Genomic DNA, 72,089 nt, shown 5'->3' on the forward strand with positions numbered 1-72,089 from the left:
GAAGAGGAAATGCAACACCAATATTCGCATCTGTTCCTATCTTGAGGTAAAACAATTTTGAGGGACCAAACTTATTTAAGGGGGAGAGAGTGTAATAGCCCGACCCTCATATCTGTTTCTGGTAGACTCTCAGTCTTTATTCTGTGCATTTAAATGCCTACTGCGAACGTTTAATTAAGTAAAACTTATGTATATCGATTCATATCTATTTAATAAGAAAAGTATCTGTCACAGGTAGAATGTTGGAATCAGAAATTGAGGGCCTTAGAGGCTTGATAATCCGAAATTGACTTTACATTTAAAATCAACATAATTTTTAGGTAATAATAAACATATTTGTAAAATTTTGATTTGGAACGATTAAACTGGTTGATTTTTGTTTTATTCACTTTATATATATATAGTTATCCCTTAAATGTTGACTTATGAACTTGGAACTCAAAAATATCCTGAGAGAAAGATTAGGGAGGAAAAAGGGTTTGAAAGGAAGAGGAAAAATTCTTCAAGAGCAAAGATTTGGGAATTGAGAAGAATTTAAGAGTATCAAGCTTAAGGTGAGTTTAACCCACTTAGGCCACCAATTTTCTTGCTTTAGAATAGGAATTCTTTGTTGATTGTGAGATTTAGAGTTGTAATGGAAATTTTGGTATGTGTGTGATGGATAGTTAGCATGATAATCTCATCATTTCTGTAATTTGATTCCATTTGAGTTATGTGGAGGAAATTATTCTTTACTCTTTGTTCCCAAATTGAACTCATATGGCAATGGATATATGATGTAGAAAGAATTGGATGGTGGTTAGATATGATTATGAATCTAAAAGGAATAAGGACCTAAGTAGGTCCTGATGATGTTTTATGTAATCTTGAGTTTAATTCTTATGTTAAACTTGCTTATTTTGAACCTTAGTGTATGTGATTCAAGATGGTTTTTATGGGAATTTCGGACTGGAAATGAGGTAAATCGCCGCACGTGCGGGAGTCATGGCCGCACGTGCGAAGAATGGTGAAAATCTGGGGCTTGGCTACCGTCTAAAAAGCACGTGCGGGAACCCTTGCCGCACGTGCGGCCCATGTTGAAAAATATGAGTTGCTCCGTTTTACGTGCTTGACCCTCTAATATTGTTAAAATCTGTATTTGGTGCATTTTTTATATTAATAAATTCATTCAAGCAAAGCGAGTCCGAAAATGGTTTAATAAAGAAAAGAATTAACTTGTGACTTACCTATGTACGTAGGACACATTCCGGAAGGAACCAACGCTTTGCCACAACACTGTGAGTAGTAGTACTATAGTAGTACGTGTTACTTATCGCTAATAGTTGTTATTGGCATTCTGTACATTGTATATCAAGTATGTTAACTTGTGAATGACTGAAAGGATATGTGAACTTCCATGCAACTCTGGAACTCTGTATGACACTGGAACTATTATGTTCTGATGATATCTGGGCCTCTGGCCAATCTGTGAACTTTGTTAGGCCCTGGCCAATCTGTGAAATCTGTCCGGCCTAAGGTAAGGTCGTTCTGTATATCCCTGGGCTTAATGCCACTCTGTATATCTTTGGGCTTAATGCCACTCTACTTAATCTGGGCTTAAAGCCACTCTGTATATCTCTGGGCTTAATGCCACTCTGTTTAATCTGGGCTTAAAGCCACTTTGTTTGAAGACTGGGCCTAAGGCCGTTCTGGAAATAATTACGGAATCAGATTAATTACACGTCTTTTACATTTACACACGCATTGACGTGCATTATATTTCAAGTCGAATCATTAAATTATTTAAGTACTATTATTCACTGAGCTCGGCACACTCTGTGTTTTGTCTGATTCTGTAGGTAATCCATCTGGAGGCCAGTCTTAACCTTGGATGCTTGTCTCTCTTTTGTCAGCCTCAGGGGGTCCAGGCACTTAAATGAAAGCCATGCATTTTTGTGGAGCTTGTTAATCTTTCAGCTTTGTGCTTTAATTGTCTACCTAAAGTTGTATTGTGTATAACTCCTTCCTTCCTCCAATGTTTTGTTATGCGCCCAATTATGGGGCTGGGTCTGTATATATATCTATATGTATGCATAACTAATTTCTTAGATGCACGTTACTATGCGTCTACCTATCCGATGCAAAGTTTGTGATCCTGACATGATAATAATAGCTCAATGGATGTAGTCTTACGTTATTGAACGTTATTAAATGCTTCCATTCAGGCCCCATACGTTATGTATATCAGGTTAAGTGTCCGTTTCTGAATAGGTCATGCCCAAACTTCTAGGGGCAAGTTTGGGGCGTGACAACTTAGGTTCGCACAAATGGAAAAAGATGTGAATTTATGTCTCTAAAATCCAATTTTGATCAAATTTTGACCTAATTTGTGAGAGACTTATAAATAATGTTCTCTAACTTTAGAAAAAAGATGTGAAGACATCTAGAAAATACGGCTTGAAGTTAGAGATGTGCTCCAAATCATCAATTCATGACGTTTTCTTCAACCCATGACGTTTCCACTCTCTTCATGAGCAGAAAAACTCTCTTTTTAGGATCGAAATAAATTCATAATCAAATATCATGTAATTTTGATTTTTAGTGTTTTTTTTTAAGATTGAATAATCGTTATATGATTATTAAAGATATTTTATTTAGTTAAAATTTTATTCGATTAATATATTTACTTTTTTGATTAAAAATGCATGAGCACAGTTGATTTTTGAGGTAATTATGTATAGGTCCTAATAAGTGAACTTATTATCTAATAGGTGTTATGAAAAAAATTTATCATAAAAAAAGTCATTAATTGTAAGTTTTAGCGACAATTTATAAAAATTATGACAAAAATATTCTTTTGTGTAAAATATTTGCGTCGAAACAAACAAAACCTAGAGATAAATTATATCCTTTTGGAATCAAAATTTTTGCCTTAAAAATAAACCTTTTTGGGATCAAACTACTTTGTCCGCATTAGCAACATTTTTATAATTGCCAAGCACTTTTTGTTTACTTAAAAGAAATTAGTTGCCAATTAATTTTTGCAACAAAATTTTTACTTTTGGGGACAAATTTGATCTCTGAAACTCTGATTTGTTCTAGTGTTAATATCGATCCCATAATCATAACTTCATTTTATCATATTTGTTAGGCTTCTGTTGTTTCGACGCAAAATATTTTATAAGCACTTTTTGTTTACTTAAAAGAAATTAGTTGCCAATTAATTTTTGCAACAAAATTTTTACTTTTGGGGACAAATTTGATCTCTGAAACTCTGATTTGTTCTAGTGTTAATATCGATCCCATAATCATAACTTCATTTTATCATATTTGTTAGGCTTCTGTTGTTTCGACGTAAAATATTTTGCACAAAAAAAATATTTTTCTTGTAAGTTGATTTTACAACAACAACAACAGCAACAAAAAATTTTTTTAATATATATATATATGTTTTTGTTTTTGTTTTTGTTTTTCAGTGTTTGGTTAACACTTAAAACAAAATATTTTATTGCTTAAAAAAGAAATTTTGATTTAACAAAGTGTCATTTATGACTTTTTAGTGAGTTAAGACACCTATTTCAAAAGGTTAAATGTGTTAAAAATGTAGTGAGTAAAAGTCGACTTTATAAAAATTGACTTATGAAATTTGTAAAGGTAAGTCATTTTTATAAAAATAATTGCAAAAATATTTTTCTTAAAAAAATATTTTACTTACTTCTTGTTTAACCAAACAACGAAGAATGAATAAAATATTTTCAAGAAAAACATTTTACATCAAAACAAACAAAACTTGAAATAATGAAGACTCTATTTTCAAAAACACTTTTCAGCTTGTTTGGTTCTAGTTTTCGGAAAACAGTTTTCAGAAAATTTTACTTTTTTATTTTTCGTATTTTAATATTTTCAATGAATTTTTTAATATTTTAAACAATTTTTTTTTTTAATTTTTAGACACATCTAACAAAAACACACTTAAAAAGTATAATACTTGTGAAAAAAATCATTAAAAAATACACTAAATACAAAAAAAAAAAAAAACCGAAAATTTAGTACATTTTTATATTTTTGTGTATTTATTAATTTTTAAAAATATTTTTTCACAAATATTTTACTATTTAGATACATCTAAATAAAATGTATCTAAAAAAGTAAAAAAAATTACTTAGGACTTGTTTGGTTTGTTTTTGGGAGAGTAGTTTTTGAAAATTGTTTTGGAGAGAGAGTTTAAAATTTTTTTTGGTTTGTTTGATTGTATATTTTGAAAGTAGTTTTGGAGTTTGGGAGTTTGTAATGATTTGATATTTTGTTAAAATTGAGTAAATATGTGTGAGAGAAAAAGTGATTGAGAAGGAGAGAGGAAAGAGAAAAAGTGATTGATTGATAGGTAAGAGAGAGAAAGTGATTTTGAAAATTATTTTGGAAAATTCACAAACCAAACAAATTTTCTAAATTTTTTTTTCCCAAAATCACTCTAGAAATTCAAACCAAACATACCCTTTAAATTTTAAAAATATTTACTAAAAGTAAAAAATACTAAAAATAAAAAATTTAATTTTTAAAAAACTAAATTCAGAAAACTGAAATCAAAGTATATCAGCTTCCTCTTTTTATTGCTCACACAACCTGCTGGAGAGAGAGAGAGAGAGACACAGAGATACCTGATTTTAGTGAAACAGTTGGCCAGTTGCCTTCATAATTCTGTACATAATTTTTCAGAATCAAGTCCTCTTCTGGTTTCCACAGACCTCTCTTTCTTCAGGCCGCTCTTCACCTGACATTAGTGAAGCAGTTGGCCAATTGCCTTCTCCATAAGCCTGTACATGATTTTTCAAAATCAAGTCTTCTTCTGGTTTCCACAGACCTTTATCAGGTCCTCTTCTGGTTTCCACAGACCTTTCTTCAGGCTGCTATTCACTTCTTTGCTCTCTCTCTCTCTCTCTCTCTCTCTCTCTCTGCCATTTGTAGTGCCGCTTGGTATTATTTTAAAATTTGTACAATAATATTTGGTTCAATTTCTACTTGTAAGTTATGAGATAGAAATAATTTAAATAAATTAAAATAAATTAATTATTGAGAGAAATGCTATTAATTTTTACTTTATAATTTTAACTTTATGTTCTCAATATATATATACTATTATATATGTGAACACTTATATTAATTTCTTAAAACTTTATCTCTCTTCATGTTAAGTGTCTAGTTATCTATTAAAAAATAAATAAAGAGAATGGGCCGAGACTTGAACTCTAGACCACAAATTTGATATAAAAGACTCTTATCACTTGAGATTACAACCAATATATATTAAATATGTTATTTTATTTTTATTTATATAATTTGCACATACATCGCGTGTGCCAACCGCTAGTATGTATGTATATATATATATATATTAACTTCAGACTTGATAAAAGTTATACCAAACATGCCCTATATTTGATTCACAAGCTGGGGTTAGAAAATCAATTTAAGTGTAAAATTTAGAAGTTTTGTAACTATATGATGAATTTATGTTTCACAAAACTAAGCTTTGGAGGACTATCGAAATAAGAGGAGCTCACAATCTTCCAATCAACTTGGAATTTGGCATGAACGATGAGTGTCGCAAGTGTTTAATCCAACTCTCATATAAATTGATATAGTTATATGGGGAAGCTTCTCTTCAGTTGATATTGTTATTCTAAATTAATAGTTTAAATTTTCTCTACCTACTTACAAACTCAATATTAGATTTCATGTAAAGATCAGACCCAATGGTTAATGGGTAAAAAAATCTAGACTTATAATTTACAAAAAGTCCTGATGTGAAACAAATGTGATACTCCTCTCGTGTCCAAATCCTTAAGAGAGAAGTCATTCTCTTTCTCTTGTATATATATATATATATATAGAGAGAGAGAGAGAGATAGAGATAAATCAAAACATTGCAGCTCTTCCAGATATTTTAGAATGAATCTCTTTTTTTTTTTTTTTTTTTCCCCTCTACTGTCTTTTATAAAGAGAATGAGGTGATAATTACAAGAGTAAAACAAATCAAACTACTTAAACTCAACTCCTACTTAACTTGTCAAAAACTCATTTGAGATTACTCATTATATAAACAAACAGAACTTAAAAACATTTTGAAATTCACGAAATTTTCAAGCCAAGTTAGAACTTTCTACTTGGCTTGACTCGGTTATACGCACTACAAAAAATAAAACTACTCAACCTCAACTCGTGATTGACTCAATTAAAGTTCATCTGAAATCGGCTCAAAAAGTAAATAGTACTCTAATCATTTTGAAATTCATTGGGGTAGCGTTTGGTAACGTTTACGTTTTTAGTTTATGTTTACAAAATTTTTATAAACTGATTTTTGTTTATTTTAAAAAAAAATAAATTATAAATGCGTTTGGTTTGAACAAAATTTTTAAAAATATAAACTAAAAAATATGTTTGCTCAGGCCTAAAATATTTATATTTATTTTTATTATTTATGACAATGGGATCACACACATTATAATTGAAAAAAAATTTAATTGAAAAAAAAATTATTTGAAAAAAAATGAAAAAAAATTAATGAAAAAAAAATTTTAATTGGGAAAAAAAATTAATTGAAAAAAAAAATTATTTGAAAAAATAATTAATTGACAAAAAATAATTAAAAAAAATTAATTGAAAAAAAAATTTGTTTGAAAAAAAAAATTAATTAAAAAAAATTAATTGAAAAAAAAATTGAAAACTGAAAACGTAAACTCATTTTTTGAATTTACATTTTTTTCTCAAATTTATAAACTGAGACAGTCATTTATAAACAAAAAAAATTATCAAACAAATTTTTATGACAGTTTTTAAAATTTTTATAAATATAAACGAAAAACTGAAAACGAAATAGTTATCAAACAGACCCTAATTGAGTTTTTAAATTAAGTTGAAACAAGATAATACTCAACTTGATTCGTTAAAAGCTCTAGTGACAATGGCCCTGTTTGGTAGAGCTGTGGGAAAGTACTTATAGTTTATGCCTTAACAGCTTATAACTTATAACTATGAACATAAGCTGATTTCTGACTTATAAATTAAGCTTCTCCTGCCCCACTTAAAGAATAAGCTAATTTTTGACTTACAAAAAGCTATAAGCTGCATTGTTAAGTTAAACCAAACTCATCAAAATAGCTTAAACTAAGCTGAAAGCTGAAATAAGCTAAAAAAAAGCTGTACCAAACAGGGCCAATGACAAGTTAAGGCATTGCAGCTCATCTAACTGTTTGAGAATGGATTGGACAAGAAGATGGATTGGACAACTTGATAATTCTCCGACAATGAAATAAAAAACTACTGGAATACCCAATTGGACAAGACAAGCTCTTCTCAACACAAAACAACAGCCACGGATTACAAGGACAAGAAGAAACTCCGACAATTGCCAATTTCTCAGCCCATTAGAAGCGAAAGTTCAAAAAACAACAAAGGATCGAGTGGAAAAGAGGAAGATGAGGAGGTTACAGTAGTTACCAGTCCTTGGACGGAAGACCTTGGATGGAAGATGCAAAAACCTTCTACTTTGGCATGGGATCTCCACTGTTGCCTGCCAATAATGCAACTTTCTTCTATGATAATGATGAGACATTCATATCCATCTTGGATTCCTTTGCTTTGTCTCAAGCATTTGGAAGCAATGGAGTGGACACCCACCAACAGGAATTTTGTACGCAACCAGTCTTTGGTACTACTATGTGATATATGCCTAAATTTCTCACTACTAAATGGGGATTAATATCCTCCCTGATTTGCTCTCCCAAAGCAAATGAGCTAAATCGAACAAAGTAGCAAGTTGTTCAAATTTAACTTGAAAACTTAACAAGTTTCAAAACGTGCTCAAACTTCGTTTGCTTACATAACAAGTCAATCTCAAACGAGCTAAACACAAATCAAACTCAAATAGCTTGGTGTTCTATAGTACATATATGTTTATCCAGTCAAGTAGTAACTTGTTTAAATTTGTCTTAATGTGTTCAAGCTTGGTTTGTTTATATAACGAGCAGATCTCAAACGAGCTTTCAATGAGCCAAACATGAGTTGTACTTGACACTAAATCTCTTATTTTTCATGTCCTCTTCACACTTGAACCATTAAATCTTCCTTTCTATCTTCAGTCCCAAATCCTTGATCATTTCTTTTTCTGGATGTTTAAATAAGCTCTCATTCTGTTTTTCTAGCAGACACAAGCAATCAGAGAAATTTTTTCATATACAACTATGAATCTAAAAAAAGGCGATCTAATGCACGAGACCGGTGCTTAAATAGTGTCTGGGAGGGCAAGATGCAAGCAGCCTTATCCCATTACTGGAGAGGTGGTTTCCATGACTCAATAATGAACCCAATTGAATATAAAATATGAATCTAATTGCAATAAAATACACTAGGTTATTGCTCTATTGTTCCCCACCCCACAAAAAGAAAAAAGTGATCAAATAATATAAGTCACTCAAATCATATCTACTGGTGCAAAAATAGGACACTACAATCTGCATCACAAATAATTTAGCATAAGAATATATGTACTTCCAGGCAGAAAAGGTAAAGATGATTGAGAAAAAAGATCATGCAGTGTACCTTTTGCAAGAGCTCATGGAAGTTCCATGATAATGAGGCATCAATATAATGCAGAATACCAAAGAAAGTTGAAGTCCACTGCAAATGAAATCCCATAATTTTTCTTCCTGCAACACTTTGACAAACAATCTGAACCCTAAAGCAGGTGATTTAGAAAAACAGTCAAAGGCAAGGCATGCATGATTGCAAATGGTGCTATCAACAAATCAAAGAATCATCATTCACTGCATAATGCATTGAAAAGCAATAGAAAGAATCTCTTCTCTTTTTTTTTGGATCACAACAAAAGTAATTTTATTTAATAAAAAAGAGAAATAGTACAAGAGAGGACAAGGAGTCCTTAATGATCAACAAAGCAAAGAAAGATATTATGTGTCAGAAACATCCACCCAGTCTGTAGAGATAAAAAAAAGCGGAATCCCTCTAAACGGTGGAGACACCAAGGCCCAAAAAGATGCCAAACTTCGGACTTCATCTCACGTAGAATCCACATCCCCAAATTTGTCTTAAAAAATCCTTGCATTTTTTTCCAACCAAATTACCCAAAAAATTGCAATCATTACACAGCCACAATGCCTTAGCCCTTTTTTTGCAGCCAAAACCCCCAAAATTAATTAACATGTGTACACTTGCAAGTGGAGCCACCCACAAAACCTCCATCACTCACTGCTAAATACATTTGACTGCAATATAAATATTTCATAAAGAAATATGTCGAACAATCTCAAAACATATTAAGAAATCGTAAATTACATGAAACGCTAATCTTCCTTATTTTTTGTGAACATCGAATCAGATATGCTCCCAAAATTAGGGAACATTTCTACAATACTTCATCATCTTGTTGAGAGTATAATAAGCCGTCCTCAATGGACAATGAAGGTGGAGTTCCAGGAGGAATGCAAGCAGCTCCGTTCTCACCAGCGCATATGCACAAGGCCTCTGCATCCCTAAGGATTGCATCAAGGTCAATGTGACCGCTGAGCTCATTTATAAACTTCAAGAGCGTGTCAAAATCCATCTGCTCCCCCATTATCTTGCGACGGTACCTCTTCAGTATTGCAACACAGACATACAGGTGCAGGTGCTCGGATATATAACGAGTCCACAAAACTTCCCACAGCCGCATTGTTCTTTCAAATTCAAATTCCCTGAAACACAAAACCAAATCAGATAAGCTCTGGATAATATGGAAGCAAAAAACCTCCAAAATTACAGGATTCTCATCCCACTTTTTCCCACGTCTCTCACAAATACAAATTCATACCAATTCTCACAACTTTTAATCAATATATTACTCGTTTTTTCTTTTCTGTTTTCTGTTTTCTATTTATTTTTTATCTTTTCTTTTTAATTTTTCAAGCAAACTAAGTTTTGTGTCCCAATCAAATGAGGTCCGCTACATGAATCTTTTTTTGTCATTCTAGTCTACTGAAAGGCTATATGATTAGTTAAATTAATATCATGTTAGGTTAGTTCTTCCCCTCCTAACATTTCCATTTATAGTGATCATATCACTCTTCATTACTGTTGCATTGCATCTATAAGTTCTCATTATACATGACCAAATCATCTTTAGCATGTTCTCTCTCAACTTATCTTCAACTGGTACTACTACCATTTCATGAATATATTCATTTCTAATTACCACAAATCCATCTAAGCATTCTCATTTTAACTACACTCATTTTCTTAGTTGGACAACACACTATCATGTAAAGCATCGTTGACCTTATAGGTTTTCCATAAAATCTTTCAATTTTTTTGGTAGTCTGTCAAACATACTCCTCTAGTTGAGCCAACATATTTTGATTCTATGGATCACATCATCTCCAACCTCGACATCCTTATTAACAACCAAGCCCAAGTAACGCAAATGATCACTACTTGTCATATCATGGTTTTCAATCTTCAATTCTGCATTATTTCTAGTTCTATTGTCACTAAAGTTACATTCCATATACTTTAGTTTTATTTTAACTAATTTTAAACCTTTTTAACTTAAGTTCTCTCCAAATTTCTAATTTGGTGTTAATTGCTTTCTTAGTTCTTTCACTAGAACAATATCATCTGCAAACAACGTACACCATAGGACATCATCATAAATGCATTTTGTTAATTTATCCATGACTAGACAAGTAGGTAAGAACTCAAAACTTACCCGTGATATTTTTTTTTGGGGTGGGTAACTTACCCTTGATATGACCCTAAAATGATTAGAAATTTCACTAATTCCCCCACCCCCCCCCCCCCCCCAAAAAAAAAAAAACAAAAAAAAAAATTATAAAATCTATATATAGATCCATCATTTTATTGATGCACTTTTCTATTAATCTTCTTAGTAAATATATCAGTTTCATAGTTGACCTACCAGACATAAATCCCTGATTATCTGACACTATTGTTATAACCCATAAGAGATGCTCAATTACTTTCCCACAATTTCATTATATGACTCATTAACTAAAGACTCTATAGTTGTTGTAATTTTGGTTATCTCCTTTATCCTTTTGTTACTTTTTAAAGCATTAGTTCTTTGCTTTTACAACAGCTTATATCTATAACTATAGGTCATTTCATTTTACTCTCCAAGTACTTCTTTCAATATTCTTTAATGCATTCCGCCATTGTATTCCACATGTTATTAGCACCGCCTTGCAAACTCCATGTTGCTTTTTTAGAAAAAATTATCCATAAATATTTCTAATTTCTCACCTTTTATATTCCACCATCTAATTCATAGGATTTTAAAATGTTTTTCTATTTGAATTTTCCCTTTGATGTATATATCTAGTATTGCTAGCCTATGTTGTAACGTTATGACACACTACCTTCCTTCTCTAGGCTTGGGACCAGCTATATAAAAGATTAAACACTAAGCACGACACAGGCGGAGTTCCACTTTTAAAACATTCCTTCTTTGTTTTTACAAGAGCCTATATCTCACTATTCCACCAAGTACCTTTAGATATAGGGCCTTTTCCAGTTGACTCTCCCAAGACTTGTTGCGATATTCTTTTAATGCATTCCACCATTGTAATCCACATGTTAATAGCATCACCTTACAAACTCCGCATTGCTTCTTTAAGTTTTTTATCCTTAAATATTTCTAATTTCGCACACCATCTAATTCATGGCTTTTGGTTTGATTTACCATTTATAGATATATAGTATTGTTAGCCTATGTCGTCATGTTAAACTCTCTCTAAGGATATCCTTGCAATCTTTATATGACACAAACTTCCTCATCCAGGCTTGGAACCGGCTATATAAAACACTAAACAGTAAGCACAAAACAGACAGAGTTCTCTCTCCATTTTTTTCCCCCCTCTTAAATATAAATACGGTGACCATGCATGTGGTGCGTGCCACCCATCTAGTGTTGATACGCGGAAACATTGTTTCAAGCAAATGAAATAACAGAATGCCACTTGCCTTTTAAATTGTATAAGAACCCAACGGAAGCAAAAGAAGTAATTCAAGCAGTCATTCTGCTTAAAATAATTATGTAATGGGCTGTCTAACAACTCCACCAGCTGCCACAAAAACAGTGAGATACATTAAAAATTTGAACAGTGGTAAAATATAGCCACACAAAACAATATTTTAGTTAAAATATAGCTCAGAGACCTAACTTCTCTTCACATTTCAGAAACAAAAAAAGAAACAAAGAAAGAAATTAATTGCAAACTATTAAACTAGCTTCAAAGTTACCATTACAAATTGTCACATATCTACCACTCACTGCTTGTTTACCAAGAATGAAAGTTACAGTCAGAGAATTATAATCATCCAGGAGGGTAATAAAGCACTCCATACTCATGAAAGTATTTGTGCAGCCATTCAGAAACTTAAAGGACAAGCTTCCGCAGATTCAACATGAATTTTGTGACTACGTCAGAATTGTTTGAGTTTTCTATTCAAACAGAAACTATGCTTCCTCCAAATAATGAAACCAACTTAAAAGGTTATTACAAAGGAATAAAAGATGCAATCTTCCAATCAGGAATATTGCCTCAAAGCCACCCCCAGACAGATAAAGCAAAGAACAAAATTGTGTAGGACTATCAATGCTGAAAATGATGCCAACTAGCACAGCCCATCAAGTCCGGGAAATTCCTCAGGTCTTAAAGTATTGTTCTTTTCAGCCAATTCATAAACTCAAATGAGATCCAAATTCTTCTGCAATTACATGTGTGAGACCACAAGCAGGGAGAGGGAGAGAGAGAGAGACCAACCTTTAATAATGCAAATAGTTGAGAGTGCATGCCATTTTGGTCGCGATTAAAATTTGGTCCAAGTCGTTCCATCAATGCAACAAAACACCAAAATGATTCTGACTCATCCCTCATTACAAACAATATTGGCGATAGAAGATCACTCATGCCCTATATGAGAGAAGAAAGGGTTTTAATTAGCACAAATACACAACGCAACCACCACATTGTAGGGAACAAATCCTTCACAATATGCACTAAACGTATAATCAAGCAGAATGAGAACTACAAACCCTGTTTGCATAGCAGCAATCCATATTATTATTCCATCACTCCTGAATGCAACTATAAAGAAAGATCACAATACTATTTTCATTTCCAACTCTCAAGAAGAAGAGAAACTTCAAGGGAATTTCAAAACCATGTCATATTCTTGGTCGTGACTCGTACAAGCCATAAACATATTCAAATTAATCATTTACCAACATGTATTAACATCCAAAATATACTTTAATGTAATATTTGTAAGCAATAACATGTACACTTTAGTGTTGTTTCGTTATCAAATTGTTTCCAAGCATTTGTATATCTGGGCTGAACATAATGACAAGCAGAAAGAAATTTGATACATTGCATATGTGAAAAACATTTGGCTATGAATCATCTAAAATCAATCAATTACTGGAATAGTAACTACTGACAATGAGAAGCACCTGACAATAACCAAGGTCAAAATTGTAGAAGGAGTATGTCAGCAGTATATCTCGTAAAAGGTTCACATTTGGATTGTCTTCCTCATCATAGAATGAGAGTGATCTATCAGTCCTTACCTTGAAAAAAGAAAGTGAACACAATCGACAGTTTGAATGCAAAGGGCTTTCTTCAATTCATCTAAAGAAAAATTAGTCTGTAAGAATGGAAAAAATGAGATAATTTCCAGCATACCACATCTTTGTCAATAAGGCCCTTCCTCTCCCTAAATTTTGTAAATCTTTTTGCCTGTTCTGGCGAGATACTCTGAACAAAAAATGATGAACACATATATTAAGCCCTAAGAAAGTTTGTTTACAGGAAATCACAAAACAAATATCCAAAAATATCTGATATAATACTTTCCCATCTAAGATGGAAAAATGTGAGAACAAACTGCGCACTTCCCTAGTCATTCACATTTTACAGCATGCATTCATTCTCATATCAATAACATTCTCTGGTATGCTATTTTCTAGAGCTCTGCCAGCTGGCAATACCTAGTATATAGAACCGATCAAAATATTTAACACTGAAATCCAGCAAATATAGTAGTCCTTATGCCATGTCAAGATAAAAAGCATGAACTATGCAAACAACAAACTAGTTTGCTAAGTCACCTTTGTTCCCTCACTTATGTTTTTAATAATACACAATTTGTAATGTATCGGGTCATAGACCCGACTTGAACCCTCGTGTTCGGACTTAACGTTATGTTTTCAGAGCCTTCGTGTGGCGAGTAGTGTCTTGGTGATTGTGATTAGAGCCATGTCTAGTGTTCCTTAATGTTTTACCAAACTAAACTTTTCAGTTTCGGGCGTAAGGGCGGAGTGTGGGGTGTAGGAACACCTAGGGGAAGTCGGGCCTCACAAGACTTGGCCACACGCGCGGATTGGTGTATGAGAGATTTTTAGGTTTTACACAAATCTTTATTCGGACGGTGGGGTAGTTAGACCTGGGATTAAAGGCGTTGAATGGTCACGGACGGATGAGACATTGGCAAGGTGGGTGGAGAGGCCTTTTGAGGAGGCAGAAATTAAAGAGGCAGTTTTTTATTGTGAAAGAGATAAAGCTCTAGGGCCGGACGACTTTTCTATGGCAGTTTTCCAAGATTGTTGGGAGGTAGTGAAAGGTGATTTGGTGAGAGTATTCGTAGAATTTCATGAGAGGGGTTAATTTGAGCACAAACGCGTCATTTATTTGCTTGATTCCCATGAAGGAAAACTTAGTTAAAATAAGTGATTTCAGACCCATTAGCCTAGTCTCGTCTCTATATAAGATTTTGGGGAAGTTGTTGTCAAAAAGGCTAAGGGCGACTTTGGGGAACACCGTTTCTTCGGCTCAAGGAGCTTTTATTAAGGGACGATAGATTTTGTATGTTGTTTTGGTGGCAAATGAAGCAGTGGAGGAGTACAGAGCTTTGAAGAACAAAGGTGTCATGTTTAAAGCTGATTTTGAGAAAGCTTATGATCATGTGGATTGGTGTTTTTTGGTCTTTGTAATGTCTAGAAAGGGTTTCGGAGATAGGTGGAGGAAATGGATTTGGGGTTTGTCAACTTGTAACATGTCAGTTCTCATGAATGGGAAACCTAAGAATTCTTTTATGGCCACAACGAGCTTGAGGCAGGGTGATCCTTTATCTCCTTTCCTTTTTATCCTAGTGACGGATGTGTTGGGTAGGTTGATTGATAGGGCGAGAGAGCTAGATCTAGTGGACGGCTTCGTGGTAGGGGGAGACAGAGTTAGTGTTTTTCATCCCCAATTTACGGATGACACACTGTTTTTTTCCTCAGGGGAGGAGAGTAAAGTGAGGTGCATTTTATTGCTCTTAAGGGTATTTGATGATATTTCGGGGTCTAAAGGTTAATTTAAGTAAGAGTAGTATTGTGGGTATTAATTTGCAATAGAGTCATGTTCTAAGTTTGGCAAATATCCTAGGGTGTTCCATCAAGAAGCTTCCTATGAAATATTTGGGGCTTCCTATGAAATATTTGGGGCTTCCTCTTGAGGGTAATCCTAGGAGTGAATCCTTTTGGTTGCCAGTGGTAGCAAAAATAGGAAAGAGATTGGAGGGTTGGAAGAGAGCTTTGCTTTCGAAAGGGGGGGAGGTACACTTCGATTCAATCCGTTCTAAGTGGTATTCCCATCTCTTTTTTGGGTCCCTTTTTAAGGTCCCGGTAAGGATAGCGAAATCATTAGATTAATGAGGGATTTCTTATGGGAAGGAAAGGATGACGGTAAGAAGATGCACATGGTTAGATGGGAGACTGTTTCGCAATTGGTAACACTATAGCAAGAAATTTGGCCCTTCTAGGAAAGTGGCTATGGAGATTTCCTTTGGAGAATGACTCATTATGGCATTCTATTATTAAGAGCAAGTATGGTGCTCAAAAATCAAAAAAAAAATAAAAATCAAAATAAAAATAAATGAGCAAGTATGGTGTTCAAGATCTTGGTAGGTCTACTCATGTGGTTTTGAGGGGTAATTGTCGAGCTCGTTGGAAGTCAATATCTCATATTTTTTCTCTTTTTTCTAGATTCCTTTCTATGAGGGTGGGAAATGGGGAGAAGATTCGGTTTTGGAAGGATGTCTGGATTGGAAATTCTTCTTTTTCCAAGGACTTCCTGGGTCTTTATAGAGTTGCAAATTCTCATGATTCCTCCATTGCGTCATTGGCTTGTTCTAGTTTGGCTCCAATTGCATAGAATTTCATATTCTCTAGAAATCTCACTAATAGAGAAGTTGAGGAGTTAGCATCCTTCTTGTCTCGTATTGATCATTTGTCTTTGAACTCTCTCTTGAATGATAAACAAGTTTGGCTCTTGCATACATCCAGTGTCTTTTCTTGCAAATCTTTTTTTGATAAAATCATTCAAGTGCACCATTCTTTCCCTTTTATAAAAGAATCTGGAAGTCTTTTGCACCTCTCGAAGTAAAGTTTTTTATATGGTCTTTTGTTCATGGAAACATTTTGACCAATGATGTTCTTCAAAAGAGGAGGCCTAAATAGTATCTTTTTCCTCAATGCTGCATTATGTGTATGGGTGAGGGGGAGTCTCTAAACCATCTTTTTTTACATTGTCCAGAGGCAAGGAGCTTGTGGTAGCAGTTTTTCTCATTGGGTGGCATTGCTTGGGTAGCCCCTGAATTATGTAGTTTCATGTTGTTCACCGATTTCCGATTTTTGGGCTCAAATAAAAAAGCGAAGGTTTTGGGGCTGTGTGTAGTTTGTGCTTTTTTATGGGTCATATGGTTGGAAAGAAATGTAAGGATCTTGGAGGATAAAAGTGCTAATGTCTTCTCAATGTGGGAGAAAATCATATTCTTGACATCTTTTTGGGCTTCATTGGCTTCCCTGTTTAGAAGGATTCAACTTTTCTTGATTTCTAGTGATTAGAAGTCTGTGTGCGAATCTTAGGATTTTTTTTTATGGCTTTTAAGGACATCATGTCCTCCTTTTGTACGTTTTCCTCTTCCATTTTAATAAAATATTTTCGTCTATTGCTGATCAAAAAAAAAAAAAAAAAAAAAAAGAAAGGGAATGAATTCTGGATTGAGCCCACACATGGAGAGGATTTTCACCACGCGTGCGGCAGAGTGCCCCGCATGTGTGGCAACGAGGGGAGTTCCATAGTGTGGCATGCAGAAAACAGCATATGCGGCCAGAGGCTAGTGCACGTGCAGCTAAAGGCTCCACACATGGAGGCCACGCATGTCCCAGCCTCAATTTTCGAGCCTCTCTCTCAAATCTGATCTCTCTCGTTTTTCTTACTTTTCTTCATCCTCTCTCTCTCTCTCTCTCTCTTTATATATATATATATATATCTTCTCTATATTCTCTCTTCCAACAGAAAAATCAACCCTTCATATCATCTCCTTGAGTTTTTCGCAAAAACTCATTTATTAAAGTTGTAGAGCCCACCGAGGGCTTTGACTTCACCAAGCCCAATTTTCCTTTGGAGCATTTTGGGATTTTAGGGCTTCACCAATTCTCTCTCTCACTTTGAGGTAGGGATTCTCTTACCTCTATAAATTTGTTTTGAATATTATATGTGGTATTTTGATTAGTTATAAGATTGTGAAAAATGTAAAGGTTTTTGTATAATTATTGTATCAAAATTTGGGTTTGTGTATAATCCTACTCTTTCAAAAAATTTCCTTGCAATACACTCATGATGTCCCAGGTCTTTTAAACCATGATTAGTGATGTTAATCTAAAAACTGAAAGTTATCACAGAACTATTCTTGTGTGAATAGTCTCTTAATTCTCTTATTGCCTGGTACTCCCTTTGATACGGTTATCATTCTAGTGCATGGGTGCCCTTGTGTCGGGACTTGGAGCCAGGAGTGTGTATGCGAGCCGAGGTAGTGTGGGAAACACCTTGGAGTTGAGTTGGTCTTGTTTTAAACTTGGGTTCGCTCGAGTGCAGCTTCCAACGCTCAAGCGGTTTTCGAGGCCTCCGAGTTCTATGTTCCAAGTCTGATCTGAGTTACTAGGAGGGGTGTGTTTTACACTCGAACACAAGATTCACCGCTCGAGCGGTCTATTTTGCAGAGGTGAGAGATACTGAAAGGGGGTGTTTCTATGCTCGAGCACAACTTTCAGCGCTCGAGCGGTCTATTTGATTTATTTGCTTGAGCGCAAGATTCTTTGCTCAAACGGTATGTCTGGAGTCAGTCCCGAAGAGTGTCCAATCACTTAAAAATCGATACATCTCTCTTTTTCCCTCACTTTTTCATTTCTCTCTCTCTCTCTCTCTCTCTCTCTCTCTACATTTGTTGTCTTCTTTTCTCTTTAGAACACCCACCAACCACCATAAATCCTTCCAACCACCAAGATCCGTTCAGATTTTGACCCTTATTCTTGAGCCTTTTTCGGAGAGCATGTTGAGGACTTCATTGTGTGCAGTGGAGATCAATTTTTGACACCGTCAAATTTGGGGTTTTCTTTTCTTCATCCTAGAGCTTGAGGCAGGGATATTCTTTAAGTAATGTATATATATATATATATATTTAGCAAATGTACAGTTGTTTTGATGATGTTTTGTGTATATTATTTTTATATGATTCAAAGAGGGTTTCTCAGATGTTTTCTCCAAATCTTGAGATTTTAAATTATGTTGATGGTTGCAAGTTTTACGCAGGAAAAACCTTTTCAAAAATGAGAACCCTAATTTTGTGAAAATCCTAGATTTTTGGAGAATTTGGAGAAAAGTGGAGATAATGTGAAATCATGTGTTGTAGAGATTCATTGTTGAGAAATGATAAAGAATTTTGGCATGTTCATTGTTATTGTTAAATATCCATGAAGTGGAAATGTTGTTGAGAAATTGATGAGATTTGCATGCTGATATGCTAGTGTTGAGAGTGATGATATGTTATTGTTAAGCCATGGAATATATATTGTGTATATATATGTTGGGAAGAAATGCTATATTTAATCACAATTGAGGATTGTATTATTGGGATTGGGAATTATTGAGAGATTATGGAAAAATTAAGAATGTATTGATAAATTGCATAGTCATTTCATTTCATCCTCATTGTTTTTCCTTTTTTTTTTTTTTTTTTGAATTGGCATTGTTGAAGTTGCATTTTGAAAAAGAATTGTTTGTGAAACAACTATCGTTTTGAATTGTTTTGGGATAAATACGTTTGGTAAGTCCGATTATGGGGTGTAGTTTGGTTATGTTAAGATGGCTTGAGGTGCTTGGTGAAAGTCTGGAAACACAAGCAGAGTACGTTCTAATTTCCTTCCGGTTAAGAGCCGGTAAAGTGGCCTTAGTAATGCTTGTTATGCCTACTTGCAGGCACCAAACCTAGGGGATTACCTGAGTCGCATTTACCACCCCTTGATTATATATTGAAATCATTGGATTGATTATGTTTTCGAACAAGCATCTTACATGAGGTTTCCAAATGAGAAAAACTTACGTTTTTTAGCATAGCATGACATATGCATCCATTATTGCTTAACATGTATATACTTTGTTAAGATTTCTCTACAGGGCTTTTTGCTCATCCCTAGTGGAACCGCTTGCAGGTAAAGATGTTGTGATCCCGCCGAAGTAGGAGTGTGGAGGATTTTTTTTTTTTTGGAGCACGAGCCTTAGTTACTTGTATTTTTTTTTTTTTTGGGTCAACCCAAAACCATTTATCTATAACCGGGCTTAAGCCTTGGAACATGTAGCCCGTAGGGCGTTATGTTTTGGTTTCTTAATTTCTCTCATCACATGCTATAGATTCATATTCTAGAAATGGAGAACATATTAATTGCATGTGATGTATCTTTTGTAAAATCTCTAGTCATTTATGAATACAAATATAGGGATTTGAGGGTACGTGAAAGATGATGATACTAAATGTTGTTGTTACCTAATGGTTATGATTAAGGGGATTTGAGTAATAACGATGAGTTAATATTGATTATCATATGTTAAATAATTCGGGCTGTTACAAAACTAGTGTTGTGTGTGAATTTGTTAAATTTGTTTCAAAAAGGCAAAAGTCCTAAATTTCTTGAACCCTAGGAATTTGGAAAGTTGATGAAATTGTTGAATTGATGCTACTTTTGAGAAATTGAGAATATTCATGAGATTATGATATATGTGTATTGAGATACAATTAGAGATATCTGTTTGTGACAATTGGTTGAGGATTGCATTGTGAAGAATTGAAACATTGGGAAAATTGAGCATTGAGCATTGAACAATCATGGTTTTGTCATGATTCAATAGATGTTGATTATAGGAAATTATGGAGTAACAGTGGGTGAATTGGGGTAGTGTATAAAATGATTTGAAATGTTGATTTAAGTTGGCTCGAGGTCCTCGGTAAAAAACCAAAAACCCACACGACGTACGTACCAATTTCCTTCCGGCTAGCAACTTGTAAAGTGAGGGCAGTTTTTGGTTGTTCTTAGATAAACTACTGGCAGACGCTTACCTAAGGATTCACCATGTTTTCGAATTGGATAAATTCTATTTTTATTTGTGGAAGTTGAGAAATTGAAAAATCATTTGAAAAATCTCATATTTTTCAGAAATTGTCTTATCATTGAAAGGCACACGTGCATTGGCATCCATGATCATATGCATATTCAATGCTTATTTATTTAGTTAAGATTATCTTTACTAGGCTTAGTGCTCATCCCTATATGAAAAAGCATTTTCGGGTATGGTGATTTACCTACACCTCGTTGAAGGTTCGAGTGGTTTTGGAGTACGAAGACTTGTTTTGTTTTGTTGTTTTCTATGTAAAGCATTGGCTTATATGTTTGGGGTAGAGACCCACTTCTTTTGTAATAGGGTTCTAACCCTTGAAATATGTAATCGTTTACGACACTTGGAGTGAAGACCTACATAATCTTGTATTAGTTCATTACATGCTATAGATTCAGGCTTTAGAGTTATGAATATATAATTACATGTAAACCCTTTTGTAAATCTCAAAAATACAGTGAAATGAAATACAATGGAAAAGAGGTTTATTTTATTTATGATTGTCACTAAATCTTGAGACAATTATTGGCTTCCGCATGTATGATTCAATTGGATTTGGAAATGAACAATGAGCATGGGTTTAATTTAAGCTAACCGGGTTTTAAAAAATATGGGCCGTTACACAATTTATTGGATACCCAAAATCAAATTAGCATCTCAACCATTAGCAGTTGGAGAAATGCTCTAGACGTGAAATTAGTTTACCATCTCCAATCAATGTTTACATTTGGTCCAGCACCAGCATTATCTTTTTGAAAAATAGTCCAGCAACAGCATTATTATCTCAAGTTGCAAAATAGTATTGGCCAGTTAGTAATTCCCACAATCAAAATATTTTTTCTATTGGTTTCAATAATCTTGGGGCCAACAACAGGCTAAGCTGGCTTGGCTTATGAACCAAGCCTAGCATCATATGTGACAAAGAACAAGGAAAAAGGTATTCAAGTTCACCACAAAAATACTGCCAAGTCAGAATGTCAGAAAAGAGAAGACAAGCTGGAACTAATTAACTGCTTTTACAGGGGAGTGAGTTGCTTGAAAGCATGTGCCATGTGGATGAACCAACATGACCTTGGGCATCCACAAGCACGTGTACACACACATCACATCAAAATATGAGAGAAAAAATAAAAATATCAACAATTACACAAAAATTAACAACAAACCTGCCACTGGTTTTTTATTGTCTCATACTCTGACTTTTTAACTGACACAAGATATTCCCTCTCTGCACATGTTGAATCATATGCATGATGTCCCAACAAGAATGGCCAGACCTGTGATCATAATTAATAGTTAACAGAACATGAATTCACACTAAACCTAAAAAAGGAAGGTTGGCGGGCAGTTTCTTCCTACTACAACATACAAACCTCTTTCCGCAGTCTGTGATCAACTCCCCCATAAAATATTCTCTTTCTTAAAGCTTTTGAATCCATGATTCGCCCTTCAGAATCAAAGAAAATCAACCACTGCAAACACACTTGAAATTAGAGAGGAATCTACAACATTTACATGCAGGCAGCACATCAGTAGTTGCAAAGGACAGAAAATTTCGGGGCAAGAGAAGGGGAAGGGGTGGAGACGTGCTCCCCATGGGCCATAGTGAAAAAATCACCTATGACAGAAAGGTACAGCATAGCCATTAAAAAATAAACAAATAAGTTGCTTGCCCAGGTAGAAAACTGGGCTAACAGGCTTACAGCTGTCAACTATATCCAGATGAAAGCCATTAAAAAATAAACAAATAAGTTGGTTTCCAAGGTAGAGGACTGGACTAACGGGCTCACAGCAGTCAACCTATATCCAGCTCAAACAAGAATGCCAGTGTTGCACGTCAAACAACCTATGAAGCACCAACACTTCTAATGTGACATGTCCATGTTGTCTCCGTGTTGGACACTGACACTTGCCGGTTCCCAAAATGCGTTGGACACTCCTCCAAACATGTCCTATTATTTTTTATTTTTTTTTAGACCTGAATATTCTTCACACTTGGCAATGCACACATCCATCACTTAGATACACAAGAAACGAATTACAAGTTTAAACAAAATAATTTAGGATACAAAAGTCTTATAAAAACTATTCCTATATGTTGCATTTTTTTATTATCCTTGAATTATATATTCATGTATATGACATATAATAGCAAACAACCAAGTTGATTTTTAATTAATTATTTTTATTACAGGACATTGTCATTATTACTCACATTCATGTTTCATGCATCAATATAGCCAAAAAATCCACAGCGCAAGGAATGGTGCCTTTAGACATTATTTGACAAGCATGGGAAGATTCCCCAAATCAATTGCAAGGTATATCATTTTTAACTGATTAGTTGACAAGATATTTACTCTGCAGCAACATATGACTTAGTTACAAGCAATTCCAACAGTACATAGCGATTAAGGAACATTTAAAAAGCTATGATTCCAAACATAATCCAAGCAAAGGCTACATCAACAAAACTCCTACATGCCACACACTGACACCCAGTCTCTAGCTAGCAAGAACAGTGAAATCCCTTTAAAAAGAGGGTTCACCAAAGCCCAAAAGGAAGTTAAGTGACTAATTTTATTCAACATAAAATCCACAACCCGGGCTTTTATCTTCAAAAACCCGCGCATTCCTTTCCAACCATAGAACCCAAAAAGTTGCAAAGATGGCACAATACCACAACACTTTGCCCCTCTTCGATCCCCCAAAAACACGAAATTCAATTAGTAACATTTGCGCAGTACCCTTTGGTGCCACCCACAAAACATTTTTCAAAATAAACAACATGTGCCATAAGCTCAAAGCAATTGGACAATGCAAAAATAAATGATCCAAGGATTCACCATCCTTACAACACATAATGCACCATTGAGGATTTAGTAAACGATTTGGTCTAATTTTTTGCAATGAATCATTTGTCAAAATGGCCCCATGAATCAATGACCACATGAACACATTCACCTTAAGAGGAACGCAAGCCTTCCAAATTCTTTTAGAAAAAGGAAAAGGAGGAATTTGAGGGTCCTCAATGATTTTGTCAAAGAAAGATTTACAAGAAAAGATAGCCGATGAATGAAGAGCCCAAACCCTCTTATCTTCCAAAAGAGGCAACAAAGAAAAATGATCAAGTCTTGACAACAAAATGTCAACTGTGCAGCCTCTATATCATTGAGATTCCTAGAAAAATTAAAATTCCAAGAGATTGGAGCCAAAGAAGAACAAACCATGGAAGCAATAGAACTATTATGAGACCGAGCCACTCTATAGAGATGTGGAAAATCCAAAGCAAAGGAAGAGGGGCCCGTCCAAACATCCTCCCAAAATCGAACAAGTTCCCCATTATCCAACCTCACAGAAAGAAAGCGAGACCAAAGTGAAAAGATTTGAGAAATTAACTTCCAAGGAGCCTGACAATTAGCCCCTTGAGACCACTTGTGAATCCCTGCCATTATCTTGACCTCATACTTGCTTCTAATTATAGAATGCCAAAGTGAATTACTCTTCGATGGAAATCTCCACAACCATTTACCAAGAAGAGTCATGTTCCTAGCCACAATGTTACCAATCGCCAAACCCCCTTTCTCCTTTGGGAGTGAAACTATCTCCCAATTCACCAAGTGATCCTTTTTTCCTTCATCCTTACCTTCCCAAAGTAAATCCCTCCTCAACTTTTCTAATGACCTTGCCACCTTCACTAGGATCTTGAACAAAGATTAAAAATAAATAAATAGGGATACCACTTAAAATTGTCTTAACCAAAGTATATCTAACACCCCCCCCCCCTCTCTCTCGCTCCACCCTTCCAACATATTACCAAACTTTTCCACAACTAGGTTCCAAAAAGATTCACTTCTAGGATTACCCCTCAATGAAAGTCCCAGGTATTTGAATGGAACTATCTCAATACCACATCCTAAAAGTGCAATTCTTCTTTGAATCTGATTATGTTGCATCTTAATGCCCACCACACTGCTTTTTTCCAAATTAACCTTAAGCCCTGAGAGTACTCCAAAAAAGTTTCAATATCGAAAAAAGATTTAATAGCCGACTCTCATCCCCCGAAGAAAAAAAGATTGTATCATCCGCATACTGCAAATGAGTCACACAAACTTTATCTTTCCCAACCTCTAATCACTCAAAAAGACCCACCTCACTAACACTAGCACTAGCAACCATCCTTCCTAATACATTAGCCACCAAAATAAACAGAAAAGGGGATCACGGATCCCCTTATCATAATCCTCGAGAAGCCTTAAAAGTTTTCCCGGGTTTACCATTAACTAAGGCCAGGTTTGGGAAGACTAAATAAGTGCACTTTTTGACTTTTTATGAAATATGGGTTGGATTTGGGTTGAATTTGAAGTGATGTGTTAGAGAGGTGATGTGACTTAAATAAGATGATGTGACTTAAATAGGATAGTGACTTTTTGACTTTTTGGATTTTTTGGAGGATGCCAAACTTGGCCTAAGATTGACATATTACACGTTGACAAACATCTCCTAATCCAAGATCTCCATCGCTTACCATAACCCTTCCTATCCATTACAAATTCAAAACTGCCAATCCACATGATCATATGCCTTCTCAAAATCAACCTTGAAGATACATCCCTCATTTCCTGAACTTCTATATTCCTCCACCACCTCATTTGCCACCAAAGCCACATCTAAAATCTGTCTTCCTTTGACAAAAGTCCCTGGTGACATAGACACTATAGTCCCCAAAGAAGTCCTTAACCTTTTCGATAAAACCTTCCCCAAAATCTTATAAAGGGATGTAACCAGACTAATGGGCCTAAAATCTCCAATTCTAATAATATTCACTTTCTTAGGAATTAAACAGATAAGTGTAACATTTGAACTCAGATTAACAATTCATGACTCATGAAACTCTGTAAAAACTTTCAACAAATCCTCTTTGACCACCTCCCAACAATCCTGAAAAACGGACATGGAGAAACCATCTGGACCTGGAGCTTTGTCTCTTTCACAATCAAACACTACCTCTCGGATTTGCATTTCATCAAATGGCCTTTCAAGCCACCTTGCAGTTGCCTGATCAATGGACTCCCACTTAAGTCCTACAATCCCCGGTCCTCGGTCTATTCAACTCCTTCTTTGAGTAAAGCTTAGAATAAAAATAAAAAATTCCACTGAAAATCTGAACCTCCCTTTCCTCAACTACCCTTGGGCTCACTTCCAATTTTTTAATAAACTTCATTCTTTTCTCATCTATAACCCTATGAAAATTTTTTGAATCGATATCCCCTTCCTTCAACCATTTCATCTTTGCCTTTTGGGCCTAACAAATTTGCTCCCTGAAAACCAACTCTTCCATTTTCAATCTTAAATCAATCCTTTCACTTCTTCATGGATCAACCAGGCCCCCTCTTTATTCTAAAGCATCTAACTCTTCAATTCTACACAAAATCTCCTTTTTTGAATTCTCCTTCTAGCTCTTCACATTATCCTTGACCCATTTCAATTTCCGCATAAATTTAAAGCCTTCCCACCTATAGCACCTAGCATTAGACCACCATTCCTCAAAATTTCTTTTGAACGAGTGGTGTTCCAACCACATGTTCTCAAACCTAGAAGGCGTCTGTCCCCATTTTAGTGGCCAACTCTCAAACACGATGGGACAATGGTCGAAAACCAATCTAGGTAGCGTTTCTTATCTCAAATTGGGAAATACCCCTTCCCACCCCAAAGAAAATAAGAATCTATCCAATCTACAGCACACCAAATTTTCTTGAAGGTTGGACCATGTGAATCTCACATTACACAAAAAGTGATCCACTAACTCGCAATCTCTTATAAACAAATCAAAATCCTTCATACCCCTATTGATTCTAATCCCATTGAACTTCTCAGAGATCTTCCGAACCACATTGAAGTCCCCCCCTAAACACCAATTTGGAGAACATAAACCAAATAAACTATATAGCTCCTCCCACCAAACCTTTCTCCTCGAAGGTCTATCAGGTCCATAAACCCCAGTTAACCACCACTCCACACTATAAAGATTCCTAAACCTAACTGATAAAGAAATTTCCCCATTATAGTTTCACACTCCAAGACAACCCGCTCATCCCACATAATCAAAACACCCCCCCAATCTACCTACATATGGCACAAAAGCCCATCTCCTATGCCTAAACCCACAGATAATTTTCATGAAATTCCTGTCACACACTTCCACTTTAGTTTCTTGGAAAATAACAATGTCTGGTTGATGCATTACTGAGAAATCCTTAATATGCCCCCTCTTCTTATGAGAACCCAACCCCCTCACATTCCAACTGATTATCTTCATTGGGAAACATCTTCACCCCTAACCTCCTCTTGCCTCTTCTCATAATTTATGAAACTTACCAAATTCCTTAGCTCCCTTGCCCCTTTCTACAACTCTCACCACCCTTTCTACGTGCATTCCTCCTTATGACACTATTATTGTTACTAATTGAATCACAAGTTCCCCTAATTCTCACAAGTGACAACCCCATAACTTGAAGCAACTGAGGCACTTCTTTCTCTTCAATTGGACATGTTGCATACTTGCTTAACTCCTTCAGCCATCATTCCGTTTCCTTCTCACCTTCACTAGAATCATCTCCCCCCTTGTCTAAATGATCGCCCAAGACCCCATCTTGATTTTCATTCACATGACTATGAGAATTAACAGCAATTAAGGATTCAGATAAAATGGCAGAATTATTCACAATGGTCGGGGGGGTTTTTGAGGAGACCCCTTGGTCAACATTTCCTTTTGTTGGGACCTCAAAACCAGGAAAAATAGAACTGGGAGAATTCCAAACAGCATTAGTATATTGCATGCATCATCACAGAAAGAACTACAATGACAGCAACAGCAACAAACAAATTTAAAATAAAATTAAAAAAAGCCAAGAAATAGTTCGATGATGCACCATTAAACATAGAGATATATTATGTATGTCCAGATACAGCAAATTACATTTCGCCAATAGTATCTGCTGTTGAAAATATCAGTGCAGTGCAGTTATCGGGGTCCTCGGCTATCTTTGACAGAGAATTGGATGCAAAGTTCAAACTTGCAACAGAATTGTTTTCATGTCACAGTTTGGCGAATGAAATAGTGAGGATCTAAAACATTTGGAGAACCAACAAATGAGCTTGGTTTACTTGTTAATGTCGCAAATAAATTTTTTCTATTCTTCTGATAGATAATATTGCTACTTAATGCTCATATCTTTAACCGATCACCTGAATGGGTAGATAAGCTTATAGATCCATCAAGAACACATTATAACAGAATGAGCTAGAAGTAACAATCTTCACCACCACAATTTAAGTAACCTGAGACTGAGCTTTATTATGTTCACTGTCTTTTTTAACCACTTTGAAGTCGTTAACATGCATGCAAACAATGTAACAAGATGAGCAGAGCATCAATGACAAGAATTATTCATGAGAAATTATCAGAGCACATGAAAATAGAGCCAATCAGATCACTACCATGAAATGAATAGCCAAAGAAATCAAAGAATGAAGTCTTTCATTAACAATTTGTATAAAGTACAGGTGAAGTGACAAGGACCAATTGTTTACACAGACAATAGAGATTATTGTGAGATGGTTCTATTTAGAAATAGTGAACTAACAGGATTCAGATAATTGCAATCTTTCCTTCCCCACCACTGTTGACACTGATTAGGGAAGAGAAAATCATAATAAGTTGTACACAAAATACTAAAATGGGCTTTCAATATCTTCTTTCATTTTTTCCACTGGGATAAAGAGGTATCTTAAAAGGCCAATTTTTATTTGTTGAGTAAGATTCCAATTCATTTTGCCTAGACATAGAATTGGCACAAAATTAACATGTCAAAGAATTAGGCATTTAACAAATATAAATAAAATATATATATAAATACACACGTTTTAATCTTAAATCTTCTCTTGATCGACATGTGCAACTCTCTCTCTTTTTAATTTGCGAAGCTCACCCAAGTATTTTGTAATTTTTAAGAAAATGTAGTAATACTTTGTTCCCTCTCTAAAAGAACAGAAGTGTACTTACATATCAGCAATAAATGTCAGTCAGCCCTCAGACGAGCATAAAAAATTCTTTGAAAAAAAAAAGCCCATCAACCAAATGTTGGCGAAGTGTATCTTAAGTAAAATTATTTTGAAGTGTCCAAAGCATGTATGATTTCTGTCTAGGTCCCCTAGGGGACATCCCAGCAGCTTAGGTTGCATTCCCACAATAAAGAGACTCAAGTTAGAGCCTCCTTAACTAATTAGCAATAAAGAACGTATGATTTATTTCTAGGCAAGTGAAAGATTTGATGGCTTTTAACAACTATTTCATCTAAAAGCTTAATACACTAAAGGGTGTAAAAAAATATTTTAATGCTCTCATATGTGGCTTCCAATAATTGTAGCATCCAAACCAACAAATTGCATATTGTGAAGATGAGTAGATGACAAAGGGATTTAACCAAAAAAACCTTCGTTCTTTGATACCATGTAAAAAGAACTAATATAAGACAATACAATGTATGAAAAAAGAGCCTACCCTAGACTAGGATTTTTATTAAGAAAAAATATCACCAGAAAAGCACCAAAAGGGATGGAATCCAAGCAAATGATATATAAAAACTAATAAATCCATAGGCAATCACAAAAGAATCCAAGTTCTTCACAAATTACAAAAATACCTCGAAGGATGGATTTGACTTCCATGTAACCCAACTCAAAAAGAGGAATTCTGTACTACAAAAATCTTAGTCTCTACTCGGGCCTAAAAAGCACGGACAAGGACACGGATATGGATATGGATATGGACACAGTGATTTTAAAAGAATCAAGACAAGAACGCATACACGGCGGAGATACCACAATTAAAAAACATTTACTTTTTATATATTTTCATCTAAGCACTAACACAGACACACTATAACAGGGACGCATTGACACGACAATTTTCAAAAAATGAAGGACATGACATGTGAAGTACACACACAAAATATATAGTTTTATAAATTTATTATATATTATATATACGAATATATCATTCAGATAAAATAAAATAAAAATACAACATGACACAATTTTTTTTAAATCTACAATTATTTCCTTTTATCTTTGTACCCTAGGTTATTTTGTTCAAACTTATAATCAGTCGGACACGTATGTCCTCCAAGTGTTCAAAGAGTGTCCAGATCTAAAAAATAGTTAAAATAATAGGAGACTTTAGGATGAGTGTCCGACACGGACACACCACGACATAGAGACACCACCTTCTTAGATGTCCCTGCTTTATAAATTTTTATTTGCTATATAGATTAATATAATGTCTAGAAACAATCAAAATTAAAAAAAAATAAAACTAACACTAATTCAATAATATAAATAAATAAATAAACACAAGCAAAAATAATAACACTAGATTTAAAATAATTAATAGACCGTCCATAAAAAAGAGAAAAAATAATAAACATTCAACATCTAACAACCATCAAAAGCAGAAGAGAGGAAAGAAAGTAGTTGGCGTATCCTTCGCATTTCTCCAACATATCCTTGAAAAAAAAAAAATTAAATGGCGTGTCCTATACGCGTCTGCCATGTTCCCGGCATATCCAACACCACTACACTTATTTTGGAGTTTCTATGCAGTATACACTCAAGCAAATGATCTACATATACTACCTCCAACTTATCTATTGACCCACTCCTCAACCATTAATTATGTTTTATCATGCAAAGCACTCAAACCATACCCTACTGTCTAATTAGGCATTACATGATCATCACATGGTCAATGCTTTCACATCATATCTGATTAAATGTGTCAATCAAATATGAGCAATCTATGCTTTGACCCAATTTTGGTCTATCTGATCAGTGTCGCTCCATCAACATATGTGGGGATTTTATTGTCTTCCTCCAATTGTTTGCCCATAGACTGTCTTCTAAGAATCATGGAAACGCTCACGTGACACACACCGAAATGTGAATTTTCAAAAAATTATTATATTAAGTATGAATGTATAAGGATAACAATGTTTACATGTCATATATATGAATCTTTACTTCAAACGTAATTATTTTGAAAGTCTAAAGGAGGAGAATATGTATAAATTTACTCTCTTTTTTTCTTTTATCATTGGATTCCATGTTATTTTATTCAAACTTTCTATGTTTTCCATGTGTCTAAGCAATAGACAGATATATGCCCCAAGCGTATGAAGTCTGTCTGAGTCTAGAAAATTTCTAATAATAGGACATGATTGAACGTGTCCGAAAGATGTTGTGAAATGTCCAATGAGTGTCATGTCAACACGAAGGTGTTTCTTAAACCGTCTTATTGAGAGGGATTATGTTGTGTGGCCCATGTATCATACTCTGTTGCCTAGGTAACACAATCAAAAAGCAAACTCATGGGAAGATCCATATGGTCAAACTTACGGTAGAATTACTCTTTCCTAAAAATAACCACTGTTAGAATTTCCCATCTTTACCTTCACCTACTCCACTACACACTCCACTTCACCTACCTCCACTTCACCACACACTCCACTTCACCTAACCCACTATCACCTCCACTACACCTACTACCACATTTTCTTCTATATATAGATTGTATAGGAATTGTAATTTATCAATCTTGTAATCTATAACTACACACTCCACTTCACCTACCTCCACTTCACCACACACTCCACTTCACCTAACCCACTATCACCTCCACTACACCTACTACCACATTTTCTTCTATATATAGATTGTATAGGAATTGTAATTTATCAATCTTGTAATCTATAAATCAAGAATATCAATCAATAATACAGTATTTTTAACATGGTATCAGAGCAATAAGATTTAGGCCTATACTCCTTTCTTTCCGACGGGCAGCTGGCCGGCAACCTTGCCTTCGCTGCTGCCCGCAGGAGTTTTTCAACACATATCACAAACACATACCTTTACTCTTCTTCACCAATAGTTTCTCTCTCCGAATCGAAGTCATCTTCCTCGTCATCAATTTCCGGCGGCTGCGAAGATCAGCAAGCACAGTCGCCACAGATGATACCACATCCTTCTCTTCCAAACACCGCAGATGATACGCCATGGTTCTCATCATCAGAGTAATCGTTGAAACCCTTTTTTCCCACGAAATCATTTCCCACAAATTCTGCTTGCTGTAGCCTCCACAGCCCATTACCACCATATTGCGTCGACGGCCTTTCGCCTCCTCGCGTCACTGCCTTCCGTCGCCCTCTTCCATCTCAGGTATTGAAGGACCGAACACCGCAACACGAGATAATCCCATCCATGAAATTCAAAATCCCAGACAAACTCACAGCCGTTGATTTCTCAGCCAAGTACCGATCGAGATCTTCGATCACGCTCATCGACTTGTTCGTCGTCTGCAACAAGAGCAACTTCCGATCTGAATTGTTGATAACTTTCGATAAATCGATATCGTAGACATCGTAGCAGAGGAACTTTGCCATTCTGGCGATGAAACTGGATTTTCCCGTACCGGAGGGACCGTAGAGGAGGTAACTCCGCTTCCAGACTCGGCCTAGTCGGTGATAGTACTGCTTCGATTTGAGGAACGATTCGAGATCCGATTTGATTTTGTTCTTGAGATCCGAATCCATCGCAACCGTCTCGATCGTCGATGGATGCGTGAACGGAATCGATCTCCACCGTCCGTTCCTCTCCGGCTCATCCCCAGCGTTTATGTACAGTTTCACCTCCTTCCTTCTCTGCTCAATCTCATCGAACATCGCTCCTCCTGATCTTCAAAACCAAAGCTCTCGATCTCGAACCTCTCTCGCAGGCAGTGGAAAAACAACATTCCTTCCCGGCCTCCACCCTCTTTGGGGTCTTCACCTTCTTTCAACACCTCCACAAATTTTTTAACAGTGCATCAAAATTCCAGAAGTTGCTTTCAACAAATTTTTTATTTTTTCTCTTCTTTTTTTAACACAAACATCATCATCTCCTAGCCTGGCAGCCGTCTCATCCATCCTCTTTTTTATTTTTTTAACCCACTCCTGCACCCACTCAATCTCCCTCTCTCTCCTCTTTTCTCACTTTACTTTTTCCCACTCATACTTTTTTGGTTCCATCTTTCCACCCACGCATGTTTCCCACTATCTGCTTTCTCCATTCATATTTTATTTTTATTATTCTTATTATTCCAAAAAAAAAAAAAAAAACAAAAAAAAAAAAAAACAAACAAACAAACAAACAAAGAGGAAGAAGACGAACTGCAAACTCATTTTATTTATATCGGGCTTCACCCCGATCACCATTTTACACAAAAAAAAAAAAAAAAAAAAAAAAACCCACAAACAAAACAACCACACCCACAGTGGGATTTTTCTTTTCCCTTCTCTATTCTATTGCAGGTCTCTTCTTCTTACTTTTATCTTGGGTGTCCCGTGCCAGTCCGGTCTCCGTGTTTCCTAGACTACCAAGCAAGTTGCCTCCCCCCTGCTCCTCCACTGCAGCATATGGCGGACCTCCAAATCGCCACATCACGGTGGCCTTCCGCTTCAGCTCCTTATTTTCTGCTTTCACCACACTTATCTCTGCTCGCGCATCCTTATACATGCGTTGGAGCAGAGCCAGCTGGGAGTTTAAATGCTGCACCTCATTTGTCCTACTCTGCAGCCGGTTCGACAAATTTGTGACCGCCGTCATGGTTTCCACGCATGACTTCAGAGTATACTGATTAGCCTCAATATCAGTTTGCACCGCCATTTTTTGCTCCACCGACCGCATCGGAAAGTTCAATGGAGCAAAACCAGAGGTGTTTGGTTGAGGTTCACTGGCCACCGCACCAGTTATTTCTCTTGTGGGCTCGTTCAGTTCTGGAAAGAGCGTGAGCAGGTTCTGGGTAGCTGGACGGGAAGAAGAGGCCATGTTTTTGGATTGCTAAGTGTTTCAGCGAAATAGCAATTTCAGACTGGTAATGTTCGGACGGGTTGGTGACAGAATGGCAACAAAGTGTTCCACAGTTTCTCTCTCCGCAGAGGCAGAGTTTTTTCAGCGAAGGGTTGGTTTCAGAGGTTTCAGAATGGTATGCCTCAGCCTCAGCCTTCGTCTTGGTTAAATAGCCGAGGCAGCCACGCGTATCGCGCGCCTCTTGCCGCCCGACAAACTGGCACGCCTTTTCATGGCACATCTTTTGACAAAGTGGACACGCCTTTTGATGGCACGCCTTTTGATGAATTGGGCACGCCTTTTGATGGCACGCCTTTTGACAAAATTGGGCACACCTTTTGAGGGTGCAACTTTTTATGGGTCCGACAAGACTCTGTAAACTGTCCCGACATTGATTCCGGTTAGCTCCTTTATGGGTCCGACAAGACTCTGTAAACTGTCCCGACATTGATTCCGGTTAGCTCCTTTATGGGTCCGACAAGACTCTGTAAACTGTCCCGACATAGATTCCGGTTAGTTTTTACAAAGGGTCTAGCAAGACTCCATAAACTGTCTTCTACAACGGTCCGACATGACCCCATAAACTGTCTTCTACATCGGTCTGACACCACCATACAGTGTCCTCTACAACGTTATGACACCCCATACAGTGTCTTCACCAACGGTCTGACACGACCATACAGTGTCTCCTATCCTTTTTTATTTTTTATGTATTTTCTTGTTTTGTTACTCTCTCCAAACTCAAGTTGGTTAGTTTCTCTCCTCCTTGAGTTTGCGGGGGGCTGTTAGAATTTCCCATCTTTACCTTCACCTACTCCACTACACACTCCACTTCACCTACCTCCACTTCACCACACACTCCACTTCACCTAACCCACTATCACCTCCACTACACCTACTACCACATTTTCTTCTATATATAGATTGTATAGGAATTGTAATTTATCAATCTTGTAATCTATAACTACACACTCCACTTCACCTACCTCCACTTCACCACACACTCCACTTCACCTAACCCACTATCACCTCCACTACACCTACTACCACATTTTCTTCTATATATAGATTGTATAGGAATTGTAATTTATCAATCTTGTAATCTATAAATCAAGAATATCAATCAATAATACAGTATTTTTAACAACCACACAAAGGGTTTTCACATAATCCAGCCACTTGAAAAAGTGACCTTACAAGTTCTTCTGAACACTTCAGAAAGGAAGTTGCCTCAAAGGCACCAATCTATAAAGAGTGACTTCACTTAGTACTTCCCAAAACTAATTGAAGATCATGCTCCCCGCCATGGATGCACTTGATATCGAATCTCCAAAAGCTTCACAATTGGTTCCACCTCACTCCATGAAAAATCCTCCAAATTTGAACATCCCACACCACATTGCTTCTAATATTGCATATCACGCACCTCTCTAGTATAAAATGTAAAATTAACTACTTTTTTCCCTGTCAACATGCTATTTCTCAACAACAACCAACACTATGTTCAACTCAAACATGCACCATTTGTAAGAAGTGTCCACACCACATAGATTACTTTTGAAGAGAAGTTCCTTTTGCAACATCAATTCATACAGGCATACCATTTCTTTTGTATATTTTGTTTGAGTAAATCATGAGATTTTCAATGAGCTGCTGAGCATTTATTATAGTTATGATATTACTAGTGGCTTGAGAACATGTGATTTGAGTGTAGAAGTGTGATAGCACACCATTCGGTAGCAAAGGCATCAATTCTTACGGCAATCCATGCTCAACTCCTTTTTTGGCATATTTTGTTTGAGTAAATAATGAATTTTTCAATGAGCTGCTTAGTATTTATTATAGTTATAATATTACTAGTGGCTTGAGCACATGTAATTTGGGTGTAGAAGTGTGATAGCACGCCATTCAGTAGCAAAGACAGCCATGAAGCGTGATCATACATGACAAATATTACACATTTCTTGATTAACTCATCATACTCAACAGACCCATGACTGGAAATTTTGACAGGAAAGAACGGTCTTTACCTCTTTAAACCCTAAGGGAGGCTGGCGCGGTTTTCCCCATACAAGTGTTAATTTATCAAACTGCCAAAAAGAAGAAAAAATAAAAATAGAAAAAGGCATTAGATTGAGATGCAACAAATTGAAGGTTTATGCATTTCCTTATGTAAATCACAATAAATTTCCCTGAAATACAAATATTTACAAAAAAAAAAAAAAGAAGTGTGAGAAATTTAAGGTTACCTCCAAGGGATCTGAGGCTATAGGAATTTCATTGGGAACCTCTTCCACATTATTGGATGCAACAATACTAGGGTAAGGATGGGGAGTCTGGTCATGGTTCCTCCTCTCATTAGCACCAAAAACATCACTATCACTATCTCGGAAAAGTTGTGAAGTTGTTTCCCGAGCAAGTCTGGTCACAAGAGAGAATTTCTCCAATAGTTGAATTGAAATATCTCGAGCAGGATCATGAAACTTTTGCCTCTGCCTACCATTGTGCTGAATAAGACTGGCACTTCCATCAAAAGTACCTACTTCAGTCCTCTCTTGATTTTCATATGAGGGGGGCCCACCATCTGAGATAGGTGAAGATGGCCCAGTTGCAACAGCAACAGCCCTAGGCAACTCCAAAGAGGACAAAGTTCTCTGTCCAAGAAAATAAAACAAAACGAAACAATACTACATAGTTCGAACAGTCAAGAGAAGGCATTAAATATCAGGATAAATGAATTTATTACTAACGCTCAAGGCAGTGAAAAAACATCAGACAACGGTTCAAACAGTGAAACATGCAGTATGCAACTTCACCCGATCTCCTATTAGAATAAATGACAAAAAGAAAAGACTGTTTTTGTAACTTTAACAGAAGCAAGAAATGCTGAAAGCAAGACAGCTCAATATTTGCATGTAAACAGGAAAAATGAACTTCAATCCACAAACAAAAAAGGCACTATTTGCTTCAGATAAGATGACCATGTGACAGGAATGACCCTTCGGTAATGATAATATATGTACAGGTTTGGGTTAGTCAAAATAAATTTTAGTTTTCAATAAGTGATCCCCAGTTCATCCACAGCCCCAATCCCATAGTGACCCTGAAAAATGCTCTGAAACCCAAACCGTTGGTTAAACCAAAAAAGGGACCTGGTCAAGGGTCCCTGGTTCCACACCGTCAGGTTCCACCAGAATTGAACGTGCATCATAATTACCCTACAAATATATTAAAAATTGCTTAAATAATAACTTAAGTATTAAGATACATTCATTTTTTTTTCTTTTATATTAATATATTGTTTTTTAAAAAGTTAATTATACTTGTGTTTGAAAGAAAATGCAATGGATATAATAAATAATATAAGTTAACCATGGTGGTTTAGTGGTAAAGTGAACAAGCAATCATAAATGAGGTGCTGCGTTCAAGACCCATAACAGTGATTTTTGCAACGCATGAACCAAGTGCATTGGAAACTCTCAGGTTCCGTCGGTTTACTTAAACCGGCACCAATTCATGCTGTTAGCCAGTTTTCAAATTAAAAGGGTTAGGGTTTATCCAGATCAGAACCTAGACTGGTCAACAGGTCAACCGATCGACCCAGCCAGTCCAGTCCGGTTTTAAAAGCATTTGCCTTGCAATATACCCTTCCTTATACTTGGTCTAGAATCGATTATGACAGCACCCAACTTCAATATAACCTCAACTTGGACACACTGATATACAAATTACAATTACCGAATTATGTTTTATATTTCAGTGTTTGTCCCACTGATCCTAAAATACTTCAACTTGATGGCATTTCCCAGAGTACTAACTTAGTATTCATTTTGTTGTAGAGACAAATTAGACTATGACATAGGAAAAAAAAACACACCATAGGAATTCGTCCTCAATATCATCACTCAATTCATAAGATGGGTGAATAACATTAACCCTCCCTGAGTGGCTTACCCACTGGGAACACCCTTCTGGTTTTAAAAATGATTACCAATACCCTTCATACTATTTGGTTCTTTGTAACAGATTCCACATTCTGTCAACATGCCATCACCAATGCTGACACATTCTACCTATAACAACACAGAAGGAGATGAGGGAGAAGAGGGAGAAAAATTGAGGCTTGAATCAGTCTTCAGCCACAAATGTAAATTAAGAAAGATGCTTTGGGGTATCCTCTTAATAAAATTCTTTTTTGTTGCCGATCAAAACAAAAAAGGAATGCTTAAGGGTAGTTGGGACAATAGAATCACAGTTTTCCATGTTTGCTGTGTGGATAAGAATGATGCTGGTGTACAAGTACAATGGCATTCAATTTTTAAAATGATTTACTTCGTGTAACTATTCTTAAAAATGGTTGTTATATAAGAGCACAAGTTGCGCACCTGCAGACGATCTTGAAAATCATTCACAAGAAAAACATTTGCATCTTCTGCTGACCTGAAAACACAAGATTTTGCTATAAAAATCTATCAACAGTCTGATCCAGTGAAATTGAAAGGTAGTGTACACCTAAAATACCCTAAAAAGGAAGTTAATCTATGCAAACTAAGGACCCTAAATTGCCAATGCTCCTGATACTTATCACATCAAACTCCTTAATTTAAGAAAATTACAACAAGAATAATTTGAAAGCAGTTGTAGCAATAATATGTAATGCATCATACGCATTCAAATCAAAGATAATGGCAAATTCATGTCAACGAACATGCATCAGACCTCATCAGATTCTAAAGAACTTTTTCTCTTTTTCCTTTCTTTTCCTTATTTCACCATCTTTTTCCTGATAAGCGTAAGTTACGTCTGATACAGATCAAAAAGCTCCGTTATATTTTCTCTAGGGACACTCTTTCCCTCAAATATTGACTATTCATCTGGATTCAAATTACACAACGTTATATGGGTACATGATTCAATCAGCCCTCTAATATTTAATAAATAAAAAATTTAAAACTTAAAAATCTTTTTCTTTTTTGATTTGCCGCCCAAAAAATAAATAAATAAATAATACTAACAAATATCTAATTACATGTAAATCTTAGAGAAGCAAACTGTTTTACATGGTACATAATACTTCAATTGCCTAATAATTACTAATATTTACAAAATCTTATGCAAGGTCCATACAACTAGTTATTGGAATAGATGTTAAGTATTATTGTATAAGGGTAGTTAAGGATAGTTATGTCTTTTGTTCCTTTAGTCTTTTATTATAAGTATGTGTAACCCTAATATGTTTAGGAGTGTGAATAATATACAGTTCTCTTTCTTTTCTTTCTTTTATGCAAATCTAACATGGTATCAGAGCATCATCTTCCTCCTTGAAGATTCGTTTCTTTTTCTTTTTCTTGTTTCTTTCGTTCTTCCTTGTACACAGAAAAAATCAGAAAAAAAAATAATAATAAAATAAAATCCAGTCCTTGTTGAATGATATTGGGTTTGTTTGTAGTGAACCATTGACACTGTACTGTGATAACAAAGCTGCCATTAGTATTGCTCACAATCTTGTTCAGCATGATAGAACCAAGCATATTGAGATCGACAGACATTTCATCAAGGAGAAATTGAATAAGGGTTTCATATGTATGCCTTTTGTGAAGTCTGCAAATCAATTGGCTGATGTTTTTACTAAGGGTCTTAGTAATAAAGTTTTCCATCCTATTTGCTGCAAGTTGGGCATGAGCGATATCTTTGCATCAACTTGAGGGGGAGTGTTAAGTATTATTGTATAAGGGTAGTTAAGGATAGTTATGTCTTTTGTTCCTTTAGTCTTTTATTATAAGTATGTGTAACTCTAATATGTTTAGGAGTGTGAATAATATACAGTTCTCTTTCTTTTCTTTCTTTTATGCAAATCTAACAATAGAAAAATAAACCAATGCACAAACATAGATGCATACCTAATCTCCAACAAGGACCAACACAAATTAATAATTCATAACACCTCTTTTCCAGTACAAATCCAAAGAACTAACCGAAGGAGCCAATTTAACAAAGAGATTTCATTAGAGAGATAAAGTCCCAAATTGGGATACAATAGCTCTCAAGCTCTGAAATATTCAGTATCAAAATATCATAAACTGAATATTAGAAAGGCCTAACTACCTATTTATAGGATAAAAGACACAACTAACTCTTATGGTACTAAAAACATAACAACCGTATAAATTCTAACTACATCACTAACATACAAAAAATATAATAATTATTACTATTATGGTAAAAATACTCAGCCAATCAGATTCCCTGGATGTTACTGTTATGTTAATAATACTTGGTCTCTCTCTCTCATTGTTATTATTAGCCATCCACTACTAACACCAGAAAACACTAAGAAGCAATAATAATATGTGAGTACCTTAGGATATTGCGTTGTGAACGTGTCAAAACTACTCTTAAACAGATATATGCAGAATCTTCATTTTATGGAAGACATTGGTGGATATCAAAGCAGCACAGACATGGACATGCAACACGACACGAAAACTCTGACACATCAATTTTCAAAAAATGCAAGACATGAAACATGAAAGACATGTGCAAAATATATAGTTATACATATTTATTATGTGTCATATGAACTTCCAAAGATAATTAAAAGAAAAATGCAACATAACACTACTTACTAAAATTTAAGTTTAAGTTTAAAGGAGGAGGAAACAAGGAATATAAATTTACATTGTTTTTTCTTTTAACAACGTATCATGTGAGTTATTTTGTTCAAACTTGTGAGTTTCGTTGGTGTCCAAGTCTGAAGCAAGTCTGGTTTGTATTCATACCCACATCCAACAAAGGCTTGTTTATTACACCTCCAGTTAGTTTAACAAAAAATTATAATGGTACCTTTTAGTACATACACCACATGGGAATTATGCAGTTATTTTTAAATGAGAAGGGGGTGATCCACATATGGGCCAAAGCACAATGGAAAAATGTGAAATTTTCCCTTTTTTAGACCAAAACACTATTAAGTTCCTTAAAATAATGGAGGACTTACGTGTAGGTCCTAATAGGCGGACTTATGTCTAATAGGTCCTATGATAATTTATGGCCTTTTTTTTTGGATCAACAACAAAAGCTTTATTGATAAAACAAAAAAAGGAAAAGAGGATAAGGCATCCTCTTACAATAGGACAATGAGAATACAAACACGAAAATAACCCGAAACAAGCTAAACACAAGCAAAAGTCTACATAGCACACACTGCCACACAATCTCTAGCTAATAAAAAAAGTGGAACTCCCTTAAATAATGAGTTCCCTGATGCCCAAAAAGAAGATAAGTGAAAAACATGATCCCACAAACAGCCCACCTCCTGAAACTTCTCTTCAAACAACCTCTGATTTCTCTCCATCCATAGAACCCAAAAAATTGCAAAGACGGCACAAGACCATAGAATTTTGGCTCTCTTCGATCCTCCAAATGTGCGAAAATCAACTAAAAGCATATGCGCACTCCCTTTTGGGGCAACCCACATAACATTTCCCAAAGAAAACAATCTATGCCATAAATTTAAAGCTATTGGACAATGCAAGAATAAATGATCCACAGACTCCCCGCTCTTACAACACAGAATGCACCACTGAGGATTTAGAACACGATTAGGTCTTCTTTTCTGCAATGTATCATTTGTCAAAATGCCTCCATGAACCAAGGCCCACATGAACACCTTTACCTTTAAGGGAGCACAAGCCTTCCAAACTCTTTTGCAAAAGGGAAACTACGGAGCTTGAGGATTATCAATGATGCAATCAAAAAAAGACTTACAAGAAAATATTCCGGACGAATGAAGAGCCCAAACTCTCTTATCCTCCAAAAGAGGAGATAAAGAAAAATGATCAATTCTGGATAATAAAGAAATCAACTGCGAAGCCTCCCTATCATTAAGATTCCTAGAAAAATCAAAATTCCAGGAGATTGGAGCCGAAAATGAGCAAGCCATGAAAGCAATTGAAGAATTATGAGAACGAGCCACTCGATATAGATGCAGGAAATCGGCAGCAAAAGAAGATTGACCCATCCAAACATCCTCCCAAAACCGAACAAATTCCCCATTGCCCACCCTTACAGAAAGATGTCGGGACCAACATGTGAAAATTTGAGAAATTGACTTCCAAGGAGCACGACAGCTACCCCTCAAAACCACTCGTGAATTCCTACCATTGTCTTGAGTCCCATATTTGCTTCTTATAACCGAATGCCATAATGAATTAATCTCAAGTGGAAATCTCCATAACCACTTGCCAAGAAGGGCCAAGTTCCTAGCCACAATATTACCTATAGCCAAACCCCCCTTCTCCTTAGGTAACGACACCATCTCCCAATTCACCAAGTGATCCTTTTTCCCCTCATCCTTACCTTCCCAAAGAAAATCCTGCATCAACTTTTCTATTGACCTTGCCACCTTAACCGGAACCTTAAACAGAGATAAATAATAAATGGGAATTCCACTCAAAACAGTCTTAACCAAAGTGTATCTACGCCCTCGTGATAATAAAGCCTTACTCCATCCTTCCAGTCTCTTACCAATCTTTTCCATTACTGGAGACCAAAAAACTTTACTCATAGGATTACCCCTCAATGGAAGACGTAAATACTTAAACGGAAGTGCCTCTATATCACATCCTAAAAGAGACACCCTACCCTGAAGTTGATCTTGCTGCATATTAATTCCCGCCACGTTACTTTTTCCCAAATTAATCTTGAGCCCCGAAAGCATCCCAAAAATCCTCAAAACCGAATAAAGATTAACTATCTGATTTTCATCCCCTGAAGAAAAAAATATAGTATCATCCGCATATTGCAAATGAGTTACACTAACTCTATCCCTCCCTACCTCCAATCCCTCAAAAAGACCTGTTTCTTTAGCTCTATCGACCATCCTTCCCAGTACATCAGCCACCAAGATGAAAAGAAAGGGAGAGAGTGGATCCCCTTGTCGAAGCCCCCGCGAAGCCCTAAAGCAATCCCCTGGTTTACCATTAACTATGACTGACATATTGCAAGTTGACAAATAACCCCTAATCCAAGATCTCAACCGATCACCATATCCTTTCTTATCCATTACCAAATCCAAAAACTGCCAATCCCCATGGTCATATGCCTTTTCCAAATCTATCTTAAAAATAAGACCCACCCTCCATGAACTCATATATTCCTCCACAACTTCATTTGCCACTAAGGCAACATCTAAAATTTGTCTCTCTTTCACAAAAGCCCCCTGCGCCCTAAACACAGTATCCCCTAAAGACACCCTTAGTCGTTTTGATAAAACCTTCCCCAAAATCTTATACAGTGACGTTACCAAACTGATAGGCCAAAAATCTCCAATTTTGATAGCATTCACTTTCTTAGGAATTAAACAAATGAATGTGGCATTTGAGCTCAAATTAACCACCCCCGACTCATGAAATTCCAAAAACACCTTCAACAAATCCCCTTTCACCACCTCCGAACAATCCTGAAAGACGGCCATAGAAAAACCATCCGGGCCTGGAGCTTTGTCTCTTTCACATTCAAAGACCGCCTCTCGAATTTCTGTTTCATCAAAAGGCCTTTCAAGCCATGTTACAATTTCTGGTTCGATGATTCCCCATTCTAGTCCTTCAATCCCCGGTCTACTCACATCTTCCTTCGAATAAAGTTGAGAATAAAAATCATAAATGCCACTGATAATCTGATTCTCCCTGTCCTCCATAACCCCTGGGCTTACTTTCAATCTCTTGATGAACTTCTTCTTCCTTTTCCCATTTGCAACCTTGTGAAAAAATTTTGAACTAACATCCCCTTCCTTTAACCCTTTGATCTTTGCTTTTTGAGCCCAAGAAACTTGCTCCCTAAAAGACAACTCCTCCAATTTCAATCTACACTCTAATCATTCTCTCCTTAATGACTCAACTAAACCCCCTTGCGTCTCCAATTCATCTAACTCAACAATTCTGCACATCACCTCCTTCTTTGAGGAATCCAAAATTCCAAACACCTCCCTATGCCAGCACTTCACCTTCTCCTTGACCATCTTCAACTTTCTCATAAATTTAAAACATTCCCATCCATGACAGCTAGCATTGGTTCACCATTCCTCAAAATTTCGCTTAAAACATGCATGCTCCAGCCACATGTTCTCAAATCTAAAAGGCACCAGACCCCATTTTAATGGACAACTTCCAAGCACAATAGGAGAGTGATCTGAAACTAATCTAGGTAGTGATTCTTGTCTTAAATTGGGAAAAATCCCATCCCACCAAAAAGAATATAAAAATCTATCCAATCTGCAACACACCAAATTCTCTTAAAGATTTGACCAAATAAATCTGGTATTATACAAAAGAAGATCCACCAGCTCACACTCTCATATAAACGAATCAAAATCTCTCATCCCCATAGTGATTCTAATCCCATTAAGTTTTTCTGAGATCGACCTAACCACATTAAAATCCTCTCCTAAACACCAATTTGGTGAACACAACCCAAATAATCCAGATAGCTCCTCCCAAAAATCCTTACTCCTAGAAGGCCTGTTAGGACCATAAACCCTTGTCAACCACCACTCCGAATTGTCTAAGTTTCTAAACCTAACTGATAGCGAAAACTCCCCCACTATTGTTTCACACTCATAAACCACTCTTTCATCCCACACTATCACAACTCCCCCTGATCTACCAATTGCAGGCAAACACACTCATCTCCTATGTCTAGTACCCCAAAGACTTGGCATAAACCTCCTCTCACACACTTCTACTTTAGATTCCTGCAAAACAACTATATCCGATTGATGACTCCTAAGAAAATCCATGATAACACTCCTCTTTTTTCGAGAACCCAAGCCCCTCACATTCCAACTAATAATCTTCATAGGGAAACATTTCCTCCCCTAACCGCCTCTCGTCTCCTCTCATAATTAACTGAACTTGCTAAATTCCTTAATTCCCTTACACCCTTTTTACTACTCTCACACTTGGACCTTTTGCTTATCCTAGAAGGCCCAAACGTGCCCTCAATTTTAACCAATGACAACCCCATGACTTGAAGTAATTGCAAAAAAAGAGGAATCTCACTCTCCTCAATTAGGCACGTCTCATACTTGCTCAACTCATGCAGCCATCTCTCCGTTTATCATTCACCTAACCTTGAGATATATTAGCATGTAAGGACTCAGACACTAAGATAGACTCATTCACAGTGGCCCTCGGAATTTCAACAGTAACCCCTTGTACAATAGTGTCAACTAATGAAACTTCATGAACAGGACAAAAGGAATTGGACCGATGAACCACAGATAACCCACCCCTAGCCCTATCCCCAGCAAAGGAAGAATTTGGAATAGCTTGTTTCTCCTCATGCAAAGATGAAACTGTTAAACCTTGGGTAAAGGAAGGACTGACCTGATATAGAGCTTCAGAAACCTTACCGATACCCTCACCCTCAATGGTACAATCTACATTAAAAAAACGATTGAGATCCCAGTCATTATCATCTTGTTCAACCTCACTAATATCCACATCAGATTTCGTTTCCAAACTCGCAAATGATCCATACTCCTCCAGATTTTGCAATACCTCATGTATCTCGAAATGGCCCTCATCCACTTCATGAATCTGCTTTTCCGAGGCCTTTATAACCTCCATTAAATCCCCAATCCCTTCCTTTGTCGACCCATTTAATTTCTGAAAATCCCCATTGGATCTGTCAACCACATCTGCCAACCCTAATCGGGCTTCCTCTGTATTCAGCTCTCTATGAATGGGGGACAAAGCTTGTACATAACGATCGTCTGATTCTGAGATGTCACATGGTGGGAATCGACTTGGCTCCTTCATCGCTGTGCATCGTCGAAGACCCTCTTCTCCTTCAAAACCATTAACCCGATCGAACCCCAGCCTCAAAACCTCAGTCGGGTTGGAAAGAGAAGCCCTTGGACCAATAATAAAACTTGGGCCCCTGTAGATATGTATAACAGCATTTGGACTCCCATTAAGAGATGGATCCAAATCCTTAAAAATTTGGCTATCATGTGGATCTAAAAGGTCCAGTCTACCAGTATCATTAGTTTTGCTTGAGACTAACAAATCATGGGTTGAGCCCACATCTTGCCCAAGCCCATTAGAATTAAGACCAAGCCCATTAGTGTTAAGACCTCCAGACTGACTGCCCTTTTCGTCCCTAGCTCTTCCTCCATTACCTGCGCCCCCCTCTATCATATCACCCGGCTGCCTTCTCATCTCCCTCCTGCCACGTGTCGAACCTGTCTCCTGAGACTCCTCACCTTCCTCTTCTCCGGCACTGAAGTCGCCTGAAAACCTCCCTTACCGATGAACCTCCCGTCTTTCGACAGGCTTTGATAGAGCCTTCAATCGAACAATCACAGAGATCTCCTCAAGTTGAACATGAACATTCGCAGGTAAGAATCCATCGCCATAGCCTCTAACCTTCAATCTAGCCTCAAAAAGATTTTCGAAATTCCTGGTTCAACGATCCACTTCTATCAACCCACCACATTTTGACCCAATCCATTCGAAAACCCTGTCATTCCAGAGGTTAAAAGGCAAATCGCAGACAGAGATCCAGCCTCCATTTGAGGCTATGACAGTATCCTTACTGATCATCTCCTCCGACCAGCTTTCCAGTCGCACAGCAATGCTTTTATTAAAGAAACATACTCCTTGAGCACCATAATAGTCAGCCTCCTTCGGACTTTTTGCAATAAACAGAGCCTTATTTAATTGAAAAGGCCTTAGAACAATTGAGGCTTTAAACGAACGATTTAATTCCTTCTCAATCTGAGCCCACCCATCGAAGAAGTCAGTTATGTTGCATACCACCACCATGCGCATCTCCAAAATGAAGTTATTGCCACCGAAACCACTTGATTTAGACTTAAGCACATCAGCATATGAAGCTCCTCCGTTTGCCCCTGTTTTCTGGGAGATAAACCCATTCACATTTGTGTTTCTTCTGCAAGTACTAAATACATAATGATTACTTCTATTATAGCCTCCTTTGGCTGTAGTCCTTATCTTCTTTTCATCATTCATAACCCTAGAGTCTCCATAGATAACTCGTTCCAGCATCTTGGCCATTGCCTCCCACCCTTGACCATCAACCCCTGCTGGAAGGATAATGTTATTTCGTTTTACCCCAGCCTCCCATTTTGATATCTCAGCAAAAACACCACCCTTGTTACAGAATTTCTGGACCCAAAAAACTATTGAACTACTCGTATATTTGGAGAAAAAAGATCGATCACTGCGCTGGCCCCAAACCTGTCGCAAAGCTTGTATGGCCCAAGAGACACCCCCTAAATCTATCTTCATAGTGTAACTCCTGAGTCAATTCCTCTCAATGATCACCACTAAACCTCCTCTGGATTCAACATCCATCTGAATGGTAATAAGCTTATGTTCGATACATAACTCAGAAGCTCCCCCGCCATATACTCTCAGCCTCGCACTCGCACCCATCTCTTTTTTTATAATTTATGGCGTTTTTCATCAAACACTATTAAAAAATGTTACTAATTGTTAATTTTCAACAACAATTTAAAAATTGTCACGAAAAAGTCACTAATTATAAGTTTTAGAGACAGTTTAAAAAAATCGTTACAAAAAAGCATCACTATTTTTCAACTTTCAGAGACAGTTTGAAAAATTCGTCACAAAAAAGCATCACTAATTGTAAGTTTTAGCGACAATTTATAAAAATCGTGACAAAAAAAGGTCACTAATTATCAATTTTTAGCGACATAGGCAAAAAATTGTCACAAAAAATTATTTTTTGTGATAATTTTACTAGAACTTATTTTCAATAGGACTTAATGGGAATTAAGCCCAACTGTTAGGACTTATTGGTAGTTTACCCTAAAATAATATAAGTGCTATTGTTCTTCTCGATGAATCCTCCTCTAATATAGAGTATACGAAGCTCAAAGAAGGCTAAATTCAAAGAAGTAACAATATTTGGACATTGGCATGATTTCAAAGAGAAACTGATAAGAACCTTAGATAACTATGTTTCTAGTGTTATTAGAGTATTATTTTATGATTTCTAGGATTTTAGGTCAGAGGTATTTTGCTAATTTTCATATTTGTTGGCATGTGCTATAGGGTCCATGGGTTGTCTTATGATTCAAGTTATTTAATTGGTTTTTCTTTATATTTCTTATTAGTCTCAAGTTGGTTTTGTGAAGTCGAAATAGTTTTAGTAGTTTCCTATTTTAATTCTACTTGGTTTAAGAAGTCCCCTAGTTCTATATAAAGCCATGTCATGCTTATAATTTAATAGAGTTGATATTTTAGAGAATTTGAAGAGCTTTGAAGTTTTCTTATAGATTGTGTGATGCAATCAAACCCTAGGTGTGATGCCTAAAGGATTCTAGAAGTGATTCCTAAACCTATCTTCTTCTTCTCTTTTTTCTTCCATAAACCATAAACCACATGGCAGTCATGTCCTAAATGAGATAGGGATGATCAACACATGGACCAAACCACAAGGAGGTACAATGAAATTTGCCCACAAAATAATAATAAATGTTTCGTGTGTCCACCATAGTCAAGAAGTCTCTCATAAGTGTCTGGGTTCGACACATGTCAGGAAGTGTCCGATAAGTGTCAGTGTTCCCCACGACACGAACTCGCCACCTTCTTATAAATGTTTGTGCTTCCAAGGTAGATATCAAATGCTTAACAATTCTTTTAGTAAAACCCTTTAGTCTATATGTTTGTTTCATGGATAAAAGGGATTGGATGTCGGCACATCGAATCCTAGGACTATTTTCTACTTCAATGCGGCCTTACACCATTGAATCAAGTTCCAAAAAAATTATTATTAAAAAAAAAAAAAAAGTACAAGGAGAAAACAGAGGACAAGATATCCTCCAGTGATAGAAAGGGGGAAAAAAATAAAACACAAAAACCATTGAAAAACAACACTCCAATTCCTAGGCACTTAACCAACCACCACCCACCAAGGGATTATTTTATCCCACATACAAGGGAATAGATGTCCCAGCTGGATAAATAGTCTGGTCCTCCTTTGGCAAACCAAACAAAAATAATTTGCTCCCAAAGGATTATTTATCCAATCCTGCCCACTTTATCTAGGAAACAAACATGCCCCATGATTATTCTTTATTAGTGAGCTGACCTATTGAAAATCCCTTTAGAAAATAGCACTTAACTGTCATTAAATTTTTCTTTATTTCACAAGAAAGAATATCTGCTTCTGTGTCTTGATCATCTAACCAAGTTTGAAGACTATTTTCTTCCAATAATATTCACTACAGATTCTAAATTTTGTTGTAATCATTACTTACATTCAAGAGACTTTGAGTGGAAAAGAACAGTGCATATTACAAATAACCTACCTTACAAGCAAAACATGTTGCTTTATTGTAGCAAGGAACTCTTTGACTCCTCCATTGTAGAAGTAAAGAGGAGGAAATGCTAGTCCTGCCAAAAAAAAAAGTTATAACACATGTCATTGAAGCAAAATAAAATAAAAACAAAAAAAAAAAAAAAAAAAATCATGCAGCATAGACTAAACAGGGATTCCTCCGAAGATCTATGTTACACATGAATACTTCAGACAATTACAAGCAACTGGCATTTGAATCATCAGACATCAGTACAAGCTCAAAAGATTACACAAAAAACAACAAAAGATTCATGCTAAAACCAAAATAATGAGAAAATTCAAAATTGCGGCCATACAACTACAAAAATGGCCAAAAAAAACTTCAAGGTCAATTGCCATGATAATGAAAGAAAATACAGACAAAAGTAGCAACTCAATTCTCCAAAACTGCTATATAATCAAAGGATGCAAGAGAAGCACCAGACATCCAGTACTAGTAGGCAACTGGGGTGAAAATATATAGCAGCTAAGAAGCACGGACACTTGTAAGAAGACGACATATCCGTGTTGAACACCTACATTCCTCAAACACTCTCGGACGTGCCAAATGCTCTTTGCTAGGCGTCCATATTTAAAAATAAAAATCTTAATTTCAGACATGTGTCCAACACTCATCTTGTGAGGTGCCTGTCACTTGGCCATGTGTATCACTCAAATATAAACACGAGGCCAACAATTCCTAGACACTTGTTAACATATGATTTTCAAAGTTTGAATTTAACACAAATATCTTACACCTTCAAAAAAAATGTATAATTCTTGAAAAAAAAAAAATGAATAAGTAGGTACGTTAGGAGGATAATGGAAGTGTTGCAATTATAGACACTTGCAATAGTTTGTTTGATTTTTAACTACTATGGTCCAGTAGTCTAAAAATTCAAGTAGGAAAATTAGATACAAGATTTATTTAGTATAAAATAATTATTTAATTTTGTACATATTATGCACATATAACTTATATATGATATATATTCCTAGAAATTATAAGGGACAATTATAAAAAAATAAAAAACCAGGTTGGAGCCTTCTAACAAAATAAACCCTTAGTTTTCAATTTTCTCAATTTAAACCCTAATTTTTTGATTTGTTTTCAATCTAAACCATTAGCCTATTTTTGTTAAGTAAAATCAACGGAAAAAGAATATTTTAGTTACTAAACTCAATGTAAATATACAAAAAATGTCTAAAATATCTTTTTTCATTGAGTTTATAATAATTAAAATACCTATTTTTCTAACGATTTTACTTAACAAAAATAGGCAAATGGCTTAGATTGAAGATAAATCAAAATCTTAGAATTTAAATTGACAAAATTAAAAATTCCAGATTTATCGATATTATAATATCAACATATTATTTGTGGCATGTCTAAACTGTATTTGTGTCCTACTTTTTTGGAATTTGATTTGTTGACGTGTCTATGTCATGTCATATACATGTCCCGTGTCCATGTCTATGCTTCATAATACACAGCATAAATAGAATAGGCATTTCTACAAGTAAAGAGTGTATAGGTAACAAACATATGAATTCTACTGATCTAACACAATCCAATTTCTTTTACTTTTCTTGATCACCACACAAGGGATGGTATATGAATAACATCATGTGGGGTTTCAACTGATGAAGAAGCATACACAAAAGTACTTTCACTTAATTTGGGAAGAAAAAACCTCAACTTTAGTATAACTAAAAAATATTGTGTTGCCCGCCTACACCATCCATTAAACTTTTTTACCAAGTAAAATAAAATAAAAATACAAGAAAAAAGTGTTGCAAGGTAATCACCCTTGTTTATGATAAAAGCAAACGCCCAAAATAAAGATCAACAAATAGAAATCTTTCTACCTCAGTGCCTTCTCATGCTAGATAAATTCAACTTTCAACAAGTGAAGAGAAGAATCAAAAGAAAGTTCACCCTACTAGAACAACTCCAACCATACTCCTCATTTTTCACTAGCTAAAATATAAAAAATGGTATATTTTTTATTTTGCCTATATCCTTTTTATCTCCTCAATTTTCACTAGCTAAAATATTAAAAATGGTATACTTTTTATTTTCCCTATATCCTTGTTTATCTAGGTACTACAGTGCTACACTTTTTTAACCTATTGATCCACACAAACTGTTTAAAGAGCTTCCCAAGGCTCTCCAATGTAGCTAGCCTTGAAATTTTTTGTTAAAATAGCTATTGTAGCAACTAGCCCATTGGAGTGACTAAAATAGGATGATACTAGTTATAATAGCCAACAAGACTCTCTCAAAGCGTGCCTTGGAGATGCTCTTAGTGAACCTACCATGTGAATGACTGATGTAGGCCAATTAGGGGCAGCAGCAAATCTAGGCTTTTAGGGCTGATTTTAATTGGGTTTTATGGCCAAAATTGGAATAAGAATATAGGGTTTTGAAGGGTTTGTATTGGGTGATAAAGGGGTAAGATGAGCATAAAAAATGAGATTGTGGCACTGTTTTAGGGGCTGTTATGAGGCTGTGCACAATGATTCCTGAAAAGTGTTTTGGGCTGTTGAAAGTGCAGAAAATAAAGAGGAAAAGAAGGAGAAGAACATAGGTCTAAGAATCATCACTTCTACAAAATCCCTTTGATTGCATCACACAATCTATAAAGAAGCTTCAAAAGTTCTGAAAATTCTCTAAAATATCAACTCTATTAAATTATAAGCATTGCATGACTTTATATAAGATTATGAGATTTCTTAAATCAACTAAAACTAAAAAATGAAACTATTAAAATATCTTTAACTTCCAAAATCAACTTAAGACCAAATAAGAAACATAAATGAAACCCAATTAAATAATTTAAACCACAAGACGACCCCTTCAACCCATACCCAAAAATTCTGCAAATTACCAAAATACCCCTAACCCTAAAAATCCTAGAAAATATAAAAATAATCATAAAATAAGACTCTAATAGTACTAGAAAATGATTAAATATGGTTAATATCGTTTTCTTTTTAAAATCATGCCAAGTTTCAAATATTGCCACTAGTTTAAATTTACTCTTTCTTCAGTTTATTATACTATGCATCAAACCAAGCCTTAAGTCCCATCAAATGGACTCAATTATATGAATCCTTCTTCTTCACGCAGGCCTATCAAAGGCCATTTCGTTAGTCAAATTAAGTAAATCCATATTTCTATTTATAACGCTAACCAACGTTAATCTAGGCTTACCCCGTCCCCTAACACTCCCATCTACCGTTACAGTATCGCATCTCTTCACTACTGCCTCTGTTGGTCTCCGTTGAATGTGATCAAACCATCTAAATCGATTCTCTTTCAACTTATCTTCTATCGGTGCTACTCCTACCCATTCCCGAATATACTCATTCCTAATTCTATCTTATCTAGTCTTGCCACACATCCATCTTAGCATCCTCATCTCAGTCACACTCATCTTATCTACATGTTGTTTCTTGGTTGACTAACACTCCGTCCCATATAACATCACTGGTCGAATAGTTGTTCTATAGAACTTACCTTTTAGTCTAGTGGGTATTCATTTATCACACGATACCCTAACGCACTTCTCCACTTACACCATCTCGCCTTAATCTTGTGGGCCACATCCGCATCAATCTCCTCTATTGTTGTGATAATCGACCATAAAAAACGAAAATGTTCACTCTTAAGCAATTCTTGGTTCTCAATCTTCACTTCTCTTTTACTTTCATTGTTACTGTTACTAAATTTACACTCCATATACTCTGTCTTAGTTCTGCTTATCCAGAATCCTTTAGATTCAAGAGTTTTTCTCCAAATCTCCAACTTTGTGTTAAATCCTTCTCTAGTCTCATCAACTAGTACAATATCGTCTGCAAAAAGCATACACCATGAAACGTCATCCTGAATATTTCTCATCAACTCATCCATAACTAAGGCAAAAAGATAAGGACTTAGGCCTCATTTGGGAACAGGCTTTTTTAGTAACTTTTTGACTTTTTGGCTAAAATGTGATGTAAAAAAAACTAGTATGTTTGAGATGACTTTTTAGCTTTTTACGAAAGGATGTGTAAAAAGTAGAGAGAAAACGGAATCTTTGATTTTTTGGTATGGATTGTTGGCTTTTTAGTTTTTTTAGTAACTTTTTGGCTTTTGGGCTAAAAAAGTCACTTGCCAAACGAGGCCTTAATGTAGATCCTTGGTGTAACCCTACAGTGATAGGAAATTCATTTGTCTATCCAACAACCGATCCAATAGTGGTCGCAACCCCTTCATACATGTCTCTAATCACATCAATGTAACCTTGTATTATCCCTTTCTTCTCTAACACCCACCATATTATATCTCGGGGCACTCTATCATATGCTTTCTCAAGGTCGATAAACACCATATGAATATCTCTTTTCTTTTCTCTATACTTTTCTATTACTCTCCTCAAAAGATAAATCGCTTCCATTGTTGACCTGCCAGGCATAAACCCAAACTAATTCTCTAACACCTCTATTATATCTTGCAATTGGCATTCCATCACCCTCTCCTACACTTTCATTATATGACACATTAGCTTGATTTCTCTATAGTTGTTGCAATTCTGGACATCTCCTTTATTCTTATAGATTGGCACTAAAATACTCTTCCTCCACTCATCTGGCATGCTCCTAGTCAATAAAATTTTGCTAAACAACCTAGTCAACCAAGCAACCTCATTTTTACCCAAACAATTCCAAGCTTCAATAGGGATATCATCGGGTCCTAAAACCTTATTTGATTTCATCTTCTTAAGTGCAATCTCTACTTCAAAATTCCTAATCCAGCGATAGAACCTATAGTCTTGGTTTATTGTATTATTGGCTATTTCTTCCCTTATTGTCGTACCTCTTTGTTCCCCATTTAATAGTTTTTCAAAATAGTTCTTCCATCTTTCCTTAATATCTTTATCATTCACTAATACATTAGAATCCTCACTCTTGATGCACTTAACTTGATTAAAATCTTTTGTTTTCCTCTCACGTATCTTAGCAAGTTTGTATACCCTCTTCTCTCCCTCCTTACTATCTAGTTTAGTGTATAGGTCATCATAAGCTTTCAACTTAGCCTCTCTCACTACTTTTTTGACCTCCTTATTAGCTAATCTATAGTTGTTAAGGTTTTCCGCAGTTCTTTCATTTTGCAACTTTTTAAAGCACTCTTTTTTTGCCTTAACTACCGCTTGAATCTCTTCCCTGTACCACCAAGTTTCCCTAGAGATGGGTCCTGTCCCTTTCGACTCTTCAAGCACTTCCCTCGAGATTCTCCTCATACAATTGGCCACCGCGTTCCACATAATGTTAGCATCATCTTCCAAATCCCAAGTACCTTCCTTATCCATTTTGTTATTAAATATTTCTAGTTTATCCCCTTTTAGGTCCTACCATCTCGTCCTACGATGCCCACCATCCTTTCTAATTTGGAATTGGCCTCTAAAACATAAATCTAGTACGAGGCCAGACTCTCTCGAGGAATCACCTTACAATCATTGCATTTTAGGCGGTCCACTTTTCTCACTAAGAAGTAATCTAATTGGCTCTTAACTGACCCACTCTTAAAGGTTATCAAATGCTCCTCCCTCTTCTTATACATAGTATTGGCCACCACCAGGTCAGAAGCCAATGCAAAATCTAAGATACTCTCTCCAGCCTCATTTTTGTCACCAAAACCGTATCCACCATGCATCCTTTCATAGCCTAGTTTATCTATGCCTACGTGGCCATTAAAATCTTCACCTATAACCAGGTTCTCTCCTATGGGTATCTCCTATAAGATCTCATCAATTTGCTCCCAAAAATCCCTCTTAGTCTGATCATCTAATCCTACTTGAGGGGCGTATGCACTAATAACATTCACTATATTCCCTCCAATAATTAGTTTAACTAACATAATCATATCTCCTTTCCCAATGACCGTTACTACATTCTATACAAGATCCTTGGCAAATATAAATCTTACCCCATTCCTGCGTCTATCCTTACCACTATAATACAGTTTAAAATCGATATCCTCAATTTCCCTAGCTTTCTCACCCGTTCACTTAGTTTTGTGTACGCAAGCTATACTAACTCTCCTCCTAATTATAACATTTACCAATTCTATTGTCTTACCAGTTAAGGTTCTTATATTCCAACTGGCTACCCTAAACTTGTAGTCTTGGACTAGCTTCTTTACCCGCACTCGTCCAGAAAAAAGCGGAAACCTTTGCCTATTTTTCACTACATCCAAGCGTCAATGCGGCGTCTCTTGCTCACTTTTCGAAACACCCGGAGGCATGCGCAACGCGTCACTTGAGAGGAATGACCTAGCATTTAAACGATTCAAAGTATGATTCATTGTTATAAGGGATCCACTGCATCAATTACTCAAAAATTGTTCTTTATAATCTGCATTCAAGTTTTGTCCGCTTTAAGAAATTCAGTTTATGACCCCCACAGACACAATATCAAAACAAACCCTATCCCCCATATGTTGGTACCTCCGACACATAAAAAGCTCCATCACTAACGTAGGGAACACCCAACAAGGATAGCTCTAGGCTCCAAAACTCCCTTGCCACCCCCACAACGAATAAGGAGGCAATCCACTAACTCTCCTACATCCTTGCACTTGAGATTATCAATGGTGAGTATTTTCTTCTTTGCAGCCAGCCACACAAAGGTATCCACCTAAGAAAGTAATTTTGCCTTCTAAAAGTGTTTCCACAAAAAAGTCTCGTTAACTTTACCAGCAAAAGATGTGAGTTGTTTTCAGACTAAGAACAACATTGGCATCTACTGAGTAAATACTGATGCGTAGTTAACCTTTAACATCTGCCCATCAATGCCTTCATCTGGAAACCTTGGAAAATCCACTACCAACAGAGCTGGAACGGTCTATTGAGAGCACAAAAAAGGTAAAACACAGTCCAATCCAAGACCAATGAATCATTTATTTGACCATATGCTTTTCAAACTGAAATCTTGAGATTTCACATGGAATGATAAACCAATTTAAAAATAAGAAATAAAAAATAAAAAATAAAATTAACTTGTTTATGAAGCAAACCATACATCGGCTTACCTGAAGACAAAACAACAATTATGTACTGCCACCCAAGTGTTGGAGTGTGCCGATGAATTGAGCTGACATCCATAAAAGATACTGCCCTGATCGTATATAGATTCCTATCTGCATGAGACCTCACACAACAACAAACTCAGCTAAGCTAACCATCAACCCCACATTCCTCTACATATATACACTCACACAGTTAGTCATTTAAAATCAGGATTTTAGACTAACCACTCTCGGACAACCTCGCATTTGAGCTTTGCCCTGAGTAGGGAATCCATGTCTGCCATAACAAAAACAACCAATTCAAAAACCATTTATGTATATATATATGAACACATATAACATCATAAATGCACACAACAAAAAGATTATTACCATAAACAGAGAAGGCCCTAGCTTAATTAACTTCAATCGCCCACTAATTCTCTCGGACCCATACTGAGTTGGATGAATTGTCACATTATCTTTCAGGTACACAATTTCCGCACCCTCCGGCTCACTTACCGAGCTCCGTTTACTGCTATTGCACCGAGACAAGGTCACCGAACCCTAAGACACATAGCACACAGAAAACCTAGATTGAATTCAGGAATTCCACATCAATGCCAATTACTCAACCCAATTTCACAACAGTTATCGAATTCAATTCACACACACACACACACACACATATATATACATGTACATAGATATAATTAGTATACATGTATAAGTATTTGGTGAAATTGAGATTGAAGTTGACGTGTGATTAGAGATTGCCTACTTGCTGTTGAGAGGCTGCGTAATCGGCGTCGTCGGACAAATCATGTATTTCTGTTTCTTGCATCGCTGGTGAATTGCAATGATGATGGAAGAAAGAGAGAGAGATGGTTTTCCTCGAGATGAAGGAAGGGTGGGCATTCCTGATGACTGGAATGCTATGCACCCCCAAACAAATTATCAAATTTTTTACTAAACTTTTTATATGGTGTGGAATTTACGCAAATCAAATGTCTGAGTCTCACATTCATGTGAGATTTCGTAAAAAATTTAGTAATTTGTTTGGGTCCCTAGCATAACTCTTAATATTTTTGCATTATGGACAACTTACTGATAAGTCCCAATGTAAAAAGTTCAAGACCCATCTAATTTTCAAACAAAATACTTACATTAATTAGTTTTATATATTTTTAATTGTTACTAAAAAATTCTATTTTTTTTTAAAAAAAAATTTAAAGACACTATTACTTCTTACTATCGTCGGACTTCCGTCAAACGGTCGCCAGAAGTTCACCGGAGTGTTAAGAACGTTAATGGAAGTCGCCGGAATGTTCAGAATATTCACTGGACGTTAAGAACATCACTGGAGACTCACTGGAATGTCTAGAATATTGCTGGAAAAAAAAAGGAATAAATGGAGAAATTAGAGCCAAAAAAAATAACAAAACGTGCTAAATTTTAATAAACTAAAAGGAAAAAAAAAATGAAACGACAAAAAGCAGCAACAATGGGAAAAACATATGTTATTTTTCAATTTTTGTAAGGTTCAAGCAAATAATCTCCAATATTGATCAAACTGAAAAGTAAGTTTTATACCATGATTCATTCCAGTACCAAAAAAATTTGAAACTACAAAATTTTACAGTTTTAAACCATGATTCATTAAAAAAATTGAAACTGCAAAATTTTACAGTTTTCACCGCCTGTAACTAAAACTCGAAAACTACTTGTTCAGAATTTGAAAATTTTCTCCATTAGAACAGAAAAACAGAAGTGTATAGTAGAGAAAATAAAAAATAAAAAAAAGAGATCGAAGGAGAAAGGCGGATATAGAGAGAGGATTGTACTCCGGTAACTATTTTTTGTTTAGATCTAGCCAAATCTGATGTAGATCTACTCATAGATCTATATCAGATCTGAGTAGATCCACTCATCTTCTTTGTCGAAAATATATCATCTTCGCCGTCGGCGAGGGTGAAGTTACGAGTTGATTTCAATGGTTAGTGGTTTTCGGTGAACCCCGATCAATGGAGAAAGACGTGATCACCGGTAGTCGTCCATAACAAAGAAGATGAGAGAAAAATGTAAAAAAAAAAAAAGAGAGAGGAAAACGTAAAGAGTCAAGCAAAAAGCAGAAAGAGAGAGAGAAAAAAGTAGGACTTTTGGGTCTACTCAAAAAGTTGTTGGATTAAATAGTGTCCACATGTTTCACATAGGACCAATGGGTAATTCCCCCTTGCATTATTCTAATTTTGGCCCGGCCCACCACTATGCCACAAGTAAGTACCATTATCACTGTGGGCATCAGTAGTAAGTCCTCCACAGTTCAGTAGCACCAACACCTCCGGCCTGCTCTATACCTAGGATCAGACCCTAACCACGGCCTTGGCCAACATCCTGAGATGGGAAGATGACTCCGACTAGTCACCCCATCAGATGATCTCAAACGTACTCTATACAGTTGCCCCATCAAATTGAATCCATCTATTGCAAGACCAAGTCAAAGGTTTCGTGGATCTGATGCAAAAGATGGTCACTGTAGCAGCGCCCGCGGAGGGGGCCTCGTGCTACAGTTCGGACTCGATTTGTGTCACGGTTCTAAATCTGAACCAAAGAGTCCAAATCTGGCAAATCGTTTTGAGAAACAGATTTTTGAAAAAGTAGCGCCAAACATGGACTGCTTTGCCAGATACAGAGTCGCCACCTAAATATTTTTTATGGGAGAATTTAGGAAACCCTGACTCGGTGCCGAAGGCCACATGTCCGTCATCACCGGAGTTGTCTCGGCTCGGGAGCTTGGGTACGATCGGGGAAGGTCAGCTATGAGCACCCCCTTTCGCCCGGTCCGAAGACCGGCCTCTACTAACCGTGATATCCGTTTTTGAAAACTTTACGTGTTCTTATCCCGTTATTAGCCTAGAATTACTATGTTATGCGCGCAGCAAACAAGTATAGACTAGATTGCCTAATTTGGAAACAAACATTGCATATCCGTTCGGTTTGAAAATGCTTTGGAATTTGCTACTCGCAAGTAGGCTAAAATACGGATTTCAACGAGTTTTTCCAACTCAAACAATCCGGCCTTCACCCACAGGCATTCAAAACAGTTTAACACATAAGCATCTAGCCACATGTTAAGCATGCTGTCATGGTAACATTCACACTCATGCGATATGCTAAAGCGGAAATACTTACATAGTACTCCGTGCCAAAACAAAGAACTTGTTAGCAAACATGCATGATCCAAGTCCATGTGAAGTGCCTAATGCATCGCATACAAAATGTCGCTAAGATAGGCTCGGCTAATCCTAGACATGTCATGTGAAAATGCACAATTATCACGTATTCAATTTTTAATTTGAAGTACGAATGCAATTAGCGTGATGTACCGAGCCTAATGCATGTAATACAAAATGCATGAATGCACGCATGCATAGCATAAGGTATGCTGAATTTAAACATGCCCTAATCTACCACCGTAAGCAGGTAAATAAAAGGGAAGAAAGAAGCGGGGTTGGAAGACATACACACACTCACGCACACTTATTACAGAATTGCCCTCGCTCGGAGGGACCGAATAAATATTACAAATTAATTAACTACGCAAGCTAATTAATATTACAAATTAACTAATTTAATTAACAAATTAAACAAATTAATTAAAGCAGGAAAACGCCTCGGGAAGCGTGCCACCATGCGCAAGCTGCCTCTGTTTTCCTTCCCTTTCTCCTCTGGAGGTTGTCAAAACCTCAGGACTACATCCTTGGACAGAGGGGATCATCACCGGCTAGATGAAATTTCCACCGGCAGTGTTGTATGGCCATCGGCACAAAGTTGAATCTGTCGGCAGAGAAAATGGTGCCGGTCGGCACATTACACTGCCGGTCGGCAGAGTATTCCTGCAGAACCTGCAACTCACAGCAACAGAGGGCAAAACAAAGCATGGTAGAACATTTCAAGGCATGTATGCACCAACCATGTCTCTTATCATTGTAATGACTCAAAGGGACATGTGCCTCGGTTCTCGGACCACCAATCACGCATTTCCATGCATGATGGCCCAAAGAACCAAGTATGCAACTTTGATTTCAAATGCAATGCAAATCAATCAAACAAATTAGGCCCAATTCCTATCACCAATTCAAGGAACAAGGCATGCATGCAAAATGCAATGCAACCTAGACATACAAGCTAGGAATGCAACATGACATGGCAAGGCACTTATGCAATCATGCAAGCATACATATGGCGATGCAAACGGATGGCAAGATGGACTTATACATGAATTAGGCAGCTCTAATAAGGCCTAAAACAGTGGCCATAATGACCAAAACAAGAAGCCAAAACACATGCACACATACACATGATGGAAGGCCTACACTTGGGCACAATTTAAACAACCCTCAAGCACACTTGAAAGGGATAAACAAGAGCAATTAGCATGCAACATAAGCATTGAAATCATGTTAGGATGGTGCCAAACCAAGCAACAAAATCAAGCCAAAAACATGCAACGAATAGTCCAAGTGTTCAAAGCAAATCAATAAGGCATTGAACTACACTTAACATGACCAAACATAGCATGCAAAGAAGGACCAAAATCAGAGGTTTAGCATGTTAAAACAAAGCTAAAGGACTACTTAGATGGCATCTAAATGGCCCAAATACAAAGGCATGCACCATGGCCAAAACATGGAGCATTGCAACACATGCTTTCAAAGCATTAAAGAGACATGCAAGGTAATCAAACAAGCATGGAAATGGGACTGAAATAGCATGTAGGATGATTCCAAATCACCAAAACAATGCAAAGATGGCATGCTACACATGCACATACTCGAGGCCAACAAGCCCAAATACAAAGGAGCTATATAATGCATGCGAAGATCGACCCAAACGATTATGGACAGAGCTAAAACATGTCAAAATAAGCACATAAACTTCACAAATACAAGCCTAAAACATGCTCCAACAAAGGCTAACAACCTAGAACATGTTAAGGCACAAATAGGGCATTACATGGCAACTATGCTAAACATGCATGAAGTTCCAAAACCAACTTGAAATCATGTTATATCATGGATATATAAGCATGAAAAACAAACCAAACATGCTCAACACACACTCAAGCATAGGCTTCCTTAAGAGGCAAAAATGTGTCCTTTTCAAGGACAACAAGGAGAGGGGGTGGCCCTCTCCTTCTTGGGACTTCAAAGCATCATCTTCACCACTGAAATCCCTCAAGATTTCAGTGGTGAAGAGACCTCAACACCAAAATCCCGGAGCTAGCACAAAATGGCTCAAAATGAGGCCTTTTGAGGCCTAAGGGTGGTCAACAACCCTCAAACAACAAAACACTCTTAATAAACAATAAAGAGGGCTTAAAAATAGAACTTTTTTATGTTATACAATAATCACAAAAACAGCTCTAAGACTAGTAGAAAATTGATGCAAAAATGGGAAAAAAAAGGACTAGGATCTCACCCTTGATGCCTTCTTCAACAAAGATGCTCCAATGGCCTCCTTGAGCTTGAATCCAAGACCAAAACTTCAAAACACACTCTTTAGAACCTCAGCTCCAAGAGGAAGGTGAAACACTAGGTGTTTGTGTGCAATAGTGAGACACAAAACACCTAGTGTGCAAAATGAGAGGAAAAGAGAGATAGGTTGTGTATGTCTAACCCTAACCCTAGAAAACCAGAGCTCTCCTCTGTATTTTCTCTCTCAAAAATGTCTAAAGGGCTCTCCTTTTTTTGCCTTAGAGAGAGCTTCTCTCTATATGCCTCTTGTAAAGCTTACAAGACAAGCTTTGCAAGAGGGAGATCCCTCCATACACGTGTATGGAGGGGAGCAAAAGCTATACAGCTGTCTAAAAATATCTGCAAAAGCAGATGAACAGCAATCGGCCGGCAAAAAATGCCGTCTTGGCCAAACAAAGTGCCGACCGGCACAAAATAGTGCTGACCGGCAACAAAGAGTGCCGGCCGGCAAACTATATTGCCGGTGGCAGCAAAAACCAGCCGGTGGCATCTAGCCACTGCCGGTGATGGGTGGGGATGGTCTACAAGCCCCACCCTGCCCTTCCAAGGCAGGATGCAAGTGTTTGGTGTAAAACCAGACACTAAGAGGTCAAGTTCGAAGATCCTGAGACAAGGCGCGCGAGCCGAGGCCTCCGGGAACTCCAAACGAACACAAACAAGGATAATCACCGAGTGTTCAAACAGTGACGTCCAAGTCTTGAGGACGGTCAAAAATGGGGTGTCTACAGCACTTGTGATCAATTGCAGCCCATGCCAACGAATCAACTGGATCTCGCATCTTTCCATCTTGACTTTTGTGAGTGGAATGCCAAGTTAATTGCTTTGTTTTTTCTTGTGACCTAGACATTCTTCTAAATCTTGGAATTATGGGAAAATAACGCAACACCTTCGTTGGAACCCCCTTTTTAATCTTCTTAGTTCGCTTATCTACTTTCCAATGTGAACAATTGCATTTCGCACATGCCTCCATATGCTAGAAATCTTTTCTAAATAAACAACAATCATTGACACAAACATGTATTTTGTCATACCCAAGATCAAATGCTTTAAGAAACTTCTTTGCTGAATATATAGATTGCACAAGTGTGTTGCCTTCTGGTAGCATGCTGGAAATACCTTCATTTTTGTTTGATTTGAGTTCATTCTTGTGATTACTCCATGAAATAAACTCTAGATGTTTCATAGAACCAAGATTTGTTGGAAGATTCACCATGTTATATGTATATTGAGCTTGTGCATGTAATTTATGAATATATGAAATGGATGAGACCATGAATCTATTGGTGAGGCAAGATTGGTGTGTGTAATGTAGAATTATACTGTAGAATTATACCTAAATCATGCTAGTGTATCATGTTTTTGAGTGAGTTTTGCTATGATTTGGACTTGGAAATGAGTTTGGGAAGTTTGCATCCTTGAACCATTTTCAGACTATCTGATTTTGCCCAGACCGCATGAGCGGCCACGGGCTCCACACGAGCGGAACATGAAGAAAAACTGAGGTTTTCATTTTCCTCTCTAGGCGCTCAAGCGGCCAGTGTTTTCGCTCGAGCGGATTTGGGTCGCACGAGTGGTGAATACTTCTGCACGTGCAGAACCTCTGTTTCAGTCCAACTTCAAAAAGGTATATCGCCTTCATTCGGACTCCGTTTTAAGCAATTCTTAAACCTAAATTCAAGCCCTCGAAGTCTAGTTTCTAATGATGGTTCTCTCACATCTATATTCTAAGTACATAAATAGATATGCTCAAATTAATGAAGGCTGTTTTTTTTTTTAACCATTTCATGCCATTTCCTACCCTAACTTAGTTTTCTTTCGCTTCTTGCTATTTCCTTAAACTTTAACTATGTAAACATGATATTTTCTATGAAAAACATACAAAATTGTCGTAGGAACATTAATTTAAGTCATAAACATTTAGGGCCGTTTAAAGCACATCTTTGACACATACTTTGTTCGTGATTCATATGTAGAGAAGCTTAGCATTAAACACTTGAGAGGAATTAAAGAATGGGGAATGATTGAACAGTTATGTAACGAATAAATCAATTGAGTGAATTGAAGGCAATGTGTTTTGAAATGTTATGCTTGGTTATGTTTTTGCAGGCTGAGTCCTTGGAGTATCATTCGACCAAGCATTGTGAGTAATTTATTTATAACGGTATTTTCATATGAAATACTTTGGAATTGTGAAACTTATGCTTTATATAAATTATGTGCCTTGACGAGTGTTTTCGAGATGATAAAATATGCTTGAAATCTTCGGAGTAATTATGCTATGGCAAGTTTTCTAAAAGAATGTTTTGATAAGAATAAATGAATTTCCTTTTGAACAATGATTATGACAAATTGGGAAAATATAATTTGACCCTCAGTAACTGCTATTTGTTTATGATTCGTCTTGGAAGTTTTGTATAAGCTAATGATTCGCTATAAACGTTCTGTATGATGTCAATCTTTGATGATTGTCCTGTATGGTAATTCAACAAGTTAAAAATTAAGGCCTTTGGGTACTCCGATAAGACTTAGAGTTATAAAAGGTTTGATAAGCAATATTTGATACTATGTGATTTGAAACAAGCTTTAATGTGATTTGCAATCAAACTTAAATATATCATTTGATTGAAATGAAGGAACTTCATTAATATTATATGACATATGCAATGTGGACCTGAGGCCGTTTGTTATATGATTAGGCCCGAGGCCGCTTGTTATATGATTTGGCCCGAGGCTGCTTGTTATATGATTGGGCCTGAGGCCACTTGTTATATGATTGGGGCCGATGCCGTTTGTTATATGATTGAGCCCGAGGTCACTTGTAATATGATTAGGGCAGAGGCCATTTGTTATATGATTGGGCCCGAGGCTGCTTGTTATATGATTAGGCCCCGAGGCCGCTTGCTATATGATTGGGCCCAAGGTCGTTTGTTATATTATTTGGCCGGAGGCCGTTTGTTATATGATTGGGCCTGAGGCCATTTGTTATATGATTGAACCCGAGGTCGCTTGTTATATGTTGGGCCCGAGGCCATTTGTTATATGATTGGGCCCGAGGCCGCTTGTTATATGATTAGACCCGAAGCCGCTTGTTATATGATTGGGCCTGAGGCTCTTTGTTACATGCTTGGGCCTAAAGCCGCTTGTTATATGATAGGGCCTAAGGCCGTTCTGTTTATATGATTATGGATATTGTGAGAACTGTATGATCATTTATTTACACTGTTTTACTGTATTATTACTCATTGAGCTTCGCTCACCCATTATTATGTATGCACATGTAGGTGATCTGCAGCATGGAGCATACCCCTAAAGTCAGCTTTAGGAGCTATTTTGTGACCCAATCGAGTCATGCCTCCGAGATGGAGTTTTGTCTTTGACTCACACCATACCTTGACCTTATTTTGTTTTTGTTATTATGATCTTGGGTTGTAAACAATATGTACAAATTTGCTATGGTACTTATATTTTGCTTGGACATGTAAATGTTTGAATGTGTTATGAGGTTAACTTTATATTTTTGCTCATGATTAGTACAACTCAATGGACTTCTTATCATTATATGCTTCCGTTTATGGCCCCATTAGCATAAATTTTGCTGTATGACCGTTTGAGGCCTTCGGTAATTTATGAATTACTGGCTGATTGTTATGACCTAAACTTTTAATGGGCGGGTTCAGGTCATGAAAAGGATGATGACTGGAACATGGGGCTTGAGCATTCCCAATGATTGGCGGCAAACTGGCTCAGCCAAGTACCAGACCCCGTAGTACAGGTGTGGGATCTCCTAAACGGGTGTCCGAACATGCCCAACAATCTGAATTTTTAGTTTGGTTTCACGAGTGCAATGTAAAATGGAATGAGAGTCCAAATCTGACAAATCCATAGAAAATCCACTAATCACAAGAAATGTAAAAAATAGAATACATCACCAGACTTAGAATCGCCACCTAATCATTTGGAGAAAACTAAGAAACTTATGACTTGTGCCAAAAGGCCATGATTTGTTGTAACCAAAGTGTCTCGGCTTGAAAAGTTAGGTATGAGGGGCGAATGTCATGAATTAAGCACCCCCGCTCACCCAATCAAAGATCGGCTTTTGCTAGTCCATGATATGAGAATCATTAACATGATATGATCATATAACCCAATTATTATCATTATCTTTACAATGTAAAGCAGATAAGTATAGACCAAATTGCCTACTTTGAGATGCTCTAATCTCTCACTTGTTTTGGAAAGAGTTTAAAAAGCAAAAATCTCATGAAAAATCAATAAGTCTGTCGTGCGAGAAGATTAGAACCATTCCAACTTAAGCAATGAGACCTCTATACAACAAACACTCACAAAGATATAGCAAACAAGCACAAAGTCTCATAGTAGCATGCTAGATATAATATGAAGCAATCACAGGTGCGATGCAAAGACGAAAGAAGCTCATCTAGTACTCTTCCGCACCATGCCAAGAGTGTAAAAGGTTAGAAAACAATGCATGATCGTATATGCTAGCCTAAATGATATGTAAATGAGGGATTAGATGCTTACCGAGTACTTCAACCAAGCATAATAGAAAATAATCTAAATAGAGAATACGTGATCCTAGAATGTTATAGTTAAAATAGTTGAAATAGTTGAAAGTCACTAAAAATACTAGAGGATAACAATTTGTTGATGCTATGAAATTGTTTTTATAGCAATCTAGTAATGTTACAATTTACCATATCATAACTAACTAAGAATGTTATAGCAAAGTATGCCAACAAACTTTTTGATAATATTTTTTTAATACTATAAATACCTCATTATGATAGCAATTTTAAATGCTATCACATAGTATTTATAAATATAACAAAAATCCATTCCTATACCAATATTTGAAACCTGAATCTTGTAAATGTCATAAACACATTTTAATTCATCACATACAAAACAATATCATCATTGAAAAATAATCCATCACCACAAATTTCAAGAAATAATAAAATTATCATAACATTGTCTTAATAAAGTACCAAAACACAATCTCTCACCCTGTTCATAAAAATAAACTTAAAGCCATAAGACATAATAACACATTCAAATTATTTTTCTGCACCCACAAACTTCCAAGCTGACTTTTATTGGTCATATCTTCTTTCCAAAGCTAATAATTGCAAAACAATAATCAACACTTCATAGTAAGTATAATCAGTTTAAAAATAGAATGTAAATCAATAAAAAGGAAAAAGAAATAGAAAATTATATTAATAAACAAAATATTCCTACCTAATGCTTATATCTCTACTCTCTTTCCCTTTCAAATGTATGTAAGGAAATACAAAGCGACATAGTGAATGAAAAGGAGGATTGCCACTGAGAATTTTTTGAAAAAAAAAGAATGTTTTACCAATACATGCAAGCTTTATGTTTGTGTGCATGTGTATCTATTTTTATATTTAGTTTTTTGCAAAAGGTTGAAACATGTACTCATTTATTGCTACTTTGTAATAGAAGCTGGACAATTTCTTAAATATTCTACAATAGTAGGGAGTCATAGATTTGTCCAAAAATTTGTAAGAGTTGACAACATGATGGCTTGTAATGGACATAATGATGTGATGAAAAGTATTTGAAAATCTCTATTTTATGCAGTTTTGTCGTTTATTTGGTTCTTAAGGGAATTACCCTATTTTTAATTAGACATAGATGTGACTGTTATGAACTTAAGGAGATGATAAAAGTTCGAGGAACTTTTTGGGAAGAGCATGACCCAGTGGCACATAAGTCTCATGATCAAATGGCAAGTGAGCGTTGTGCCCACGTCCATACCCAAGTCCAACCATGAGTAGTCTAAAAGCAAATCATGCAAAGGTAGCAACAGGTTAGAAAGAATTTAGAAAAATCAATGAAAAATGGGGAAAATGTGGTAGAAATGGAAACCTTGGGAAATGCAAGGCAACTAAGTGGCCAATAAGTAGAATAGTGTAGTGATCATAGCAAGGTGGCAAATAATCTGGGAAAAAAAAATTGAAGAAAATGTGAAGAAGTTCAGACAAGTTCGTGAAAAAGTTCACAAGATTAAGTAAGAGAAAAGCCGAGAAATGCGAGAGTATAGCTCAAATACCTTGGATAGTCGAAGAGGCGGCGGGAGCAAGTTTTGTTCGGATAGAAACGACGAGCATTGCGCGAGGAAACCAAAAAGTCGAGCGAGAATCCGAGGCATGGAGCACCTAGAAAACATTGGCAAGGGAAAGAAATGAGATAGAGAGAATTTGGAGAGGTTTTCAAACAAGTGAAGTAATAAATAAGGGCCTTAAACACATTTTAAACTCTTTGAGTTTGTGTGCACTGCCTTACATCGATTGAAAGTGCAACCGCACTTGCTATGCACGGTCGCACCTTCTAGCAAATGTGTGGCCATACTTCCTAAGTTACCACACGTGTGGCCCACACTACCCACATGTGTGGCAACTCATTTTCACCCACGAGTGATCTCCTAAGGCACATGTGATGTAGGCCGAAAGGTACCACATTGAGGCTGCTTAAAGTACATTTATACTTTTTGAATTTTGTTTATTTGGCAAAGATGATGTGTTTTGTGCACTTATACAAATTTGACAGGCAATACGTAAATTCAGGTGAAAAATGGCACAAAAGCAAATTCTCCACGCAAGAGGTGAAAATGCTCAATCTACTACCTCACCACACGTACGGCCAGACTTCACCGCACGTGAGGCCCAGCACCACTCGAGCGAAAATTGTGGGCGCTCGAGCAACCCACCTAGGGTCGTGTGTGCAGAATTTCAAGGTTGTTCTACTGAGAATAAAAAGAAGAAAAAGAGGCTGCTCTAGGGTTCAAAAAATTCCAAAAAGAGAGGAGGGGCTAAGGTTTGGAAATTAGGGTTCTCCACCTTCAAGAACATCTTCCATGGGGGTTTCTTCTTCTTCTACCTCTTCTCATTCCTCCATGAGTGGCTAGGCTTCTATTTCTGAGGTTTTGATGAAACCCTAGCTAAGTAAATAGGGTTTTGTTTTTGGTTTTTGATTATATAATGGTTTGAACAAGTTTTATGGTACTCAAGAAGTGTTTAAATATATTTTCCATTATTTCTTCAAGTATTCTTCTTTCTATGATTGTTGAATGCTTTCCATGCCACGGTCTTCTGTTCTTTCATATTCAAGGTATAAGACGAGCCATATTACAAGGGACGAGTCGTTTTGCTACCCGAGTTTAGAGTGAACAACTCGTGCTATTTGAGATGGTTCGTGCCTATACATTGAATGTGATAATTTTCTTGATCAATGCTTTGAACTTGTAGTTGCAAAATATTATTTAGTTCAAACTGTACATAATTGATTTTCAAATTGTGTCCTTATTTATGGAACTATTGGTGAATTCATTACCCTAGGTTTTTCCCAAAAATCAGTAATCCCAATTTCACTTTTAATTGCTAGGTTAAATTCTTAGTTTATTTTAGTTATTATTAGTTTATGAATCATTATCTTTTTAATCGAAGTTAAAATAGGAATTTAACAATTAAATTAGTTTAATTTCACATTTGTCCATGTGGATCGATACCTAGACTTACTATTATTCTAAGGAATTTGGTATAATTTAGTGTTTATTTTTGGTGCGTAAAACGACCCATCAACATGTACGTCCTAAACTCAAGCTCAAGCATTGGCACACCCTTAAAGACATCATTTTTAAATTTTGCATCGGATATTTGCTACGTGGCATTGCACAACATCAGTACACAATTCACTTGGCATTTTAATAAGCATGGAAAATGACCTTTAAACTTCTCCCCAGCTAAGTAGTTTCTAGAAAATATTTTCGAAAAATCATGCATAATATTGGCAAACTTGAAAAAAATTAGAAAAACTTGAAAATTTGGAAAGACTTGGAATTTTAAATCCCCATGTTGAGGGTGATCAGAAGAAAGTTTGTAAATCAGAAAATTCATCCTTTTTCCAAAAGGTGAATTTTTGCAAACTTTCATTTAAATTTAAAAATGTAATATAATTTGTTTAAGTTCTTTTACTACTTTATTTATCACTTTATTTATTGCTTTAAAGGGAATGCTGCACTAACCACATATCTGTTGTAATTTACTCTTTTTATTTTTTTATTTTTTATATAGAATTGTTTTACTAATTTAAAGGAAAGGCTACACCACTCGCATACCTGTTGTAATTTACTATTATACACAAACTATTGTAATTTATTGTTTTAAATAAATTGTCATAAGTTACCGCTTTAAATGGTCAGTGCCACACCACCTACATAAACTATTGTAATTTACTTTTTTAAATGGTGGGTCAAAATCACCTAATTTGTTAAAAATGTGACCCTACCGGATGAATGTTGACTGGCAGTGAATAGTAACCTCTGGCAGTGAATAGTAACGCTAGATGAAAAATGCTCAGTAAGATGGATAATTACCAAGGAGGGTGAATAGTACATGTCATTATGAATAGTACTGCTGACGATGAATAGTACTCTACCGGATGAATAAGTTTTTCCGCGCAAAATAGAGCAGTCACTCAACAATAGACAGAATAATTGTCGGCGGATGAATAGTGCTCTGCCGAATGAATAATAACCGAGGAATGAATAGTAACTTTTTATTTTTATTTTATATTTTTTTTTATCTTATTCGTATGATTTGTTAGATTCGGTTTGTGTGGTAATAATCTTCCAATTCCGCGTCTTTTTATTTGATTTTGTAGTTATTCAATGTCGTAATAATTCCCAACTGTAGACACTCCATTTTTGACCGCCCTAAAGACTTGGGCGCTACTGATTGTTTACTTAGTAATGCAGGCTACACAGTGTAAAGGTTTGATTTCTTTAGCAAGGAGAGCGTCAAATTCAAACCTCACACACCATTTTTTGGACCAAAACTATTTTGAATGGTTTTTGGACTGTAAGGCCCTTTCTTTTAAAATGTTTTTGAAATAAAGTTCCTACGATGTTCTGAGGCTCGCATTTCGTTAAATATTGAGCTTTTCGGTAAACCGAGCAAGGACAAAGTGGAATGAATGAAAGAGAGATGAAATCTTTGAAAAATCTTTCAAAACACCTTGTTTAGGGGTTTGGAGTTGAAGAAAAGAGGAGAGAGGAGAAGAAAACTGGTTTGGGAGAAGTTCGACATAAATTTGGGAAGGATCGAAACTGAGCGGCTTCACCAAAATTGGCATAAATTTTTGCATAGTTGGAATTTTGATGTGAGGCTGCCACCATTGAAAATCTTACTTCTGGGGCTTCAATTTGGACACAAGAATGACCTGAAAAGGAGTCCAAATGAAGGAGATATGCCCATTTGAAGTTTGACCTGCAGAGCAGATTTTTGCTGTTGGCCAGAAAAGTAGCCGGCCAGCCAATTGAGGTAGCTGGCCGGCCACTTTTTAAAAAAACTCATTTTTTTGGCAGATCTTTTCCCTCCAGCTATTGTACACTGCTCCAGATATTTCCAAACTCAGATATTTCGACCAAATGCTCTCTTTTTGCTATATATGAAGCCATATCTCATATATTCAAGGGTTAGAACATTAGAACATTTTGGGAGCTTCTCACTCTAGAATCCTCTCTCTCTAGAAGATTTGTGCTGAAAACTCTCTCTCTCTGCAATTCTCTCATTCTCCTCTTGTTTTTGAGCCTTAAGCTTAGAATTCTTTATACTTTTGCAAAGAGACCCTTAACCAAAGTTGATTACCATTGGGATGAGGTCCCTTGGAACCTATTTTTGGGCTATTGGAAGGTTGTTTGGCTCAGAAAAAAGGCTGATTTGTTGCTGTGCTTCAAAGGTAACCTCTTATCCCTTTTAAGCTCTTTGTGCACTATTATTTTGCCATAGTTTTCAACTACTTTGGGGCTGTTTTTGGGGTGGTGTTGAACTACAAAAACCTATGTTTTTCCTCTGTTTTTCAGTCCTAAAAGTGTTGGTTTGAGCCTTGTTTGGCTAGGGGGTTGTTCTCCCTTTTTGTTCCTTGGCTTGTGAGGCCTTTTGTGCAACTTCTCACCGCCTTCAAATCCAACTTTTTTGGCCTTTTTACTATTGAAAATCAAAGGTATTTCAGTGGTGGAAACCATGTTTTGAGGTCCAAAATAGGAGGGGTTGGCCTCCCCTCCTTGTTTCTTGTTTGCATGTGTTGATGGCCCATCAAAAGAGCATGTGTTTCTACTTCTTTGTGGCTTTGTTTAGGCTCATTTTTGTGACTTTTTAGACCTTCCATAACTCTATTTTTGGCTGTCTTGGTCACCTCTTGCATGCTTCTTGTACTTGTAGTGTAATCCTACTTGTAGCCTTGCAAAGTAGCATGTCTTTGTACCTTGAATTTGCTTAGTTCAAGCATGTTTTTAGCCATTATTTTCCATGTCATAACTCTATTTTGGGCTGGTTTGGTTACCTCTTGCATGCTTCTTGCACTTGTAGTGCAATTTTGTTCACTAGCCTAGCATGTTTGGTGTTTTAGCCTATTAATCTAGCATGTGTATGCTCCACTCCAACATGTTTTTGGCTCTAATTTAGCATGCTTTAGGTCTGATTTCAGTGGTCTTGGTCATGTGGCTCATGCTTTGTATAGCTATAGTGTAGTTGGCCTTACTAGTCTTGTGTTTTGAAGCCCTTAACATGCCTT

General features: G+C 36.4%; 1 protein-coding gene across 3 annotated transcripts; it reads right to left on the reverse strand.

The window, feature by feature from the left end:
• Positions 1 to 8,842: 8,842 nt before the first annotated feature.
• LOC114271633 (uncharacterized) lies at positions 8,843 to 56,960 on the reverse strand. 3 transcript variants are annotated; one of them, XM_028213242.2, is made up of 15 exons: positions 56,714 to 56,960; positions 56,326 to 56,499; positions 56,179 to 56,230; positions 55,957 to 56,064; positions 48,853 to 48,937; positions 37,877 to 37,931; positions 35,741 to 36,145; positions 35,522 to 35,581; positions 21,920 to 22,018; positions 21,713 to 21,823; positions 13,740 to 13,811; positions 13,508 to 13,624; positions 12,816 to 12,965; positions 12,013 to 12,113; positions 8,843 to 9,728 (listed from the first exon to the last, which is right to left on the reverse strand). In XM_028213242.2, the coding sequence occupies exons 1-15, from the start codon at positions 56,774 to 56,776 to the stop codon at positions 9,401 to 9,403; spliced, it is 1,980 nt and encodes a 659-aa protein (XP_028069043.1). In that variant the 5' UTR covers positions 56,777 to 56,960; the 3' UTR covers positions 8,843 to 9,400. The 3 variants fall into 3 exon arrangements, with proteins under 3 accessions (XP_028069043.1, XP_028069045.1, XP_028069044.1); XM_028213244.2 differs by having other exon boundaries at positions 56,326 to 56,524; positions 56,714 to 56,854; XM_028213243.2 differs by lacking the exons at positions 13,508 to 13,624; positions 13,740 to 13,811.
• Positions 56,961 to 72,089: the final 15,129 nt, after the last annotated feature.

Source organism: Camellia sinensis, chromosome 13 (assembly GCF_055761805.1).
Source record: "Camellia sinensis isolate YWXY chromosome 13, ASM5576180v1, whole genome shotgun sequence".
Classification (NCBI taxonomy): Eukaryota; Viridiplantae; Streptophyta; class Magnoliopsida; order Ericales; family Theaceae; genus Camellia; species Camellia sinensis.

Bases quoted from the DNA above. Each gene is read 5' to 3' on its own strand.
- LOC114271633 (XM_028213242.2), bottom strand. From the start codon at position 56,776: ATGCAAGAAACAGAAATACATGATTTGTCCGACGACGCCGATTACGCA. The intron at 56,500-56,713 runs GTAGGCAATCTC...TATGTGTCTTAG, and splicing joins ACGCAGCCTCTCAACAGCAA to GGTTCGGTGACCTTGTCTCG. The intron at 12,114-12,815 runs GTTGGTCTCTCT...TTTTTGTGGCAG, and splicing joins AACTATTTGCATTATTAAAG to CTGGTGGAGTTGTTAGACAG.